The sequence below is a fragment of the Delphinapterus leucas genome, chromosome 7 (assembly GCF_059928025.1).
Source record: "Delphinapterus leucas isolate spDelLeu-1000000601 "Yukka" chromosome 7, BTC_Dleu_Yukka2, whole genome shotgun sequence".
Taxonomy (NCBI): domain Eukaryota; kingdom Metazoa; phylum Chordata; class Mammalia; order Artiodactyla; family Monodontidae; genus Delphinapterus; species Delphinapterus leucas.
The window spans coordinates 53,452,574-53,515,000 of NC_143135.1; the positions used below are offsets into that span (position 1 = coordinate 53,452,574).

At 55.9% G+C, this 62,427-nt stretch overlaps 1 protein-coding gene across 3 annotated transcripts; it reads right to left on the reverse strand.

Annotated features, from left to right (window-relative positions):
• Positions 1-20,398: 20,398 nt before the first annotated feature.
• On the reverse strand, positions 20,399-43,198 carry WNT11 (Wnt family member 11). Of its 3 annotated transcripts, none has more exons than XM_089915326.1 (6): positions 42,872-43,198; positions 38,808-38,990; positions 31,296-31,531; positions 29,435-29,712; positions 26,397-26,689; positions 20,403-22,449 (listed from the first exon to the last, which is right to left on the reverse strand). In XM_089915326.1, the coding sequence occupies exons 2-6, from the start codon at positions 38,888-38,890 to the stop codon at positions 22,275-22,277; spliced, it is 1,065 nt and encodes a 354-aa protein (XP_089771452.1). In that variant the 5' UTR covers positions 38,891-38,990; positions 42,872-43,198; the 3' UTR covers positions 20,403-22,274. The 3 variants fall into 3 exon arrangements, with proteins under 3 accessions (XP_089771450.1, XP_089771452.1, XP_089771451.1); XM_089915325.1 differs by having other exon boundaries at positions 41,678-43,198; XM_089915324.1 differs by lacking the exons at positions 38,808-38,990; positions 42,872-43,198 and having other exon boundaries at positions 20,399-22,449; positions 31,296-35,647.
• Positions 43,199-62,427: the final 19,229 nt, after the last annotated feature.

Consider the following 62,427-nt stretch of genomic DNA (forward strand, 5'->3'; position numbering starts at 1 on the left):
TCGAGGGAGTGGCTGTGCTGGCTGGAAGCTGCGGGGCAGCCTGGGAACCAGCATGTCCAGGCTCATCCTGGTCCAGATCCCAAACACTGGCCCAAACCCCAGGCTTGGCAGGGTCCTTCCTGCTGCACCCATCAACACCCCCTTGCTGACCTCTCGCTAGGGAATGAAGGACTGGCTGGGGGTGGCTGATATCAGGGTCAGGGGCCCCCCGATATCAGACATCCAGAAGGCCAGGTCTAGGCCAGATGTCATGGCAGCAGGGCTGGGCCGGGGCTGTGGATGAGGTCATGCAACACCCAGGCTTGTACCCAGCTCCTCTCCCCTTGGGCAGCCCAGAACGGCCGGCAGCAGGGACTCAGGGGCCAACTTCCTCTGGCTGGGCTTGGGAAAGGCAGGGAGGTGGTGGAGACACCAGGGGCCTGTCTGCCATCCATCTGCAGGTCTGAGGTGAAGATGAAGCGGAACCAGGGCCGCTGAGGCCCCTTGGCCGAGGAGGTAGAGCGAGCCTGGGCAGTGCCTCTCCTTCCAACCATCCCTTGGGGCTTCTCTGAATATTAATCTGTCAAGCTAGGGGGATAACAAGGGAGTAAAAGTCACAGACTGGAAACACAGGCACACGCCTGTTATTTCAGGTGTGGGAGGGGAGCGGTCGGGGGGAAGGGGAGGGGGCGGCTGGCCCCGCGGAAGCTAGCAGCCTCCCAGCAGCCTTAGCCACCAGCCCTCTGTGGGATGTCTGTCTCCACTCCCCTCCGGCGCGGCTCTTGGCGAGCCAGTCTGAGGCCTTGGGGCAGCCAGAATTGTCAGTAGCCTGGGCAGGCAGTGTAGGCTTCCTGGAGGCATGAAGGGCTCCCCCAGGCAGGAGGGCACTCTGGGCAAAGTGTGCTTGGGTCCAGCAGGTCAGCTCTTGGGTGTTCTGTTCCCAGCGCATCCTCAGCAGCCCCTTCCCCGCTCAGTGGGAGCGCTCCCTGCTCGCCACACCTCACATGTCAGCTGAGGTGGAGGTGGGGTGTGAAAGTGATAGGAATGAAAAATGAAATCATGAGAGACCCAGAATCTGGCCATCACTTTGCGGGGAGGCAGGGGGGCTTGCCCATATTTTCCAGAACATTTTCAGACTCTCCCTGCCTGGGCTGGGTACTGGGATCCAGAGGAGTAGCTGACCTAGCCCTCGCCTAAGAGGTGTCCCCAGTCTGGGGTCAGAGAGAGCCAGGGATGATCCCACGTGGGCCTGTACCTGGTAGGATTCCTCTCGGGTCCCCAGAGCAGGACAAAGGGCTTGTTAAGGGAACGAGTGACCAACTGAGGCAACGCCCATGGAACCCCCCCGCTCAATGTTTTTAAGGACCCTTCAGGTGCAAACTGATCTCCTGGGGTTTCATCCACCTGAGGTGGGAGGTAGGGGCAGGAGTCCCCTCCTTCCCCACTCCCCCTCCCCAGCTTTGCAGGGAGCAGGGAAGGAGATGAGGAGGGAAGGGCCAAAATGCTGTTTTCCCAGGCCAGGCTGACTGCTCACTGGAGAAAGGCCTGAGGGGGAAGGCGAGGAGCAGCCCAAAGTGGTCCAGGCGGTGAGAGGATGCTCAAAAGACCCAAATCCCTTTCCCAGGGTATCAAGAGAATGAGTGGCCCGGCCTCAGGGGATACCTGCCCAAAACCTGGGTTCTTAGACCCAGAGGGAGGACAGATAACCAGGGCCCTGGGGAGATGGAGCTGCTAGGCAGAGCAAAAGCCCAGGATGGTGAGGTGGTCAGAGCACACCCACCTTCCTCCTGCCTCCCCCCATCTCCCCTCCACACCTTTCCCTCCCTCTTCACTCTTCTGCTCAGTTGGTTGGTGGATTTATCCATAGAATGTTGTTAGGAGCCCAGAGGTCCATCTAGGATCGATCAGACATTGGTGTGAACCAACTAGAACTTAGAATCAAACTGATAATTCAGAACCTGAGCTCAAATCTCCAGTGTGGAGCCCAGATGGAGGACTTGGAGGGTGGGTTAAGCCGGCGGCCACCAATCCTCACAATGTTTCTGAAACTTTTAAAATTCATGCTTCCTTTTGGTAGACATACAATCTCATGCCATCTTTTAATATTATTTGAAATTCAAATTGAATTCAATCCAGTGACTAAATGTGAATGAGAGCAATGAGACTTAGCTGTGACCCCATCTGATCGGGCCCTTCTGCCCTCTCCACCTTCAGCAAATCACTGCCGCGAGGTTGGCAGGGAGGTGGAGACCTCTGGCTTGCCATGCACAAGGCTTCTGGTGGCCCTTCTCCTCGTGGGGGAGGGGACCTGCCGGAGGCAGCCCTCTAGGCCACACCATCCTTGGACAGGTCAGCCTGTTAGACACCTTGGGCTGGCCAGTACCTCTTCAGATGCAGACTCTCCTCCATGGGGTAAAACCCAGTCACATCGTCAGCCACATCTTGATATTTTCTGTGGCTTTTTTTTTTTTTGGAGCAACAGGGGTAACTTGGAAGCCCAGAGAACTCCCAAGGTTATAATCCTAAAGGTCCTCCCTAAGGGTGGCTATCTTCTCAAGGTCAGGTCTGTAGTCTGAGTCTATAGTCTAAGTACCCAAACATGGCAGGGAGGGGGAATCACCCGGGACCTTTTTGAAATGCAGGCTTCCGGACCCCACCCCACCCCTCTGAGTCAGACACCCTGTATTTTAACCAGGTCTTGACACCAAGTAGTGTGCGTGTGTGTTTGTGTGTACACGCACACACGTGCGCTCACTGTGCAAAAGTCTTTCAGCTCAGGCGTCACCGCCCCTAAGCATGGCCCATTGGGCTTTTGTGGGCACCTCACATGAGGTTGTTGTACCTATAGTCACAGCAGCAACAGGCAGAACCAGAAGAAGAGGCTCAGTGCACAACTTACACAACGTCACTATTTGAAACCCAGCCTTGGCATTTCTTCTGTAACAGGAGGAACAACAAGGGTAGAGGTGGTACTTCTCAGGACTCCTGGGAGGCTGGGGGGAGTTCTGAGGAGGGGCCAGGCCACTGCCTCCCATCAAGCTCTTGGGAGCTCTGGGAAGATTTGTTGACTGATTGAAGGAGAAAATGGGGCCACCTCCCCGGCATGCAGGCCCTGTGGGCTCCAGCTGGCAGCTCTGACTACTCTGACTGCGTGAGGGCCTCCTGAGCCAGCGGGGCTCCTTACCACCCGGCCTCCCCAGTCAAGTTCACGGTGAAGAGAGAAGGTGAGACATCCGGCCCGCCCTGGGAACCCCATGGGAGCCCAATTATTTACTGGTTGCATTCTTGGCGACTTCAGTTCGTGCAAATCAGGCTGAGCTCAAGTCTGGTTTTGATCAGTTCCAACCGAACAGACAGCTCGTTAAATCTGAGCTGAAGAGGCCTCCTCTCTGGAACCCCCCCCCCCATCCAGCCCTCCCTGTCCCCAGGGCTGGAAGGCCTTTTGGAGAGCAGGGAGTCCAACCCACCCGTTTTACAGATGGGGAGATGGAGCCCTGGAGAAACTTCTCCAAGGCCGCGCAGTGGTTGCTGTGGATCTGGGAAGGCCAAGCCAGGCCAGGGAGTGCTGTGGTTCTGGAACTCTCGGAGCTGAATAGATTCGCTCCATAGACATTATCCTGGGCCTCAAGGGCCCCCTTCCCTGCTCTCGGCTTTCCAGTATCTCTCCCTGCTCAATCTGGATGCTTCCACTAGGTTTCCCTGGATACACTCTCTCCTTTGTGGTTGAAGGTGGGGGACAGAAGAGACCTGTGGGCTTCAGTGCCCTCATGTGTAAAATGGGTTATCGTGACGTGGGCACCCAATTCAATGATGAGGGCAAAGTCCTGCCCACTCTGGTACCCAGGAGCTCCTGTTTGTTGAACAACCGGGATCTGCCTCCCTGCAACTTCATCCTCAGGCACCTCTCAGCCCCACTTTCCAAGGCCTGGGCCACCAGCCGGGGTCAGCAAGGTCAGCGGGCCTGGCTCAGCTGTCGGTCTCACCCTCAAGGCCCTTTGATCCACCGCCAGCTCCAGTGGCCGGAGCCTGGGCTGGCAGGCCCCGGGCAGTGATGGATGTTACCCGCCTGGCGTCCCGCTGGGAAACACATGTCCAGTCACTCAGGTCCTGGGGCCTCGGCCCAGCATGCGAAGCCCCCCAGCCTCGGCCCGCATGCCACCATTGCTCGCACCCAGCCCTTTATCTCCCCGACCCTCCAACCTTCACTCCCACTGCCTGCTCCTCCTGCAGAGCCCTCCAAGCCAGAGTCAACTTCACAGCTCCCGGTCAGGTTCACAGTGGCTTTCATGTGTGGTCCCTCACTTTATTCCCACCACAACCAGGACGTGAGGCAGGTGCCTTTATGACGGTCCTGATCTTACAGGTGGAGCCACTAAGGCTTGACAAGGCAAAGTCATCAGCTGTCATTGATGAGCAGAGACTGGAGTCCCAGTCCATCTGCTTATGTGCTCTGGCACTTGGCGGAGGGGATTCGAGAGGCTCAGAAAGTCCTGAAGCCAGGGGCCTGGAGGGAGCCTGGGGAAGGGTGTGCATTTAATCCAAACTTCAGAGGAATTCTCAACTCGGGGTCTCTAACACTAAAAATCTCAGAACAGGGAAGCGCCTTGCTTAGAAGGACTCTTGGTGGTCACTGGGCCTGCCCCATGAGCTCCCAGCAGCCTCCAACCCCTGCTTGAACACCCCCAGGGACGGGCAGCTCCCTCTGCAATTGGTGGCAGCCCCTGCCCTCGTGGGACAGCTCTCACTGGACATGTCTCCTCCACAGAGACAAGTGCCCTGCGCCTCCCTGTGGTCCCTACAGTCTGGAGACAGCGGCCAAGGCCCCCTGGGTCCTCTTCCTTCCAGACAGGGAGCGTGAGGCAGGCATGGGTGTGAGGCAGGGGTGGGGAGGTGAGAGGCCCAGATCAGGCCATGAGGGCTGGGCAGGAAGTCCAGCCCCAGCTGCCACCTATATGTGGCCCCCACTAAGTCCCTGCGCCTCTCCGAGCCCCATTTCCTTAACTGGAGATGGGAGAGGGCAGCTGACGGGTTGACAGGCCCCTGGCTCCTTCCACTGGGCCACCGCGAGGGGCTGTGGGAACGTCGGGTGACCTTTGGCTGCCCTCATGTCCCTGGGGGTCACTACGCCAGGGGCTCCTTCCAAGCCCTGATGAACAGCTGCGGTGCACCTGGAGGGCAGATGCCAGCTCCTCCTCAGCCCCACTGGATCCTGCATGTGTGTGAATATGAGTGTGCACCTGCGGGCACGTGTGCGGACGCATGTGCACGTGTGTGTGTGCACCCATATATGAGGGTGCACCGGGAGCGAGGGAAGCACAAACGGTGGGTGTGGGACCGGCTGCACCTAGCGCCCATGGCCCTGAGTGGTACACTTCAGAGCAGGACCTCAGCAGGACTGAGGGGCTGTGGGTTTGGCCAGCAGAGAGCCGGTCCTCCACAGAGAGGTTGACCCGTGGGGAGGCGTGAGTCTGTCTTGGGAGGGTGCAGGAGCGAGGGCACTTGCTGAGAGCAAAGGAAGCCTGGTGTCAGTGTTGGGCAGAGGGGAGGGCGGAGGGGTCCAGCCTGATACTGGCCCTCGGCCCACACTCTGCCTCCCAGGGCCACCTCGGGGCCGAGCTTGACGTTTCCTAACAGACTCAGGAGGTCAGACCACGGGAGGGGATCTGGGAACGATTTGGTAATTAAGCAAGAGGCCTTGACAAGCAACCTCTGTGGGGTCCATTAGGGGGCCCTGGGGAGGCCTGCGGTGAGGCTGGCCACCTGCCAACCCTCCAATGCACCCCCCCCACTGCCCTCTTGCCCACCCCCTGCCATCCCTCGATAGTTCTTCTACAGGCCCCTGCCAGTACCTCTCAGGTCCCTGCTGGGCCCTCCCGCATTACCCGCCGCCAGCAGACTAACAGCTCTGACTGAACAAGGGGGCCCATAGCCCTCTTCAGCCTCACTTACCTTGGATGGACTCCTCCGCGGTTCTGTGAAGCTGGCCCTCCCACGACCAGAGAGGGCAGCACTTGGTCCAAGGCCACACAGTTGAGGCCGTGAAGAGCTTGGCTCGGGCAGCTCCCTCTGTGTCGCCACTGCGATGTGGGTCAGGGTCCCACAAACTCCGAGCAGGCAGGGCTCCTAGAGGTGGCAAGGCTCCCCCTTCCCCTCCTGGCCCCATCTCACAGCCAGTCCTTGGGCCTCAGAGCCAGGCCTCCAGAGGCGTGAGGGGTGCTGCGGGAGCAGCCTGCTCTGCCCCTTGCAGAGAGGCCAGGGTCCTGGAGAAACTCGGGCTACAGAGAAAACCCTGGGGACCCACAGCCAGGATAGGAGAGGCCCCGAGGAACAAGCAGGTGTTGGGTATCAACCTCTTATTGCCCTCAGCTGTGGAAGGGAAGAGGAATCAGGCGGGGGGCAGACATCATCCCCACCCTCCTGGAACTCTAGAATCCTGGAAGGACCCACACTGTGCTGGAGACCTACCTTGGCCTCATCTTCCTAAGGATGGAAAAGAGAAGCATGGGCTACATGATCCTCCCCTCCCAGCATCCAGAGAGCACCCTCAGTTCATGGTGCCCCCAGCTGGTGATGGCTGGCAGGAACTTGAGCAGGGTTTACCCTGTGATCATCAGGGTTTACACCTGTGAGCTAGAGCTATTGAATTATTGATGATTGCTAATGGTAGGCCAAGTCCTTCGCTGAACCTTCAGTAGCCTATACTCATATAAACCCTGTATGTCCGAACAAGATGAGTAACAAGCGTCCCATCCATCAGCTGAGTCTCAGACAGGTTTAGAGACTTGCCCCATTTAGTAGGTGGCCGAGCCAGCGTCAGTGTATACACTGAGTCATATATATATTGATACATATATTGATGCTGCTTCCCATATGTGGCCTGACCCACGCTGAGGGACCGCCCAACTGGAAATGAGGTGTGGAGTGGGCAGGTGGCTTCTGAGCAGGTATGGTGGTTCCCAAGTCCAAGGCATGTGTGGAGAACAACGGGGTGACACATGACGCGGTGGCAGGCGGGGTGCTGGGACAAGTCAGCAGGCCTACTGCCATGGCCTTGAATGCAGGCTGGGAAGTGCGTTTTACTTGGTCACCAGCCACTCCTTGAGGGCCTGGTGCCTTGTTGGTGACACTGCAGCTCAGAGCCCCCCACAGGACAGGTGGTCCTTGAATCCCCAAGGTGTGTCAAGCAAGGGCCACTTCTCCTCCACAGGGCCCGTGGGAAGCCACGAGGCCTTCTCCGAAAAGTCCCCCAGCCCACTTCTGAGTAAAAGAAACTTTTGATGGTTCTTGGGCTGGCGACTCACCAGTGGGGGTGAGTGGGTGCGGGGCAGTCAGGGTTGAGGAGGGGTCTTCCCTCTGTCTGCCTGCCTTTGCTCCCATGCCAGCTCCGAAACAATTCCAGACCGGCACAACCGGGAGCTTTCAGCACGTTGGGCAGGGAGGGGCCAACGCGGGGAGAAGGCGGCCCCCAGCTGTGAGGCTGGCCCTCCCCACTCCCCTGCTCCTGGCCCTACTCGCCCTCCACACCCTCCAGTGGACCGGCCTGGGTCTCACCCAGATCTTCAGGCAGCAGGACTTGAGTATTTCCAACCCTTCATCTGGTGGCCAGATCCTTCGGCCCTGTGGGGTCCTCCCCTTTCTCCTGAACCCCCTTTCTGGCCCAGGGCAAACACGACTCCGCTGGTGTTGTGTGCCCGGCATTTGGAGCCCTGGGCTGGGCGGCCACATCCGGAGCCAAGAACCACAAGTGCAGGGGCCTGGGACGCGCTCACCCACGGAGGTGCTGTTGAATCTGTCTGTGCCCCCCTCGTCGGGGTGTCAGAGTGATTTATGGGCAGATGCCGAGAGGACAGGCTGGAGGAAAATAAGTGGTCTCAGGGCATGTTCCGCCCCTCTCCTCACCGGCCGCCACCCTGCCACAGATTCAGGAGAAAGGGAAAGGGCTTCAGTGCTTTGTGACCTCAGGCAGGTCCCTTTTTTTTCTTGGCCTCTGCTGCCTTTGAAATGGGACTGAAGACCAGTCTCAAATCACAGAATTACCAGGAGGATCAAGTGAGAAGCTGGATGTCAGGCAACCACCTCAGAGCCTAGCACGGGACGGGTCATAGTGTGCCCTTGCTCACAAGCATACCATGGCTCCCGTGCTCCCTCAGCCTGACTTCCTCTCTGGCCACATCCCCCTGGCTCCTTCCACTCCAGCCCCCCCGGCCCCAGGGCCCCGCTGCCTGGACCACTCATTCCCATGACCACGTGGCTTGCTCCCTCACCCCTATCCTCATTGTAAGGTCTTCCTGGACAACCTAAATAAAATAGAATCTTCCTCGCCACCAACACCAACCGTCCCCTCCTCATCAGGCTGTTTTATTAACTGTCTCCTTAATATTAGCCATCACTTGATTTTTTTCAAAAAGATTTATTTGTTTTTTGTCATTCTCCCCAACTAGAATGTCAGTTCCACGAGGGTAGAGGTTTTGTCTCTTGCGTACTCAAGAATCCCTGGAACAGTGCCTGAACAAAGTAGATGCTCAGTAAACGTGGATGGGGCAGGAGGAGGGGAGGAGGGAGGTAGGACTCTGGAAGAGGCAAGGTGCAGATTGGAGAAGCCAGGGAATCATCCTGGGGGACCTGGGCCTGGAATGAGCGTTTGGTATCTGCCAGATGGCAGGGGAAGGCTCTCTGGTCCAGGCCACAACTGAACGCCTGACAGACATGAACATAAACATGAACACAGGAAAGCCAGGAGGCCGGATGGCTGGAGAGGAGATTGGAGCAGGCCGGGTGGAGGTACAGGGCAGGTTGGGCCTGACAGTGGGGAGCTGCGTATGGCAGAATTGAAAAATAACAGTGTATTCTCCACATAATTTTTTAAAGATAAGGGGTAGTTTAAAAGAAAGGATGCAAGAGAGGGCTTAACTAAAATCCCTTAGACAGAGTAGGAAGTAAACTTATCAACCACATAGTAACCTATATAATGACTGTGATTAAGATGAGGTTTAGCTCTGAACTTCCTGTTAACCACAGCAATAAAGGAAATAACGATTAGTTAAATACTTTGCATTGTCTCAACAAAAATAGCACACCAGTTCAGGAGAGACTAAGTTCAGGAGTAATTTATCCGGTGGCTGAGCTGGCGGAGGGAAGAGGGGAAGGAGCCGGAGAGAGTCAGGTGCCGTCACTTACCCACCACATTTCACACTCAGCAGTGGGTCCTGTGTTATCACATTTCAGCAATATTCGGGAAGACGGGAACTCAGAGGCGAGATGTCACTGGCCGAGGAGCTGCTGGATTCAAACTAGGGACTATGGGACTTTGAAGGCTGAGGGGAGGGGTAACGAGGGAGAGGCACTCAGGGCTGAGGGCGGGTTGGGGGAGTGGGGTTGATGGACAGCAGTGTGGAGACAGGAGAAGGGCATCTATGTAGGAGGCTTCTAGGGGGAGGCTGTCCTGCTCCAGGGCGGCAGCAGCTGCTCCTAGGGTCCTCTGGAGCCACGGTACAGCTGGGGCTGGAGGACTCCCAGCTGCAGATGCTCTGAAGCCTCTAAACTGTGGGGAGGGGAGAAGGATGGGAAAGGGGGAGCATGACAAACACTCCTCTGGACCTGGGGGCCTAACTTCTTCCGTGGAGGAGCTGATGTGGCTGCCCTGCAGGTGCCTGTTCTCTGCTGGCAAGGAGAGTGTTTATAACAGCCTCCTACAGATTTGGAGCGCCCGCCTCCTCTGCTCCGAAGCCCCCAGGCCTCCCCGCTGCCCTCAGGATCCAGCCTGGTGTTCAGACAGTACAACGCAGCACGGCTTCTTTTTTTTTTTTTTTTTTTGGCGGTACGCGGGCCTCTCACTGTTGTGGCCTCTCCCGTTGTGGAGCACAGGCTCCGGATGCACAGGCTCAGCGGCCATGGCTCACGGGCCCAGCTGCTCCGCGGCATGTGGGATCTTCCCGGACCGGGGCACGAACCCGGGTCCCCTGCATCGGCAGGCGGACTCTCAACCACTGCGCCACCGGGGAAGCCCAGCACGGCTTCTTCGAGTGCAAACCTTGGCTCTCCAGTTCCTCGCTGTGTCACCCTGAGCAACTTACTATAGCTCCCTGGGATGCTTCAGCTCCTTCATTTGAGAAACAAGGATGCCAATAGTATCTGCCTGGAGGTTTAAATAAAATGGTGTATGTAAAGGGTTTGGCACATGCCTGGCACAGGGCAAGTACACCAAAAGCATTAACGGGAGTTACTTTAACTACACTGCCTTCCTCCTCGACCCACCATTCCCATCCCCGGCAGGAGCAGCTTCATGGTTGGTCGCCGCTAACCTCTCAGGGCTTCCCTTCCTGCCCCTCTCCTGTCAGACTGGACCACTTATGTGTCTGAAACTGATCCACTCATTGTCCAGAACTGCTCTGAGGGCCTCTCTGAACAGGTCCTGGGTTGAGTTTTGGGGACACAGATGACCTAGACCCCTGCCCAGTCTGTGTCCAGCCCCCTGAAAAGCCCAGGGGCTATTGGGGCCTGGTGGAGGCCCTGACCCAGTCAGAGGATCAAGAAAGGCTTCCTGGGGGTGGTGAGACTTTGGCTGACTCTTAAAGGACATCCAACCAGATGCATCCATCTGTCCAACCGTCGATCAAACCATCTATCCATCCATCCATGGGAGCATTAATTTTTCCAGATATCAATTTGTTCAGGCGCTTACCTTCCCATCCATCTGGGTGTACCCACCCATTATTAATGGGTAATTTGGAGAAACTAAGAACAAACTCTCCAGCCCAGCAATTTATCTTTGAGACCAGAGAAGATGACAGAAGTCATGTGGTCCAGGGCTCTGCCTCAAGAAGTGATCATTGAGAACCAAGAGGAGATGAGCCCCTCCCCAAATCTTCCCCCTCTCCCTAGCTTGGCCCCTTCCAAAATCTGTGGGCTGTCTGGATGATCACAGGGCAGGTGAGAGGTTGGAAGAGAGTCGGACCCCATGGGGAGTAATCAGGGGGCCGGGCCTGGCTGTGTTCACCAGAGCAGGGTCAGCTGGGAAGGGTAGGGTGAATCTGGTTACAGGAGGAAAGGGCTGGGAGAGGGGAAAGCTTACCTCCTCCTAACCAGCCCAGTGAGGGTTGACTTGAACCCTCAGTAGGTTCATCTGGCCACCAGAGCCTGTTTCCCTAGCCTCACTTTCCCATTCTGTAAAATGGGCCATAGGGAGGTAGAGGGAGGGTGGGAGGGATTTTTGGTGACACCCTGGCTCTGCAGGGACTCAGGCAGGTGCTGTGGTCGCCATTCCACGGGGCACGGGGGGAGCAAGTGGTCAGCACTGGAGCCTTGGAGTGAGGGGCACTGCAACCTTGACCCAGGGCCCTCTGAACTCAGGGGATGCCTCTGCCCCACTCCGCCACACATGGGGAGACCAAGGCCAAGGGGCAGGGGCTGTTCAGGGCCCATGGTGAGGCAGGGGTGGTGTGGCAGCCTGGGGCCCGGTCCCCAGAGATGATCTAAGCTGGCCAGGCTCAGCTTAGAAGATGAGGCTCTGATTACTATGGCCAAACATTCTTGCTGTTCTTTTCATCTCAGTGTTCACTGAGGCCTCCCCTGGGCCAGGCCTGGTATGAATATTGAAACAGACCAGTTGGGGGAGGTCGACGTTGACACCAGCAGGACCACACAGGGTGACTAACGCTGTCCCAGAGGGAGTCCAGGGGCTACGGGTACCAATCTGGGGCCCTCTCTGCCTGGAGAGGCCAGGGGGCACTTCCCAGAGACAGAGATGTGACAGGATCAAAGGAGTTTCCAGGCTGCCTGTGGACAAGCAGGAGGGATGGCGTGGGCACAGGCCTGGAGAAGTGAAAGCAGGTGGCACGTGTGAGAAGTGTGGAGCTCGGGAAGTGGTGGGGAAGGAGCAGAGGGGGTGTGAGTGTCGAGAGGAGCAGGCTGGGCGAGTGGGCGGGAGAGGGGTGTCAGAGGCCAGGTCAGAGGGGCCTCCATGCCAGGCTGAGGAACTAGGACTTACCCTGCAGGCAATGGGGAGCCACGGAGGGTGTTATACAGGAGAGTGAAGAGGTAGGATGTGCGTGCTAGAGCAGTAGCTCTTAGTCTCTAGCATCGGAACCATTGGAGGGTTTGCTAAAGACACGCTTTGCTGGGCCCCATGCCCAGAGTGCTGATTCTGTCTAGCTGGGGTGGGGGCCTGAGAATCTGCATTTCTAACACAGGGGTTAAGGAATGATGGGGCTTCACGTTCATGGAGCTGGGAACCCAGAGGGGCTCAGCACTGGGGGATGATGAGGGGAGGGTAAGTCTGAGGCTTCCAGTGGGCCGGCAAGAACCCAGATCTGGGCTTCACACTGTAGTCAGCTTGAGGCCTGTGGGGACGGGGGTGAGGGCAAGGGTCTGGCTGAAGAGGAAAAGGGGAGGAGCCTGGGGCAAGACTGGTCTCTGCCCAGCCCTGGGGGGAGGCCTCCCTCATCGGGCAGGCTGATCTGAGCCCTAGCTCTGCAGCAATGGCTCCCCAGGCACGGGACCAGGACTCTACAGTCAGACCCAGACCTGAGTCCAGAGGCCTACCGCCCTCCATGATCCTGGGCAGTCACACCTCTCTGAGCTCAGGTTTCCCACCTAAAATGGCAATAATATTCCCTACCTTACAGAGGTATTAAGAGGTGCTGGGGGATATGAAAGCCCTGTGTGAACTGTACCCCCCGTAGATGCGTGAGTTGCTGTCATTATTGTTAGTATTATTACTACTACTATCTCAGGAAACGTTAGTGGGAAGAGATGATGCCTTAACCCAGAGGAATAATGAATGACGGCACTTCAGGCAAGGCTTTTGGAAAAAAATATTTGCAATGGGGGCCCTAGGATATAGTGGGGAGCTCATGCCCCTCTGTGATGTGGCTCCTGGCATGGGGCCTGGCGAAGGGCCACTGGGCCAGGATCTGAGCTCTGCTCCTTTCCGCAAAGACTAAATATTTGAGTTTGTCCTTTCCGGGCCTGGCGGGACCCAGGACCTCCTCTGGTGTGGCCGCTCTGGCTTCTGGGGCTGTGCAGAGAGAGGGAGGACTCTGCCTTCGGGGGGGCAAGGCGGGCAGGGTGGCTGAGATTGATCACAACAGGCCCTGCTCAGCCCAGGCCCTGTCAAAGGCCAGAGTGTGGCTAGGGAATCTGCCTCTGACACAGTGGGACCTGGTGCAGCCCTGCCCCTCTGGGCCTCAGTCTCCCCATCTGTAGAGTGGGGGCGGGGGCAGGAGGGTTGGACAGGCTGACTTCCAAGGCCCCTCTGTCTCTCTAGTGACCACGGCCTATCTGAACCCCACCCCCAACAGGGCACGTGCCGCCGAGCATACCTCACTGAGCAGCTGTGAAGGGCACCAAGGCAATCTCTCTGAGCAGGGAGCTGGGAAGACCCAATGACAGCACAGATGGAGGTCCTTTACCAAGGACGGAAGGTCTTGGAGGGCCTCTATTTACCAGGGTGGCACTTTAGTGGGGGAGGGTCAGGCTTACATGAAACATCTCCAAATGCCACTCCTCCCCTCGGCCAAATCATAAAAACCGGCCGTTTGTAAACACTTGCTCTGCCCAGAACTGTGGCCAGTGCTGAGCAGGAGGCCAGGCTTACTGTTGCCCAAGGAGTGGGGGACCCATTATGGGACCAGCTTCCAGGGTGGAGTCGGGTCTGAAGAGCCAGGTGTCAAATCCCAGCACCCTGATCTTCACGGCAAACATCCAAGCCCTTGACCTCACCGACTCCTCTCAGCATCCCCTAGAGGGGCGACTATGATTGTCCCCATTTTTACTGATGAAGAAACCGAGGCACACAAGGTGACACAGGTCCCCCAGGAATGAAATGATGGGGCTGAGACTTGGCCTGGCTCTAGTGTCGCCACCAAGGAAGTTGTTTCTATGGTAACAATGGCGTGACGACTCCCAGGGCTCCGTGAGAGGGGAGGCTGTAGGGATACGTGGGTGCTGCAGCACCCAGTGTGTGGGAGGCCCACAGTGGGTGCTGGTTGTGTGCGCTTTCCCTCTGTAGGGCTCAGTCTAGGTTTCCGTATTCTAAGGGGTGTAAGTCTGTGGATCTGATTCTAAACAACCATGACTTCTGGTGGCGCCCTGTCCAGGACCCCCAGTAGCCAGGTCCTAGGGCTCAGGGTGTGAGGCTCTGAGTTCCGCAACTTCCATCTCAAACTCTCCATGAGTCCGGGTCCTCAGAGAGCTCTGGGGGATGACCCCCAAGGCACACGCACTGGGTGCTGAGCAGTCCCAGCACCCAGTAGCTGCTCAGGAGACATGAGCAAGGTGGGGTGGGAGCACACTTGGTGCAGGCCAGGAGAGCCACTGGGCGTCAAGAGCCCTTAAGGAACTATAGAGCTGCTCGTCTGTAGCACGGGGTTAACCTGGAGGAGGATGGAGTCTGGCTGCCTCTCTGGGTGCCCACCAGTCACCAGGTGGGCAGCGTCCTCCAAAAGGCACACGTCTCTCTGTGTGCCAGGCAGGCATCACCCACCTACAGCCTGACCTGAGCCCCAGCCTCAGACCTTGGGGGACCTGCCTGACTGTCTGATGTGGGTCCCCCACCCCATCAGACCTTGTTCTCCTGCTCTGTGTCTGGGTCAGGCCTGGTTTAGGGTCTGGGGAGAGAGTGGGAACAAGATGTTGACCCCAGGGTGGTGCTGTGTGGAGCTGGGGCTGGGGGACTAGATGGTGGGGAAGGGCCCTCCCAGAGGCCTGCAGCTTCCTGGGGGGAGGATGAGGGGTTCCAGGGTTTCATCAAGGAGCTGGGCAAACCCTCCCTCTACCCAGACTGTCTCAGCTGTCAAAGGAACAGTGCGTGAGGGTGGAGCTGGGATTCACTCCTGTGTGGCCCTCCCCACAGACTCCTGGGTGGCTGCCCAACCGCCCCCCAAAGAGTTGGGCTTTCCCGTAAACCCCAAGGCCCCTGAGAGTGTGTCTCCTGAAGGAAGAGACCCTGCCCTCCCCACCTCTGTGAGGTGCTGTCCCCTGACTGGGTGTCCTCCAGTCCACGTGGCCACTGCTCCTTGTCCTTGCAGATCCAGCGCAGGGCCAAGGAGGAGGGCTGGGAGGGCCACCCTGATTCCCTCCTCACCCCCTGGTCCCGGGGTCCTGGCCCACTTTGCCCCTTCCCCCACCCCCCTGGTCATGTCTGAGGACTTGAAGGGCTGGAGCCATATTAGTCTCAGCTCTGGTTCCCCAGGGCCCAGCAGAGCCTGGCTCAATGCAGTGCTCCCTGGAGGTTTGTTGACTGACTAAGTGATTGAATTATGATTTAAGAACAATGGCTACCAATGAATAACTCTATCTATCTGCCAAGTGCTTGATGTCCATTATCTAGTTTGAGCCTCACAACAATCCGAAGAGGTGGGTGTTGTTATTCTTGCTACTTTACAGGTGAACAAACGGAGACTCTTTAAGCTTAAGTAGCTTATTCCAGGCCACACAGACAGTGAGGGCAGAGACAGGAATCAGTCAGATCTGGCTGACAGCAAAGCGTGCTAACCACAGCAGTGTTCCCTGCCCCTCCAGTGGCAGAGTCTGCCTTCCGAGGGTTCCCTCATCCCTGGCAGGTGAGCCGGAACTGGTTTTCCTGTGTCCCCAGAACTCAGCACAGCCCAGGGCATAGAGTGCAAGCCCAGGGAAGCTTCAGGGAGGAAAGATGGAGTGCGTAATAGGGAGCACTGGCCAAGCCCTGGCTGGATGATCCAGCCCGGTGTGGTGCTCAGTGTTTTACCCTGAGAGGTCAGGAGAGGCCTGGGTTCACCTCCGCTTTCAGCTGAGGAAATGGAGTCTTGGGATCTGAAACTTGTCCAAGGTCACTCAGCTTGTAAGGGGCAGTGACAGGGATAAACCCCTGGCTCTGTGACTCTAAGGGGCCACACCCCTACCTGCTACACCATGCAGCCTCCCTGCAGAGTTTGTGCATTTCATGTGTGCTCTGGAGAGACAGAGAGAGAGGGTAGTGCGGTGTCTCTGGTGTGTCGGGGTACATGTGTGTCAGGTGGGAGGTAAGCTCTGTGTGTACAAGAGGTAGTGGGTGTCTGTTTTCTTTTGCTCCAGAAATGGATTTGACCCAGCCTGGGCTTTGCTGGGACAGGGAGTGTGGAGGGCAGTCATCCATGCCCTATTCCTGAGGATCCAGGCAAGTCCCCATCCCTGGGCGGGTGTGTGTGTGTGTGTGACAATGGGTCTCTGTTTGTGGGGACAGGAGCCATCGGGGGCAGCAGAAAGGAAGGAAAGCAACTCTCAGGAGGGCAATGGCCCCCAAACTGACACCCGAGGAGCAGGGGGGCTGCTGGTGGATGTCGCCTGGAGCCCCGAGAATGAGCCCATCCCAGACCTGCGGGGAAACCACCCGGAAGAGCGGCCTGTCCCAGGAGGTGGTCAGATGGTGACCAGGCTGCCCATCCTTTCACCCAGAAATGTCCAGGGCAATGCTAAGTAGAACCAGGGTCTGCAGCAAGCAGGATTCCTACCCCGCTGGGGTCAGAAGTGAGGACACTTCTTGGGGGAGGAGAAATGGGGTGGGGTGGGGGAGGAACGATGTAAAACTAGAAAAACCACAATGATGCTCCCACTTCAGGTGGAGGAAAGCAAATCCCATACAGTTTGGGATTCTTCAGATTCTAGACACGCTAGACACTTAGTGTCCTCCAGTCTTGGGTCCTGAACTCCCAGGACTGTGGAATGGCCTGGATGGAGTTTCAGAATCTAAGAAAAGTGAACCACAATCTTGAGTCAGAAGGCGCCTTCAAACGCAGCCTAAGAGGCTGCTGTCCCAGCGCCTCTCAGCCAGCTTCCCGCTCCACAGCCTCCTCGGGACGGCATGCTTCTATGGATGCAAAGATGCTGGAGACATGAAATAAACACTGGGCTTTAACTGCAGCCATGCCCCTGTCCAGGAGCACTGGGGTCTGGGCCTCTCACAAGCCCCATCCCCACTGCCAGCCTGTCTGGGACGGTTGTGTGATCTGCCATCTCCTTGCGCTCTGCCCCTGCCCCAACCCTTCAGTGCCCCCATCCGGGCCCCCGAGGGAGCCCAGCAGGTGAGGCAATGGGGACCAAGGGTCCCATAAGGAGAGTCTTCAGCAGCCACAGGTCTGGGGAGCCGAGCGGATGTTGGTTTGGTCTACGGGAGCAAAGGGACCTGTTAAACGTGGAGCTGTTAAATCGCTCTGCCTGAAGCCAGCCATCTCTGAGGGTGGGCGGGGGCCTGGTGGGCAGGTGGTGCACAGACCAGCTGGCAGCTAGCACCTGGTGGGGTGGTCTTAGACACCTAGCTCCGACGTTCCCACCTGGGGCCGGGGGGAGCCTGGGTTGGACATGTGCTTCCACACCCCACTTCTTGGCCTCCTCCAAGCAAACCCTGCAGACCCTCCCCTTCGCCTCCTTCTCCATCTCCTGAAATCCTACTCACCTTCCAGACCCAGTGCACATGGCACCTCCTCTGAGTAGTCTTTCAGACTTTCCACTCCTTACCCCGACACCCTGAGAGAAGTGGGCTTTCCCGCCCCCCCAGTCCCCAAAACCCCCAGGATTCTGCCTGTCATCTGACTTCAGCCATCTCTTCTACACTAACTGGGAGCTGGGGGCCCACTGAAGGGGGACACGTGTGCTTCACCCCCTCACCCCAACACACAGGCAGCTCCTGGGAGTCCAGGCACCCAGCTGACGGTGAGCTCCTCAGCCGGGGAGGACAGGGCAGGATCTATGGCCCGATGGCCATGGGGATGAGGCGCCTGACATCTGTGCCTGGACCACAGTCCCCAGTCCCTGCGACAGATGTCAAGAACCGCTCAGTCTTGCCTTGTTCTCTTTCCCTCTGTGTGACGCCCTGTCTTGCCACTCCAATGGCTCAGAATCAACTATTCACTCAGCCGGAGGCCGCCTGCATCCCTGGGATGCACATCATGGACTTGGAGCCGGGCAGCCTAGGGCTTGAATCCTTGCTCTGCCACTTATGGCTCTGTGACCTTGGGCCATCGCTTCTCTCTCTGCACCTCAGTTTCCTCATCAATAAAACACAGATGCTGGACACTACCCCTCAGAATCGTTTGAGAATTAAACGAGACAACCACTGCAGAGGCCCAGAGAGGGCCAGTGGCTGCCTTGAGTCACAAAGCAAGAGAGCAGAAAAGATGCTGGACTTCCTGTTTCCCAGCCCCAAACTCCCCCTTGCCCCAGCCAGCCCCTCTTGGGTCTGGGGTCCCATGCTGGGGCCTGCATCCTGCTGGAGGTCTGGTCTGTGTAACCTGGCAGCTGGTCTCCATGACCTAAGGAACAACAGACCGTCAGGCTGCTCAGGCTGGGCCCAGTCCCTGCTTCGTTGTTCCGCTGGCCTGACCTGGCCTCCCCGGGGGGCCTTATCTGCCCATTCTCTCCTTTCCCACCAAGCTAATCTCTCCCTCTTTTCAAGAGTTCCTGTTTCCTTTCTGCCGCCTTCTTGTCTCTCTCCCCAGGCCCTGTCTCTCCCGTGTCTCCAGCTGGCCTCCCACACTTGGTTCAGGAGCCTCCTCAAAGTGGCTGGTACTATCATCCCTGGGGAGTTTCCATCTCTAGGGCTTTCCCAGTCTGGGACTGCTGCCCCCATAGGAGGGAGGGAGAAGGAGTGTGGCTCAGGTCAGGAATCCTGCGGGTGACAAGCGTTTGGACACCCACAGATCAATACCTGGGCCTTTTAAATTCTTTGGGTTTGCTACTGGCTCAGGGGGCCTCTACAGGGCTTCCAATGCAATGGTTTGAGGATATTTACTCCAAAAGTCCAAGGTACCAAGGTTTTATGGCTCTGAATCTCTGAACACGGTGAGATCCTGGGACATTAAGAGCTCCGAGTTTCTGGGATTCACACTGGTGAGGGTCCACCCCGCCACACCTGAGTAAGGGCTTGGCTTAGCTGAATGCTTAGAGCCCCGACCTTGCCAGGGAGGAACAGCCCAGGGAGCAGCTCTCCATGGACCCTGGGTTGCCCACCCCCTGACCAGCCAGAAAGGTACAGAGCTTCCCTGCAGGCCTGGCACTGGCCAGCGGCAGGTACAGCGGCAGGCCCACTGAGTCAGGGGCCCAGTTGGGTCTCCCGTCCTGAGCCAGAAACAGCCTTCAGTCTTCCACATGCTCTCCCCGTGCTCAGACAGAGTGAGGACGTGTGAGAAGGGGTTTGGTGTCAGACAAACCTGGGCTCCCAGCCCTGCACTGCTATGAACTTACTGTGAGATCTGGCCCAAGTGGCCTCCCTTCTCAGAGCCTCACTTTTCTGACCTGTTGGATGGAGATAACAACACCCACCTGGGCCTGCTGTGAAGCTGACTCTGGACAATGTGTTTGGAATAGCACACAGTAGGTACACAATAACAGGTAGCAGTTACATTATTACGACCACCCTTTCTGAGAGTCATTCTGGGGCCTTGGTCTGGTTTCCCCATTTGCTTGTCCTGGTTAAGGTCCGAATGACACCCCAAAATCCAACATTTCCAAGACATGTACTCAGCCCCTAGGGTGACTTTGCTGGACCCTGGAGCCCCATGGGTGAATTGGGCTGGTCCCAGCCCATGAGGAGGCCCCGGACCGGGGCGGCAGTGGTGGGGGGAAGGGTGAGGCAGACACAGACACAACACAAACCTCTACAGCACCTTGGCTCAGTGCAAAGTGGGAGAGGAACACAGAGGCCGTGGGAACCCAGAAGAGGCCACTGGCCCAGGCTGGGGGTGGTCAGGGAAGACTTCCTGGAGGAGGGGACCATTTACTTGGGCCTTGGAGGAAGAGTGGGCCACTGTGAGCATGAGTGTGATGGCTGCTTTAAAGGTTCAAAGGGTTGTATAGAGCTTGAGGGCATCGGGAAAGGCTTTGTAGAGATGGCTGTGAAGGCTGAGTGGGATTCCAGCATGGAAAATGACATTCCAGGCCTGCTGTGAAAGAACAGCAGATGCCCAAAGGGAGGCTGAACAGAGAGGGTGCCTGGGAAGTTGCAGGAAATGTGGCTGGAAGAGTCACCTGGGGCCCAGGGGGAGGGGACTTATATGCTAGGCCAGGAAACTGGGGATTGGTTTTATGGGCCATGGGAGCCAATGTGGAGCAGGGGTGGCCCTGAACCTGGGAGAGCACACACTCCAGGTGCTTGTTCAACAGAGGCTGAGCTTTCTGCAGAGATGCTGGTGGGAGGCCTGCCCTGCAATGCCCCACCACCGGCCCTCGGCCTCTTATCAGTTCTGTGACCACAGGAAAGGCCCTTCCCATCTTGGAATTTCCTCTTCTGCAAAACAGATTGAGAGACCAGAAGACTAACCTCCAGCGAGGTTCCTTCCAGCCTCTGGTTCTGTGACTCTGGCCACACAGCCCTTCCTCTTCCCACCCTGTGATTGGTCCAGCCTCTGTGGGCGTGTCCACGCCATCCCACCCTGGATCTGCCCCCACCATCCCAGGTTGTGTCTCAGTTGGCTCTGGGGAGTGGAGAGCTCTCCTCTCAGCGTTTGTGTCTCCTCCCTGCGCACCAAAGTCCAGTTTATAATGTTCTTTCACATCCTTTGTCTGGTGTGGTCACCCCACAGCCAGAGCAGATACAGGTGATTAAAAATTACTTCCATTTGGGGGACCTACTGTAGCCCAGGATACACTTTACTTGCTCATCAGTGCTGTTCATATCCCAGGAAGAGAGGCTGAAGCTCAGAGAGCAACTGGGACCCACACCCCTCCAAGACCCTCTATTCACTTGGCAACAGCTAAGACGCCCAGGATTCTCCATCTTCCTGGCTGTTACCTCTTGGTCTCTTCGTCTCTTTTCCTCTTCATCTCCCCGACCTCCAAAGTGCAAATGCTCCAGGCCCAAGCCTTGGCCCTCTTTGCTTTTCTATCCCGCCTTTTAGTGACAATGTCCAAATGTGCATCTCAGCCCCAGGCTCTCCTCAGAGCCCGGCTTATCTGCCCGTCTACTCAGGATTTCCACTTGGGACCCAACCGACATCACAATCTCCACCGAGTCTGAACCCTATAGTTCTCTCTCCACCCCCGTCCCAGCATGCGTGCGTCCAAGCACACGGCCAAAACCTTTGTAGTCCTTCTCGGTCCTCCTCGCCTTCAAGTCCCACAGCCATGAAAAGAACAAATTTAATGGCTCCACCTTCAAAACAAAACAGGAATCCAACCACGCCCACTGCAGCCAGCCTGGTCCAGACACGAAGCTGGGGGCCTTTTCCAACCACCCCTCAATTTCCACCACCAGCTTTACAAACGGAGAAACTGAGGCTAGGGAGGGAAAAGCCCTCCCTACAGGTTTCACACAGAAACCCTGCTAGGGCTAGCTGGGGCGCGGTTCTGCCACCACCTCCCTGAGGTCTGCATTCCCAGCTCCCGGGTAGGTTTTCTCTTGAAGCCACTTAGCAGGTCTGATGACACAGCCAGGCTGTGTGCGCCTGCATGTGTGTCCCTGGGGAACAAAGAGTCTGCCAGCTGGGTTTGGGTTTCAAGACGTCTGTCCTCGCCCTTGACCGGGAGATCTTACAAGGAGGCTGGGGCCTGAGCTGGGTGGTGGAGTGTGTGGGGAACATCAATCGGACGCCGCCTCGCCTGGGAACCGGAGACTTCACCCAACCAGCCCCAGGATCCTCTGAGCTCACTTGAGGAGGCCAGAAACTGCAGGGGCGGCCTGGGGTTCTCAGCATTTATTTCATACAGCTGTTTAAAGAGCTTGTTTAAAATACAGATCATCATATATATATATATATATATATATATATTTATATATATAAAATATATAAAGAGGAATTGAGGCCAGCCACCCCAAAGAAAAAGCTATGTTTTATAAATATTTCTGTAGCTCCCACATCCCAGAGGAAGAAAAACAAAACAAAACAAAGAAACATTTACAACCCAAGCTAGTGGTTCCATGTGGTGGGCCCAGTAGGCTCAGACCCTGGGGTGGGCCGGGGGTCTCGAGGGCTAGGCCTGCAGAACATTCTGGTGAGGAGAGGCTGACCTCCCACTTCCCAGGAGGCTGGAGTCTCTGGCTAGGAAAGGTTGAGTCTGTACCAGTCTTGCCAAACCCATGCCCCTGGCTTCTTAGACCCGCCTGGAAGGCAGCAGGTGGGCACTCCAGGGCCTCGGGCTGCCAGGTTATTTTTAATCTTGTCGGTTTCCTTTGATGTCCTGGCCCTCTTTCCCGGGTGGCCCGGCCTTCTGTTCCTGGTGGTTTCCAAGTGGAGGCAAAGGACAAGCCTCCTTCCACGTCTAGCATCTGGAATTCACATGCCAAAATCCATGGGGCATCTCCAGGCCCCTTGGCCAGCCTCTGAGGGTCCCCAAGGAGCGGAGCAGCCTCACTTGCAGACGTAGCGCTCCACCGTGCGCTCACACCTGCGGCAGGTGACATAGCAGCACCAGTGGTACTTGCAGTGGCACCGCTCGACCACACGGTCTGTGTAGGGGTTGTAGCCGCGTCCACAGCACATGAGGTCACAGCTGTCACTGCCATGCGACGTCTTGTTGCACTGCCTGGAGGGGGAGGGGAGGTCAGTGAGCATCCTGTCACCCACCAGTCCCTCCACTCCCAGCCAGGCAGCCCCAGCCTCCTCTGACCACGGCTGCAGCCTCAGTCCCCCTTGGACGGTGTTTTGGTCTTTGGGGAATTTAAAGTAACCCTCTTTCCCAGGGGTACTTCTCACTTTTCCCTATATTTCCAATAGGCATTCGTCAAAATGAGGGGATGTTTTGTTTCCTTTGTCTCTTTTCCTATATCTTCTACTTGAAAGTGTCTCAAACCACTGTCTAATAATCCTGTCTTCGTATTTAATCCTTAATTATATTGTAACAAGCGTAAAGATCGTTTTTACTTTTAGAATCCCAGGATAAATTCTGAAACAAACAAATGGCATCGGATGTGAGGCAAACTGAGCGTTTGGCACTGTCTTGGTGGAGACAGAGGGTCCGTCAATAATTTGCCCCCTTTGAACCAGGCGCTTCCCTCCAGTATTTTATCTTATCCGAGGCAGGCAGTGTCTTTGGGTCAGTGGAATTACTATGCCCATTTTACAGATGGAAACAGGCTCAGCAAAGGGCAGAGGCCTGCTCAAGGTCTCATAGGAGTTTGTGGATAAGCAGGGCTCAAGCTCAGGGGTCCTGAAACCAAATCCAGTGTATATTCTCCCCACCCTAAAGGGCAGAGAACCCATGGGCTGCCACGGGCTGCATTTCTTCCTGAATCAGTCCTGTGGGCAAAGAAGACACTGAAGGTCGCTATAAAACCCAAATATCCTTGCCATCAGTTCTTCTGTCTAGCGAAGAAACATCTGTGCAGGTTGGCATTTCATCTAGCTGGGCTTAGGCTCGACAGGGATGCTGTCATGGGATGCAGCTGGATCCCCACAGCCATGTGGACCAAGGAATCCCAGAATGTCTGAGGTGGGCAAGCCCTAGACATGACCAAATCCAACCCTCATATTTCCTGATGGGGAAACTGAGGCACAGAATGGGGAAGGGGCTTGCCCAGCATCACACAGGGTGAGCACGGGGTCTGTGAGAGCTCAGGAAGGCTTCCTGGAGGGGGAGGGATCATCCAGGCCATTGCATGAAAGATGAACAGGAATCTAAGACGGAGGGGAGGAGAAAGGGTGTTGGGGGCAAGGAGGACAAACACCCTGACCTGACCTAATCTAAGGGGACTGAGAGATGGATGGAGGAGCAGGGTTGGAGGCAGGGAGGCCAGGGAGGCTGCTGCCAGCAGCAGCTGAGTAAGAGAAGCTGAAGCCTGAGCTGGGAAGGAGCCATGGGGAAGGAAGCAGGGGAGCACTTTGGAGGGGGAGTCAGGAGGAGACGGCAACCTGCGTGTGGGGACTGTAAGCAGTTCCGGGCAGGAGGGAAGAGCAGAAAGAACACAGGCCCCAGAGCCAGACAGACCTGGGTTCAAATCCCAGTTCTGCTGCTTACTGGCTGTGTGACTTAAGGCAAGTCACTTAACATTTCTGGGCTTTGTTTAGTCACTCGACACCATTAGTCTCCCTCAGCCTGAACCTGAAGGTCTCTGGATGACTCCTCTAGGAAAGGGCAGTGGAAGGGGGCAGAGTTTCATTTTTATTTCTGGTCCCTGACATGCAGTGTTTGAAACCTGGCCTCCAACCTCAGAGCCAGACAGGACCCGCGATGGTGCCCGTGAGGGGGAGCTGGGGAGGCTGGGGCCTGGAGAAAGGGCAGGTTTCAGAGTTTGGAATAGGAACTGCTGAGGAGGCTTCAGTTCACCAGGCTGGATTTGAGGAGGGCATCTTGCCCAGCTAGGGGCCCAGCCACGTGTACCACCTGTGTACCTGCCTTTTACAGTTAACAAAGCTCATTTGCATCCAACCCCCTGTACCCCCCAAATCCCTAATCTAGTAAAGCTCACATTTCCCCTCCTCCAGGCAGCCTTCCTTGATGTCTAGGCTGAGTCAGGGCCCTTCTGGGCTCCCCGTTTTCCCTGTCACAGTCTGAGCACCTGATGTCCCTCCCCATCCCTGGTGCCTGCAAGAGCTTCATGTAATGCTGTAAGAAGTGTCAGTGGTTGTGAACCACTGAGACGTAGGGGCTGTTTGTTACTGCAGGAAGAGCTGACCCATACAGCTGTCTACAGAGGCCCAGGGCTGAACATGGCAGGAAGCCTGGGGGCGGTGGGGGATAGCATTCTGAGAAAGCAAGGGTGGTAGCTGGTGCTGTGGAATGGGGCCTCCTCGTCAATAGTTTGGGGGCAAGTCCTAGGTGCAGAGTCGGGACAGCTGGGAAGGAAGAGGCCTGGCAGCCTCGGGGAGGGGAGACTGTCATTCACAAACCCTTCCTACGGCACTGACACCACCCAGCAAGGAGGGGCTGCTCCGTAAATGTGATTAGAATCACTTGCCAACCTTCCCAGGTGAGTGGTATCATCCTCTTGGCACAGAAGACAAGACTTGAGCCTCAGGTAGGTGAAGGGATTTGCTCAAGGTCCCACAGCTAGGAAACTGCAGCGTCAGGGTGGGAGCTGTCCTTCCCTGACGCACGCGCACGCACACACACACATACACACACACACACACACACACACACACACAGCGCCCCGTGGATCCAGGGAGACCCTCTCTTTGCTCTGGGGTCTTCAGTGTGCTTCCCCCAGGTCCTGTGGGTTCTAGAATCTTCCCCCCAACCCCATCCTCATCACACCCACCCTGCCTGCCTCAGCCCAGACTCTCGCTCCTTCCTGTCTCCCTGGCCTGACCTGGTTCCATCTTCATTCTGCCTGAGTCTCTCAATCTGGCCTCCAGATGGGAGCCTGGGCCTCCTTGCAGAGCCTGCTGCCCTGGCCTGTGAGGATGGAGCCCCCCAAAGCAGTCCCCCTCTCCTGGAGACAGGAACGTGGGCTGAGGAGGAAGCAAAAGCTGGCCAGGAACCAACTATGTGCCAGACACGTTCTCAGACACCCTCACTCTGGTTCAATATTCTTTTAACCTGGAAGAACACTAGTTTTGTGGAATGCTATTAGGGGCTCCTTAATAAAAGAGTTCCACAGCCAAACACCTCTGGGAAACACTGGCTTAGACAGATCCTTTACTGCGGGATTCCTCAGAGCCTTTAATATGTTCTCGTGCCTTGCAAATCGCCAAAGAGAATTTCCAAACGTATTTGATTGCAGAACTATTTCTTTATAGCATTTCAGGACTGGATCCCTCCTGAACCATCTCTGGGAAGAGCTGCTCCCCTGAATCCTCACCAGCCCTTCCTGGCACATAGTAGGTCTGTAGTCACCACTGGCTCCCTCCTTCTCTCCTGTCCTGAATCGGCTTCAGCAGCTGTGATGGGACCTGCTGTAGGGACGCCAGCTCTGGCTCTGAAATGGGGGACCGGGGGTAGAAAGCTGGGATCTGGGAGGTGGGTGAACGCAGGCGGGGGCATGGGAGCGCCGTCTCTCCACAGAATGCAGGCCGACCTCGCTCTCCTGCTGCCCCTCTGAAAAGCGCTTGTCCTGGTTCCAGCTCCACACTGTGCAGACTTCCTGTGCGGCCACGGGCTGGCCACTGCTCCCACCTCCCCTTGTGCCTCAGTTCATTGGTCCAGCTCACAGGTTGTATGACATTTATCCTTCGCTTATTCATTTGATGGACATTTACTGAGGATCTATTTTATGTCAGGCAGCCTCTTTCCCAGCCCCTGTCCCCCAATACAGTCACTGTCTCTTCCCCTCTGTCTCCCACACTAGGGGGCAGATGGGATGGGGGCCTCCCACGAGCCTCCATTCCCCAGGAGCCCCTGCCTGGGCAAGGTACATAACAGCCACGCCCAGGAGCTCTGCCAGGGGCCCCTGGGACCCCACACCTCCACCTGGCGTTCAACTGGGCGGGGACTCCGTTCCCCAAATGCTGACTGTGTGCCTGGCCCCGAGCTGGGATGGGGCATGTGCCACATGGCTGACCCTTCCTGCCAAGCTGGCGGCGGGCCCTTACCTGTCCTGCGTCCCATGGGAGCCCACCTTCTCGTTCTTCATGCAGAAGTCAGGGGAGCTCTGCAGATAGACGAGCTCCGAGTCCTTCACAGGCCGGATGTCCAGGTCCTTGGGCACAAGGTGCTTGCGGGTGCCCATGGGTCGGTGCACCACCTTGGTGGCCGACAGGTAGCGGGTCTTGAGGTCGGCAGCCACATCCCGAAGCTCCTGCAGCCCCTTCCAGCAGGTGCGGATGGAGCAGGAGCCAGACACCCCGTGGCACTTACACTTCATTTCCAGAGAGGCACGCAGAGCCTGCGGACAGCGGAGGGCGTCGGGCTGGGCAGCCAGAGCCCCCTCCCTGGCCTGCCCCGGGGCCCTGCCCCACCCTTCTGCCTGCCAGTGCTCTCAGGGAGTCACCACCTGCTCCGGGCCTCAAGTGACAGGGCTTTTTGCTCTAAAGCTGGGGGGTGTTGTGGATCCTTAGCTCCTCCTCCAACCTGGGGGGCAGCTGGGAGGGGCAGGAAGAGAGTGGCTTTTGCAGAGCTAACAGACGCCATTTATACACCTAGTGTACCAAGTGCTCTCACACTTAAAATGGCTTCATCATCACAGAAGCCCTTCATGGGGGATATCATTCATTTCTCCATTTAAAAAACAGGAAATGAAGGCTCAGCGAGGCTGAGTCTCTTGCCCAAGGCTACACAGCTAGAAGATCTTGGGCTGGGATTTGAACCCAGGTCTGAGGGCAATTCCAAAAGCCACGGCTTTTCATTATTCTATGCTTTTTCTCTCTCACAAAATGCTTGCTGAAAAGAAGGTGGCGGGGAGAAGAAAAGGAAGGGAAGGAGGGAAGAAGAGGCAAGAGGTGGGTGCTTGGGGGGGGGCGGCCCTGGCCTGGCTGGCCGTCCCCTCTGCTGCCTGGTGCCGCGTCACCACTCAGCACCTGTCTTCATGTGTGCTGAGCGGGTGTGTAACTGCTACCTTGCAGAGTCGTTGAAAGGATTCAACGAGATGACATATATGAAAGAGTTTTGTGAACTGCAAAAGTTAAATCAATATTTGGTTTTGAAAAATCAGTCTAAGTAAGAATTCTGGTGGAGAGGGGAGGCCTGGGCTTGGGGCCTGGGGAGACACTAGCCCCGGCTTTGGAAGTGACTCTGTGCCACCATCTTCCACGGGCCTCAGTTTCTCCCTGCGTACCTGAGGGGCATGAGTTGGGACGCCTTCTGCAGGCCTTTCAGTTCTGCAGTCTAAGCGCCAACTCCTTGCACACAGGACTCAGATCCCTCTGCCCACCCCCCACCTGCCCTGTGTGCTCCACTGCAAGGGTTATGGGTCCCCTGGGCCCACCCCTGCATCAAAAAGATGGGGAAACTGAGGCACACGGAGGGCAAGGACTTGCCCAAAATCACACAGGGAGTTAGTGAGGAAGCTGGTCAAGGTCCCAGGGCTCCCTACCCCTCACAGTGCCAGGAAGTGGGGAATGAGGGAGTCCACTTGGGTCTAGAGTCTGGAACTGTCTCAGCAAAGCCTGTGGAGAGCACATAATGAGGTGAACCCGACTGCAGGGCACATTCAGCCTCCCAAGGGCACAAGGTACTTCTGAGTCATCCAGGAGAGGTAAACCACATTCAGCTCCTCAGTTCAGATGGCGGGAAGGGGCCCAGGCTTCCTGAGGCCATGGTGCCGGTGCTGAACGCGCTGTCATCTACCCTCCCGGGCCCTTGCAGATGGCCCCAGGGAGGCCAGCTCCTTGGCATCAGGGCCCCTGGGAAAGGGCTGATGTGCCTCTGAGGCTGAGGACCCTGTTTGGACTGCACTGTGGGATGGGACGGCTGTACCCCTGGCAGCATGAGGCTCAGGCCTGGCCATGGGCAGGAGTGGGGCTGGGTTCTTGGGCAGGAGGCTGGGTGAAGGGCTCCCAATGGGTTTCCAAGGGTGTGGGGGGGTGGGCCAGCAGGGTTGGGAGGCAGGAGTTCTGGGTCCCTAGCCAGGTTCTGCTACAGATCCACAGGGTGACTTGGCCTCAGTTTCCCCAACTGCCCAAAAATGGCCTGGACGTCCTAGAATCCTTACAAGAGGGAGACCAGAGAGAGAAGAAGGTGAGGACAAGGAAACCTCTAGACCTGGAGTCCCATAGACCTGGGCTCCATTGCACTGTGTGTCCTTGGCCAAGCCACCTAAGCTCCTTCTGCCCCACGTGGTGCTTCTGTGTAATGGGCCTAACGGGGCTGCAGGGAAGAGGTCATGAGATGCCATCCACACCGGACACTCTGCCCCTCCAGGACCAGTTCCCCATCTGTAAGGAGGGGTAACAGTACCTCTTCACAGTGTGGTTTTGTGGACTACGGGAGAGAAAACTAATCAAGGACCCACCACAGTGTCTGGCACACCGATTGGTACAAAGTTGTTTTTTTTTTAATTTTCAAAAAATAAAAAGGTCCATTCATTCACTTATGCATTCACCCCAGCCTCCTGTGGAATGAGGTGAGGAATTAATGCAACACTGATAATAACAGACATGGAGGGGAAACCGTGTTTAGGAGGTTGGGGTGGGTTTTGGAGCTGGGAGAGAGTCCCCATTAGATCCAAGGAGACGACCCTTTAGCAAGGGTCTGCTGCTCCGCAGCCCTCTCCATGCTTCCTTCCACACCGGCCTTGGCCCAGAGCCCCAGAGGAAGAGCCTGAGGAACGTGGCCAATGGGGACCAGAGAGCACCAACCCACCCCATTTTTTAGATGGGAACAACTGAGGCCAGGGAGGAAGTGACTCGCCCAATGTCACACAGTGAGTTTAGAGCTCCTGACTCCCAGCTCAGTGCTCCTTCCGCTCCACCGACGTTCTCCAGCCCAAATCCTGGTGGACCCCCTGGAGGAGGAGGAGCCAGGCAAGCCCCAAGCAGCTGGAGAGGGAAGAGCCAGGGGAGGCCAGGAGCACATCAGTGTGGGTGGATCAGGGCCCGTCCCCCCGCCACCCCTCCACTGGGGCACACTGGGCGGCCCTTTTCCGGCCAATTGGCACAAGCACAACCATCTGGGGGGGGTGGGGGGTGGTTACCTGTCTCCCCACTTCACTGTTGTGTAGACGCATCAGTTTATTGGCTTGGGATCCTGTTTTTTTCACCTTCATAGGAGCATCGGAAAACTTGGCCCCCATGAGGAGCCCGTAGCTGAGGTTGTCCGCACATCCTCCCCAGCGGTTCCCGGGCCCGGGTGGCTCACCTGGGACGGGGCCGCAGGAGCAGCCGGGCAGGTCGCCGGAGGTGCAGGCCCGGGCGATGGCGTGGCTGATGGCGGCCGCCGACAGCGCATACACGAAGGCTGACTCCCGGGTCCCTGTGGGGAGGTGTGGGGTCAGCCGGGGCGGGCGACCCGGGGATAGGACCCTGCCCAGACCTGAGGGCCCCCGCCTGCCTCTGCGGGGTCGGGTGGGGACAGGGACAGCAAGCAGGTGGAGGACGGCATGACCATTCATCTGTCACGCCCCCATCCTCCCCCAAACGCACTAGCTGACCTGCACACTCTCTCAAAGCATGCAAAGCCAGCCCCCTCAGGGCACACCCTCACTCACACACTCACCATGCTGCACTTTCCTCCCTGCTTGCCCTGCACCCAGTGTTAGGGGCTGCTTTCGGGAACAGAAGGCCCAGTCCCTGAGCTCCTCAAAGACCAGTGAGCAAAGAGCCTGCTGTGGGGTGAAATGTGTCCCCTGAAAAGATATGGTCAAGTCCTGACCCCTGGTCCCTGTGAATGTGACCTTATTTAGGAATAGGCTCTCTGCAGGTGTAACTGACCTCAGATGAGGTCATTAGATGGAGCAGAGTGCGCCCTAATGCAATGACTGGTGTCCTTATAGGAAGACGGAATTTGGGATACAGAGACAAAGAGGGCGGAGGCCATGTGACAGAGGCAGAGACCGAAGTGATGCAGCTACAAGCCAAGGAGCACCGGAGCACCGAAGACTGCGGCAGCCCCCAGAAGCTAAGAAGAGGCAGGGATGAATCCTCCCCCAGTGTCTTCAGAGGGACCCCTGCTGACACCTTGACTCTGACCTCAGACTTCCAGCCTCCAGCACCATGAGTCAGTTCTTCTGTTGTCAGAAGCCCCCCAGTGCGTGGGGCTTTGTTACAGCAGCCCTAGCAAACTAAGATGGAGCCCAACGTGCCTTGGCAGTGGGGTGTCCTGGCCTTGCGTCCAAGCAAGTTACCCCCCTTCTCAAGCCTCAGTATCCTTAACTGTAGAGTGGGAATGATAATACCTACCTCACAGGCTTGCTCTGGAGCTCAGATAATTCAGGAAGGAAGGAGGCTTTGTAAAGAGCTGCACAAACGTTAGCTGTCACCGTGTGGGGGAAAGATGAGATGCACTGGGGCATTCCTACCCTTCAAAAGCCTCTCTATGATACATAGGACCCCCACATCCACCCCCAGAAGTCACGTCCTCCGGGAAGTCTTCTCCACAGATGTTCTTTAGTCCCTACATCACTTTGTGCCTTTCCCAGCACCTTCAGTCGGGATGGTCTAGAATTAACTGCTCCACACCTGTCTGCCCCGAGGGCAGGCTCAGTCGCATTCTCATTACAGACCCCCCACCCCCAAAGCCTTCCTGCATCATTCATTCCTTTGTTCAGGCGTGAAGGGTACATGTGCATTTGTACTGTCATTCAGGCTCCCCGCACTGGTACATTCACTCGCTATATGTTCATTCATGCAACAATTCACGCCCCAATACCCATGTCCCCACCCATCCGTGTATCCATCCATCGTCCAGCTATTCACTCATCCCCCATCACACTTCCAGCCATCCATCCATGAATTCACCCACCTATCTAAACACACATAGACTTATGCCTGAATTCATCCACCCCACCCCACCCGCATGCATTCCGCAGGCCCTAGCAGCCTCCGCTGGCCCCCTACCTCTCTCCAGGTCAAGCAGGTAGTTGGGGGCGAGCTCGATGGAGGAGCAGTTCCAGCGCATGTCCGCGAAGGCCCGGCGGCAGGCCTTCATGACCTCGCGGGCGGCGTGCACGATGGTGTGCATGAGCTCCAGGTTGCTGCGGCACAGCTGAACCTGCGCGGACACCAGGCCCTCCAGCTGCTTGCAGTGCTGCGTCTGGTTCAGTGCCAGGGCCGCCGGGGTCTTGGAGAGCGCCCTGCACACAGGCCAAAAGGCAGCAACCAATGGAAGGGAAGTCAGGGCTGTGAGGGGCCGTGCTGCTTCCACCAGCTGTACCGGCCCCAGCCTCTCCTCCACAGTCTTGGAGCCTTTGCTGGAAGGAGCTGGGAAACCAGGAGACCAAGCACTGTCCCCAGCAGAGTAACGGCTCCCGCTCCCGCCCCCGTGTGACCTTGGGCACATCACTGTCCTTTTTTGGGCCTTATGCCCTCATGCATAACATAGGATCATGGCCCCCATCCTACCTAAGCTTTATTATAATTATACTAACAATAAACAGTTTCATAGCTCACAAGGCACTCATATCCACTGCCTTATTTAGTGCCACACAGCTGTGAACGATTACTCTTTATTCAACATTCATTCAATCCTGAACATGCTAGACGCTCTGCTAAGTGCTGGATTATTATAATCATCATAGTCATAGTAGTACATACTATTAATTGACCATTTACTAGATGCACAGTGTGAGTTAGGAGCTTCCCACTATGGCTTCGTTTAATTATTAAATCCATTTATTAGGCTGTAAAATCCCACGTACGTGCAAGAGATTCATTTAAAGATTAAAGAGCCACTCAATTTGCTGATAAATTACACTTAGCCATTAACTTGCTCTATGACTTTAGATAAATCACTGTCCCTCTCTGGGTCTCAGTGTCTATACCTCTAAACTGTATTTCCCAGAATGGGTTCCAGGGAGACACTGAAAAAAGGGATCCATGGTCAATCAAGCACAGTTGGGGAATGTGATATACTACATCCCCCCTTGAAGAGTTAGTAATGCACATTTACATTTTAAAGGCCCTGAGAAGTCCTGCAGCCAAGCAACAGGCTTGGTTTTGTTTAACTTCCAAGTCTGCTGAGCACAAAACCCTATATTTGAGGAGTGCTGACCTCCTCCATGCTTTGAGAAATGCTGGCCTAGGGGGTCCCTGTGACTTCTAGTGATGTTATAGGACCTAAGAGCTTCCAGATCCTGGTTCTGGGCACTGGGATTCCAAGACTCTAGGACCAGGGGTCGATCCTGCATTCAGCTTCCTCCCAGGCCTTCTCTGAGGAGCAGACTGCATCAGGCAGCCCCTCCTCTTAAGTGGAGGCTAGAGGGACCCCACAGCCTTAAAGGGTTCCACATAGACCCACCCCCTACCCTAGGGCCAGCTGGTCCTCGGAAACCCAGCAGAGACCCTGGAGGGACAGGTGGCAAGAAGGAGCCAATCTTCAGGCCCAAGTGCTAGGTGCCCCACTTGCTGGGACCACAGCAGACCTCACCCAGCGTCAGGACCGAGACCTGGTGAGGCCCAGCTCCTCGAGGCCCTGGCCTGAGATCCCAAGAGAGGCAGCCTGGTGCCAAAGAACAGCACGGGCCTGGGCAGACTCCTGGCTCTGTCACCCCCACTCCCCTTGTGACCTTGAGCAATTCAAGTAGCCTCTCCTCTCCCATCAATCTCCCAGCATTGTCTGAGGGATTAACTCAATGTGAGTCACATGCTCTGCCCAGGGCTGACACATCATGGTCAGGGCTCTGTGATGGAAGCTACTAGATTACTGCGTCGGTGGCCTTTTCCTACCTTAGCTTCCTGCATCCATTCAGTCAAGGCCAAGGGCTGCCATCTGACCTCAAGGCCCCTCAAAACCTGGCCCTAAAGCCCTCTCTGGCCTCCCGTCCTTGTCCCCCATGTGTCCTAATACCTGCCACACCAGACTCCTGGCTTCTCTGACAGGGACGGCCCTACTACCACGCGTATGCCCAGGCTTTTCCTGGTGCCAGGAATGCCCTTCCCCTTCCTCCTGTACCTAAATGAATAAATGAACTTGATCTACTTGTGGAAGAAATATTTACTAAGCACCAACTCTTCCCAGACATAGATCCTTTCCTCAAGGAGCCCCTCGTCTAATGGCTGCACAGACCTATCACCAGATATAAGGCAATGACCCAGATGTTCCAGTTCATGGGCTGGCCCAGGGAAGAGCTCAGGCTTTGGGCACCAGCTGTGTGAGCTGGGTAAGTTACCCAACCTCTCTGGGCCTCATCTGCTGTAAGAAAATGATAAATTCTACTTCAAAAGGTGATGGCAAGACTTAAATATGATAATGGATGTAAAGCACTCGGGGCATTCATAAATGGGATCCCTTGCTTGTTGCCACGTGAATCTTGGACCAGAGGGAGTCAGAAGACCTGGGTTGTGGCTCAAGCTCTGGCCTCTATGTGCTGGGCAATCCTGGGTAAACTGCTGTCCCTCTCTGAGCATCAACTAAAAACTGGGGACTCCTGGAGGTCTTGTAGGGGCTGAATGAGTTCATATGTGCTACACTGAGTACTAATAGGTTAGTTTGCTTCCTGCTGCCTCTCTGCCATGCCCCACTCATCCTACACCTCCAAAATACAGAAATCATCCCCGAGGCCTGGGAAGCTGACCCAGGGCAAGTGGGCATGGCCTGGTGTCTGTGGTTGGAGTGGCACAACCCGGCCTGTCTGAGATTGACTGTGGGTATCTTGGGCCATCTTCCCTCACTGCGACCCCTGGCCCATCCCTACCCCACCAAGGCATGAGGCAAGAAACCTTTGGTGTATCTGGATGCGGACCTCAGGCATGGTTGCCTGACCCTGCCTATGACTGGGGAACCTGCTGCCTGAATTCCGGCAACACATACTGGATGAGGGGTGAGCACACAGGAACAGATATCATCCCCTCAGCCTGTTTCTTGGTTGTTACAGCCCCTCTGCCACCACCTAGCAAACACTGTCCACACGCATGGACCCACTGTCCCAGGTGGGCACAGCACTCCCCAGTTTACAGAGCCTCTCATTTCATCCCATTCTTACAATGCCAGAGGGGCCTGGGAGATTATCACCCCCTTTGTACAGAGGAGGACGCTGAGGCGCTCCAGTGCCCAGGTGCTCGGCCTCCTCTGGACACCATCCTCCCTCAAACCTGGCCTCACCTTCCCAGGTCCCCTCTCTACTGGGCTTGGGGCCGTCCACGCTCAGCCTGTCCTGAGCCTGCTCTGCCCATCACCCTTGCCCAGCTTCCATCCTTCCCCTCTGAGCCACTTTTCTGTTTCACAACAGGAAGGATTACAGGAGATACACGAGAAAACACCCAGCACGGTACCCGGCACACAGCAGGCACTCATGCAGGGTGGCTGCCTCCCAGGTCCTTCCCCTGGGCTCCTGCTCAGAAAGTGGATAACGTAAGCTGAGACTTTCCCTGGGGAGCTCAGGTTGCGACTCCCAAGCAGGGGTCCTCTGGGATCCTGGGGTCTGGGGACCCTGGGCCACTCTGGGTCAGTCTGTCCATCTCTTAAGTCATCAGGCATCCACCTCCCCAGCTGGTGGTGAGAGAGGCTCGATGAGGGAAACCCGGTGAGGATGTTCCCAGATGAGGCACAGACTGCCCAGGTGGGCAGAGGACAAACGGGAAGCATTCTGGAGGTCCTGGGTGGGCGCGGGGCTGCGGAGAGAGCGGCTGGGACAGAGCGGCCAGCTGCGGCGTGCTGGGGGAGGCCTGCTCGCGGGAGCGTGCAGACTGGGAGATCAGGAGGCGGGAGGCAGCGGATTCCACTCCCGAGGAGGGCGATGCGGTCATCTGGTAATTAGTGGTAATGACCGTTTCTAACTAAGGCCCCCTTGGGGAGGTAATCAAGGATAGGTTGGGAGGCGGGGGAGTTACCCGTCTGGACATCTCCTCCGGTTTGCCTCACTGCAGCACACCCCTAATTGAAAACATTTTGGTTTATCTGGGGGTGGGTGCATGGGGGAGAGGGTGGAAGAGAGGACAGGAGGAAACAGAGAGTTCACAGGCGAGGCCTATGCCCAGGGTGCCGCTGGGGTGGCCGAGGTCTCTCTCATTCAGGAGTTGGGGTTCTCCTGGGAATGGCGGGGGCGGGGGAGGTGCAGAGACCTGGGTTTCAGCTCCAGCTCAGCACATCTAACGTTCCACCTTGGGCAAGTCACTGCCCCTCGCTGGGCCTCAGCGTCCCCACCCCATTGTGGAAGTGGGGACACTGAGGCCCAGAGAAGGGCAGGGCTTGCCCTGACCTGTACACAGCCAGCCAATCAGAGGCAGAGCCAAGCTAGAACCCAGGACTCCTTATCACAGGCTAGGGCTCTTTCGCTCCCATTGTAGAGATAAGGAAACTGAGGCTAACATGATTGATTTGCCTGAAGCCTGGCTCATGGCTAGTGAACTGGCAGAGCTCAGGCTGGGACCCAGGCCTCCCAACTCAGGTCTGGTGCTCCTCCTGGCCTCTCTGCGGCAGCTGTGTCCCTTCTGAGTCTCTTAGGACTCTTCCACAAGAGGCCCAGTCCCGGAGTAAGCAGCAGGCTTGGGGCTGACCGGGGTGGGTAGAGTGGCCTTTATGGGTCCTCCCAGCCACCCTAGGCCTTCCCCTCACTGGGCAACCCCAGTGGTTCACAGAAGGCTGGAACCATCCTCCCTGCCCACACTTCTGGTCTGAGTCTCCCAGCACCTGGCTTGGGTGGGAGGTGAGGTAGGGAGGGGTCCCCCAGGTTATTTCTGATCAGGTGCTTCCACCCCTTCTCCCTTACCCCCTATCCCACAGACAGCCCAAGCTGAGTCCCAGGTCCCCAGTGAGCGGGCAATCTGGGTCACTCAGCCACGTTTACTTTCATTTCCCATGTCAAATGTCCCTTTCCTCTTCAGCTCACTTTCCAAAGCCCAGGGCAGCAGGGTCCTCTGGGACATCCCCAGGACAGCTGAGTCTCCTGGATGAGTCCCCAGCTTCCCATCCCCACCGTACCCTTCCCTGTGCCCAACTGTCCTGTGGCTCCCTGTGACCAAGAGGCCCCAGAGCCACCAACTTAACTCCAAGTCCTGCCTCTGCTGCCTATTAGCTGTGACACCCAGTTCGTTAAAGACCCACTGAGCCTCCACTTCCTCTTCTGATTAATGAGGGTGATGGCAGAACCCACCTCACATGGTGGTTGGGAGATTTAAATGAAACAACATACATCAAGAGCTTAGAACAGTGCCTGACATGTACCAAGGCCACATATATATACAGACACACAGTTGTTATTCTAAAACTCCACTCCTTCTCCTGCTTCCCCCTCTATCTTCAGCTCCAGCAAGAGTTTATCAAAGAGGTTTGGCTTCATGGAGCCTGTCTCCCTGGCTTCTCATCCCACATCCACCATTAATTAACTAGCTGTGTGACCCTGGGCCAGTTACTTAACCTCTCTGTACCTTAGTTTCCTCATTGGTAAAATGGTAGCGATAAGAATGTCACCTACTTCATAGGAGTGTTATCAAAGTTAAATGTCTAAAGCTCTGGGGATTTACTAGTAAGCTCCTGTAATTCCTGGCTTCTCTGTTTCCCCACACGCATCGTCCTACCCCTGCTGTTCCTTCTGCCTAGGATGCCTGCTTTGCATTCCATCCACGGCCATCGAAATCCTATCTATCCTTTGAAGCCAGACTCAGAGTCACCTCCCTCATGTGGGGCTAACCACACCTCCTCTGGGCTCCCATGCTTCCTCTCCTAGGACACAGCCCAAAGTCCACTTGGTACGTTTTATATGTCTGTCTCCCCCAACAGGCTGGGAGCTCTTTTAAGGCAGACACTGAGTTGTACTCATTTTTTGTGGCAGCCTGGGCTATGCAGTGGGGACAGCATGGGTGTTGGGCTGAACTAGCCATCTATTTTAGACCCTACCCAGCCACGTGCCAGCTTGGGGGCCTGTAAATTTCTCAGAGCCTCTGCGTTCCCACCGTGGTGTGGGAATTATAGCAGTGTCCCACCGTGGTGTGGGAATTATAGCAGTGTCCCCCAGAACACTCTAGGGGTGAGCCCAGTTCTTGGCCTCTGATCCTCCTTGGGCCGGCCCTTTAACAAAGCCCTTCCCTCTCTGGACCTCAGTTTCCCTATCTGTAAAAGGTTGGTGGTGAGTGAGGCGGGCTTGGGCTCCCTGATCAGAGGTTCTCACCAGCTGCGACAGTGCCAGGTACCAGCAGTAGAAGGAGAGCGGCTGATTTATCATAAAATTAGTCAGGACTGACTGAGAAGAGCTGGTGCCCCCAGGCTGGGAAGCTGCTGAGCTCAGGCTTCTCCTTACAAACAAGAAATGCAAGAAGATGGGGCTCCCCTCTCAAGAGAATTAATGGATAACTAAGCCCAGAAGGGGTAGGGCTGGTGACCTCGAGACTGTTTGCCGGTGGCCCAGCCACTATTGCCCCGTCTTCCAGCTAATACATGAACCGTCCTCGAAGCCCTTCCCCAGCCCATAGTCTGTCCCACGCCTGTCTTATCTGCATGGCTCCCCGCCCCCGACCTGGAACTCTAGGCTGTGTCTTGTCCTGGACTTTTCCACAGCTCAGGGAGTTCCTCCACCCAAAGTGCCCTTCCCTCACTGCCCCCACTCACCAAACTCCCAGAGACTCCTCAGGCCCATCCTAGGAGCACCACCCACGAAAAATCTACCTAGGGTCCCAAGGATGTGCCCCCCACCAGGTGATCTCCTCTCCTCTGGGCTCCCACAACACCGCCCTGGGCTCTCCTGGGGCACTTGGAGTTATTTACAGCCTGGGCTTATCTCTTCCAGACCAGAGGGCAGCTCCTCCAGGAAGGGGCTGGCTTTTACTCCTTTCTCCCTGCCCTCCCTGCCCACAGCCCAGCACAGAGCAGGCACTCCCTTCTGCTGGATGGAAAGGGGTCTCTCTCCCACTTACCCCTCCATTAATAATTTCTATCTAAAGGACTACCCTTCAGCATCCGACAGTTTATGGGGTTCTTTCATGAGCCGCTTCTCATCTTACCCTCCTTTGACAGAGGAGGACGCTGAGGCTCCCAAGAGGCTGAGTGACACTTCCCCAAGGTCACCCAGGTGGAGGGGTCTGGACTGTTTGAGAACCTCCAGCTAGGGTCAGGAGACTGTCAAGGAACATAATATTGAGCAGGCCTTGTGTGCAGGGCGCAGACCCTCTAGATTGGGCCCCTTGACCACGGTCTTTTTCCATCTGTCCCTGTGGAGGTCTTGTGCAACCCCCGGCTGCACGGAACAGGGCAATTCCGTAGTCCTCCACGCCCTGTCTTGCTCCTCCCGCAGGTAAGGACAATATTTAACAGAGGAGGAAAAGGAGGCTTAAAAAGGGTGACTTGCCCACGACCGCCAGGCAACTTCTGCTCCCGGGTCTTGGGCACGCTGGCCCGATCCAGGGGGCCCCTTAAGGCTCTCCGCCTCCCCCAGCCACGGGTCCCGGGGCCCATGTGCGTGGACGCGGGTCCCTACTTACAGCCACTTGATGCCATAGCACACATTGGTCTGGAGCGCCAGGGCGAAGAGCAGCGCCTGGCAGACCTGAGGCCGCGCCCTCATCCTCGCGCGGCTGGCGCGCCGGGGGGTCGCACCCTGGGGAAGCCGCGCCGAAGTCCCGCCGCGCGCCCGGCCGCCGTCGCTCCTCCTGCGCGCACGCCGCCTGCAGTCGGGGAGAGCGGAGGCAGCGGGTTAAGGCTGCGCGCGGGGCGGGGGCCACGCCGGGGGAGGGGGGGCGTTTTATTCAAATTACAAAGGAGGGGTCGGGGCCCGGGGAGGCCGGGCGCGCGGCCGGCGTAGCCTCCCGCCCCGCACAGCCCGGGACGCGGCCGGCGTCTGGCTCGAATTAAATGCCTCCGGAGCGCGGCCGAGGGATTGTCCACCTAGTGCGGCCCCGGCGGGAAGCGAAGAGGGCGACAGGACCAGAAACTCCGGAGAAACCAGGCAAGAGACACAGCGAGAGGGAGAGAGACCCTCAGAGAGCGAGGCTGAAAGACATTTGGCAGAGGGAGAAGCCCGGATAGGCACACAGTTCTCGAGAGGGACGGAAAGAAGACGAAGGGGGTCGAGGGCGGAGACCGCAGGCGGGCAAGGGGAGGAGCAGATTCGGGGCTCAGGATCTGGGTACTCATCTCCGCAATATTAATTGTTAGTTATTATGGGCCTGGCCATTCTCCTTCCCTGCTGGGCCTCGGTTTACCCCCTCTGTAAACTGGGGACACAATTGTGATTCAAATTGTGATTAGGACATAATTCACCTTTTAAAAAGAACATTCACCTAACGCGATCGCATTTTTTCCTCCCAGCAACCCTGGGAGATAGATACTATCACTGCCCCCATCTCACAGATGAGAAAACGGAGGCGCGGAGATGTGAAATAGGGTTGTTCAGCCAGCGAGCGGCAGGTCCATGCCCCGTGTTTTACTCGCATGTCTACCCGGTGTCCGGTGAGATCATGGACCGTGAGAAGACAGGGAAATGGGGGCTGGCTCTGGGCATCAGTTTCTCAGCCTGTGAAGGGGAGGATGAGAAATGGGATGGCAAAGGTCTTTGTACAGTGAAGGCTGTTCAGGGTCCTGAGTCTCTGAGTCCCTCTAGCGGTGCCCTTCTGGAGGGTCGGATGGTGCCCAGGCCGGAGCCAAGGCTGGGCAGCCTGGCCTTAGCTAAGCTGGGAAGCTCACGGGGCCGGCGCGATGCCGCCTCCGGCCGCCAGGCGGCGTCCTGGGGCCGCGGAGTAGCCCTTACCCCGCCCGCAGGCCGCAGAGTCGCTTTCTCCGGCTTTTTTCTTTTTCTCCTTTTTTTCCCCCTCTTCATTTCACATCCTTAACTCCCTTCCCAGCTTCTTCCAAATTTACCAACAACTGGCGTTCTCCCGGAGGCAAACACAGCCTCAGCCCCTCTACCCTGGGGAGGAGCAGACAAAGGGATTCCTTTCTAAAGTGTTTGTGGAGTTGGAAAAAGGAGGCGCCTTAGTGGGGGCGCTTGAGCGAGAAGCGGGGGGGGGGTTTCCCATCTGGCTGTGTGACCTTGGGCAAGCCTTCCAGCACCCTAGCCTCAGTTTTCCCTTCTATGAAAACAAGGGACTGGACTTCACGCATTTCCTGAGGTCTTTCCAGCCTCCAGTAGCCTGCGGTTCTTCTGAGCTACCCTCTGCCTAAGTTTCCACTATTACGTCTACCTGCGTAGTGTGTGCATGTACGAGTGCGCCTTAAGCAAGCGCGCGGGCGCACACACACACACACACACATTTTAAATCCCACTGTTTCCTGGAGACTTCGGCATGACCCAGAGCAAGGCAGGGAGAAAACTCTGAATTACATTTTCTTTCTCCTCCGCAGAGCCCCCCAGCTGGGCGCCTAACACCGTGGCGCTCGCTACAAACTTTGCTGAATTATGGCACAGGGGCGGGGAGGCGGGGGTTTGTGTTTCAGCTGGGGTCGCAGTCTAACTGTGCCCCCTCTTCCCACCCAGCCTGTATCCAAACCTTTTGTCTTACTGGCCCTGAAAGTTTACCATACTCCTGAGAACGAGAAAAATATCGGCTGGATATGGCGGGGGGTGGGGAGGAGGGGAGAGGATCAAAAACTCCAGCCACTGTCTCTCCTCGCCCCCACCCCCTCCCAAAGTGTGGGCTCCCCCCTAAGGCGCCCAGCATTCCAGGGTAGGGAGGAGAAAAGGCTGCACTCGGAGAGACGAGAGCCCGGACTCACAGCAGGGGATCCGTGTCCAGCCCAACTCGCCCAGAGAGAGGAGGGGCCGCCCGGGTCACGGCGCACGGGGACCCAGGCGTCCAAGCTACTCCCGGCTCTTTCGGAGTGGCCCCGGTAGTCCCGGGCTTCTCCCTTCGCTGTCCCAGCACGTCGCTGAGGGGGGGGGGCGGCTCCTGGCCTGGGCCTCTGGGTTCTGACAGGTTATTCTTGTCCGGTGTCAGAGTGTCTAGGACAGCCGCGCGGGCCGCTGGGTCACCCTCAGCCTGCGCCTCGCGGGTCAGGGAGCCCTCGCCTCCCTGAGCCCCCGGCCCGCCAGGGGGCGCTAAACCGGGGTTCGAGGTGGGATACGCAGCAGCCTCCCGCGCCCTGGGACCTTGGGCAAGTCCCCTCCTCTTCCTGGACCCCCGTGTCCCCCCTCTGGGGATGGTATGAGGTGTAAAGTAAGTGCCCTCTCAATTCTGGTCTCTCTATAAGACATCAACTTGCCGTGGTCAGCCCCGAACTGCCCGACCCCTTGCTTCGGGCCCGGCTCGGAACCTCCCTTGGGGTCAGGCGCGTAGTGGGCCCGCGTCAAAGCACAGTGTCTTTGGAGAGATAAAGGGTCCCTTCCTCCTCCCGCTGGGGATAAAGTTCAAGCTACCTCTGTTGCAGCGGGCGAGAGAGGAAACCTCTGGTGCACACTCTGGGCACCGCGAGCGCAGTAGCCACGGCCCGGCTCTAACAGGTGGTTGTAAGCCTTGGGCTCTGGAAGGCCCTGGAAACCCCGCTGCCAGGGCGGCTGCCCCTCTGAGGCAAAGCCGGCGTAGACACGCCGAGCTTCCCCTTCCCGGATGAGCCTGCGCTGGGCCGGGAGCCGGCACCGCGCGACGGCGCTGAGTGTCCCCGCCGCGCGCCGGCGCTGAAGCCTCCGGGTGCGCAGCTCGCAGAGCCGACCCGGAGAACCGGTGACGCCGATTCTGCTTCAAGATTACCTGCGACGCCAAGCGAGGCGGGGCCGCAACCCGGTTTTGACCCTGGCCGCGAGTCTTTTGAGATGTGTCTGTTGGGCTGCGGACGATGCGCCGGTGGCCCGCGAGATGGGTTATTTTGGAAGTGGGAAGGGTGGGGTGGGGTAACTCGGGGCACCTCCCGCTACCCCCTCTGGGCCCGACCCCGAGCCCCTATGGACCGTGAGGGTCGTGGAGGCACCTCAGCTCCGAGAGTTGGGAGGTGTGGGGCTCGTGCGCGAGCTCAGCCAGATGTTCGGGGCTGCTCCAGATGTGCCTCGGGGCCGGGACAGGACTTTCCTCCTCCCCACCCCCTAGCCTGGAGCTCAGGTCTGTAAACAAACTCTCGGTTCTCCCCCTTATCCCGCCGCTTCTGCGAGCAGGTCTCAAAGCGAGGCCTCCGCCCCGGTCCCCCAATTTAGTAGGAGCTGCCGTAGTTCTCTGCCTTTTGCCTCCCTCTCCTGCCCCGCCACACACACCCTCTGCCACAGGATCCAAGTCCCCCACCCCCGGGATGGCTCGGGCATGACCTCATCCGCGGGCTGACTGGGAGGGAGAGGGTCGAATCGGGGGGAACAGGGCCGGGAAGGCTCGAGGCGGGCCGCGGGAACTGCACAGCCCACCTCCACCGCTCATCCGCTTAAAGCCCGCGCCCCCAGCCCCCGGCGGCTGCGCTCGGTGAGGGGAATGCCTGGGAGAGCCGCGGAGGAGAGGTATGCAGAAGGTCTTGCTTTGCTTACCGGGAGCGGTTGCTCAACGGGGTCACGCCTTCCCTCTCGGACTCCCGAGCCCCGCGCCCTGGCAGGTCCCCGCTGAGAGCCCGCCCGCTGCCCGCGGCCACTGCTCACCTCCTGGGGCGCTCGCCTGGCCAGGAGGGCGGGGGAGCGGCGAGCGCAGCCCCCAGCAGACCCGGGAGCTCTCCGGGCTGGGCAGGCGGCGAGGGCGTCCTCTTCGCGAGCTGCCAGAGAAGCACGCCCGGGATCCCGGCGGGCAGAGGCCTGCTGGGGTCCCGCGGGGACTGGGGCGCACACTCAGGCTGCTCTGGAGGGCGCTCGGCTCCCGGGGCCTGCGCTCGCCCGCTCGCCGGAGCTCTCCGCCTCACCCGGCACGGTCTCTGGTGCTGGCCGCCCGAACTGCTTTATAAGGCACGGGCAGCTGCTTTGATCCGCCCACGTCAGCGCGCCGAAACCCCACCGGGTGGCTCCGGCCTCGCGCGGGGGCCGGGGGCGGGGTCCCCGCGGATGCCACGCACCCGCGGCGCCAGCGGCACGAGAGGACGTCGCACCCTGTTGAGTTACAAAGAGGAGACTTACTAACTATAACTATAGCTGGTGTGTACAGAGCGTGGGGCTGTGAGCCTACTGCGCGCCTGGGGCGCTCGGGGGCCCAGGTGGGGAAGGTTTCTAAACCTCGCAGCAAGCCCCGCGAGGATCCTCAACCCCGTCTGGTTTGACAGAGGAGGAAGCCACAGCTCAGAGGGAAGTCGGCCTTAGGTCTCATTCTGGAGCCCGGGCATCACTAGGTGTTGGTCTTGCAGCTCGGTTACTATAAGCATTGTGCGTCCGGAGAGCTGCCTTGGCGTCCCAGTCCGACCTTCGCCGGGTCACCTCTCCAGGCCTCTGGTTCCAGTTCTGGGAACTCTCAGCAAAGAAAGGAGGTGCGAGGGCTCTGCGCTGTGAGGCGGCTATAAACCTTAGGCACCAAGGAGGCAGGTGTCCCATCTATGGGATGACCGTTGGGGAGTCTTCTGGGCACCTTGTCCGGGTCCCTAGGGGACCACCAGCTGAGGACCGGGTTTCAGAAGCTAAAGCACACTAAGGCGCTTCTTGTGCGGTGTAGACCTAGCCTGGGGCTGGGGCTGGGGCTGTGTTTCTGGGGCAACTTCTCTGGGACCAGTTGAGTGCCCACACCTCCCACGCCCACCTTGGCCCTTCCTGGCTGACAATACTCCCCTCCCGTTTCTAACTGTTGGGTCAGGTGCTGTGGTTTCCTTGACTTCTGTCTTCCCCACACCCCATCCCAGGGGCCTCAATCCCAAGAATGATCTAGTTCATTAGCAGAAGGGAAAACAGATTTAATGAAAAGAGGCTTCTTTCAGGTCCCCCCAAGACACCCTAACTCTATTCCCTGTTCTTTGCAGCTGCCTGTGAAGTGGCACCCACAGGCTGTCCTAACCTGGCTACAGATGCCTTCACATACATCACACACATCTGAGCCCACAGAACCCACCGCAGGCTCTCAGCCATGCAAGTGGCAAGCAGCCAGTTCCCCTTGCACACAGGGCTGGGACTTATCACCCCGCAGATGGTCACAAATGCATTCAGTAGGTACTTGGACATACTACTTGCCCACACGCACATACAAGTTAAAGGGCCATACACATCTAGATGAGGCTGAACGGGCAGACTTTCCCCAGCCGGTTCATGCACACACACACCTGTTTCCAGGCACACAGTGAGGACACACACAGCTTCCAAGCAACACCAGTGCACATATACTCCTGCTTATAGTCGCAGAAATGTCTTTGCGAACACATGCTGGGACACTCTCATCTCTTCTTCCAGAGCATTGGAGTCAATCCCATTATAAATGCCATGGGAAGGTAGTGGGGCTTTGGGTGGGGTGTGGGATACACTGCTGCTCCACCTAAGAGGCTACCGACGGGGGTCAAAAGAGTGTCTTTAGCTCTCCCATTCCAAGGCACTCTGGCCACCACAGTCAGAGCCGTTCCAGGTGACTTCTGTCCAGTTGGGATGCATTGTCCTCTGGGTCTAGCCCTTTGCTCATTTCAGAGCTAAATCGGTTGCTTCCAAATATTTGCATAAGCAGTCTTTCAGTCAGAAATCTTCTGGCTCCCAGCTAGATTAGGTACGGAAAGCAATTTGGAGTCACGTAGACCTGGGTTCCACTGTGGATTGTGCCCAATTCTATTTTTACCTGTGTGATCTTGAGCAAGTTGCTTAAACTCCCTGAACCTTAGTTTCCTCATCTATAAAATGGGAAGACTACAGTCCCATCAAATCCTCTATATTCTCCAAGATGGGGATTAGTACCCCATTTCATAGATGTAGAAGTTGAGGCTCAAAACGGAGGTGCTGGCAAGGATTGGAGCTAATATTTGAACGCAGATCTCTAGGGCTCAGAGTGCACTATAGCTGGTGGCCCCCATTGAAACAGAAGGCAGGAGGATGGTGACTTTGCATTTTCTGGAAAGGAGTTGAGGGAGGCCAGGAGAAGATCCCAGGTCTCCTGAAGCCCAGCCCTGAGCCCTCTGGGACCCTCCCAGCCACTCAGCTCTGTCCTGTGACTCAAGATCCAGGCATCAGCTAGGACTGGGACCCCTGCCCTGGATGGGGAGGTGGGGGAGAGGGGTGAGCCTGAGGAAGTGGTGGCAAAACCTTGAATTGAGAGTCGAGGGAGACCTGGGCAAGGGTCTGCTCCTCCCTGCACCCCAGTCTCCCCACTTGCATAAGGGGGAGTACTTTACCACCTCAGACATTCTGGGATTCTCCGAGACACTTGGGAGAAGGATTTTTCTCATCTTTAGAACCAACTGATCTTTCCCCCTTCTTCTTCCTCCTGCCTCCTTCTGTCAGGAGCCTCCTCAAAGGCCACTGTGTGTCAGGCCCGTGCTGGCCGCCTGGGCATGAGCTCCCCTTCAGAGGATAGGAGGCTCTGAGGTGGGCAGGGTGGGCCAGCTCTTGGCTGCTGCGCTGTAGATGTTAATACAGTTTCCTTCTCCTCTCAGTTACCCCGGTGAGTCTGGTCATCTGATCGCCCAGACGTGCTGGGGACTTCCTGTCAGCAGGCTTCTCAGCCCCTGTCTGACTGCCATTGGTACACACCCTTCCACCCCCCACCCCTGTGCACACCCCACCCAGGGGGGCACCCAGGAAGGGACATGGCAGTAGGGGAAGCCACACTTCCGTTTCCCATGCTGACCTCCATTGACCCCTCCACCCACCTCAGCTTCCCTCCCTTGGGGCCAAGGCCTTGGTGGAGATGGGTGGGAGCAAATCGGCTATTTCCAGGAGCCCTGGATGGGGGAATGGGTGACCTGGTTACAGGCCTTAACCCCATCAGTGGTTGGCTGTGTGACAGCAGATAATTATTTTGCCCTCTCTGAGCCTGTCACCCCAACTGTAAGTGAGGGGGTTGAACTAGATAGCCTCCAAGGGCTTTTTCAGCTCCAGAACCCACGTCTTGGTTCCCCTGACTCTTACCTGTGTTTTAGGATGAACTGTGAACATGGTAGAAACAATGAGACCAAAGGGTGCTGTTTCCAGCAACAGGGTATTTTTTAGAAAGGCCTTCCTGGGAAAGCAGGTGGACGGTGGGACTGGGCAGAGTAGCCCAGCCCAGGGGTCCCCTGCTCCAGGGGTCGGCAAGCCCTGTGAGGCCATATCCTTCAGGCAAACAGGGGAGGGGCATCAAATAGTAACAGGCGTGTCATCAGACACCTGGCCTGGCTCTCGATTTTCCTCCTGCACTTACTGTGGTGTGACCCCGGACAAGTCACTCAGCCTCTGTGATCCTTCGTTTCCTCATCTGAAAAATGGGAAAACCATTAAACCACTCCCTCCCAAGGTTCTTGGGAGATAACATCGCACACCTACCGTGTGCCGGGCAGTTCTGCACCTGTGGGCGAGGCAGGCATTGCTCCGTGGCTGAGAAGTCTGAGCCCAGGCCTGTCCAGTCATTTACGCCAGGTCTGCAAACCCAGGCCTGTGGGCCCCTGAGCCTGTGCCCACTGCTCGGGAGAGGATATTCTCCTCCTCCTCAGTCACCTCGAGGGAGGGGTTGTTCTTTTACAAGGCTCAGGGAGCAGGCTTGGGGGTGGCCAGGGTCAGGCGGCAGGTTTCTATCCTGGGTGCAGGTAACAGCACACCACCTGTCACATCTACTGACGGTGTTACTTCTGAAAGGCCGCTTTCAACTCTCCATTGTTTAATCGCGGTGGCGGCTGCTCAGGAGACAGTGTTTGTGTTTCTCAGGCCTCTTTCAACTCCAAGAGAGAAACCAACCCCAACCAGCTTCAACCTAAGAGAAACCGATTGGTTCGTGCCCCTGGAGGAAAAATTGGGGTGCTGGGGATCTGAAGGGGGAGCTGTACTCCCCGGGAACAGTGGGCCACCCCCATGCCCACAATGTGCTATCTGCAACTCATTTCTAACTCTTGCTGCTCTCTTTGAGGTGATGTGGGCCTCATACCTTCCCCCTGCTATGTAGCCACCAACAGCCCTAGTTCCTTATTCCAGGCAAATGAGAGCTTCTGTCTCCCTTGGGCCTCTGTATCAGTCCCAGGGAAGGTGGCTGATTGGCTGGCTTGAATCATGTGCCTCCCCTTGATCAACAGCTGCTGTCGCCATGGGAGGGGCCCTGGGAATGGCGGGGACAGTGCTGCCCCCAGAATGAGAGGAATGGGAAGCAGTGGGCACCAGGGCACCTGTGTCTAGGTTGGCAGTGTCTTCTCCAGTTGGGCATCCCCGTCTTTGGTATGAGTACAAGTCAGTGTTTCTGCACTTGGATCTCACCCTGCACACCCATAGGGCCAGAGACCCACCACACTCAGTGCCCCCGTGGCACATAGAGAGAAGCTGAGGCTGAGAGAGGACAGCCATTTGTCTCACATCACTCTGTCGCTGGTGCAGGAGACAAGAAAGATTGGGTCTCCTGACACCCAGCCCATAAGCCATGCATTGTCACTGTCTGGACATGCCAGTGAGGTAGGTTCTAAATGACACCAATTCCTCTCATCCCAGGACACACACCCCCCTTTGAAATGTGACTCCAGGCAGAGGTGAAGGCTATTTCTCCACCCCTTGATCTGGGCTGGTCTCATGACTTGCTGATCTCCTTGAGTCGATGTGGCAAGTGACAGAAGTGATGCTATGCGTGTTCTGGAACCCAGGCTTCAGGGACCCTGCAGCTTCTGCTGTCACCCCCATGGAGCCCAGCTCAGCCACCCCCAGAAGCCCAGGCTGGACTATAAATGCAGAGAGAGGCCCTCACGCCACGTGGAGAGGGCCCAGCCGGCCCAGCCAGAACCCAAGCTTGGCTGACCCACCAGCCAAGTGCAGCCTCACAAGGGAGCCCACATTGAGATGGGCAGATCTGCCCTGTCAGCCCATAGAATCAGGAGAATCAATCAATTGTTCTTTTTGGCCACTAAATTTTGACATGGTTTGTTATGTAGCAAGAGATAACTTAAGCAGCCGGGCTTATATAGTGAAAAGACGGAAAATATGCATTTGTCTAAAGTGACTTCAGAATCTCAGAGTTGGGCCACTCACCCTCTTAGATCCCCGAATTCTGTCCACCGCAGCCTCTGTACGTGTCTCCACCGCTCTGGGAGCAGCATCAATCAGCTACCAGCTCTGTCTCGCCCATGCTGCATCCCCGGTACTCCATCACGGCCAGTGAACACTGGTTCTTCCAAAATTGCCAAAGGAATGAGTGAATCCCTCACTCAGCCTCTGCTTACACACCCAGAGGGAAGGGAGCTCCCTCCCTCCAGGGCAGCCTCTTCCATTATGAGACGACTCTGCCTGGGAGAAGGTCCTCCTTCATCTAGGGGAGACATCTATGACTCCTCCCACGGCCCTGGCTCTCTCCCTGGGTCCCCTCTTCTACATGACAGGCTTGGGTACTTCACAATGGTCCCTGGAATTTGCAAAGCAGCACAACCTCCCTTAATAGCAAGTATTTTCATGTACATGGGACCCTGGCCACAACTGTAACCTTGAGGGAAGTGTTTCCACCAGGGCCTAAAACAAGCATGGGTTCTGGGAGCCCACAGTTTGGGGTTTCGACCCCTACCCCACCTCTGTATGGCCTTGGAAAAGATGATTCCTGTCTCTGAGCCTCAGTTTTCTCATCTGGAAAATCGGAGTAGTGAAATTTACCACCTAGGGTTGCTGTGGAGCTTAAGGAGATGATATATGTAAAATGCTCTGTATGTAATTAGTCCTTGATAAAGGTTCGTTCCCTTTCTGCCAGGTACATAAACAGTTCCAGATGGGAGCTGATCTGTACTTAACATTCATGTCTATATAAATAATGTGCAGGTGGGGGAGGAATTGTCAGGTGGCCGGGGATGGGGGAGGGCCTTCTCAGCAGGAGGAACAGCTTGAGCAAAGACAAGAGGGAGAAGTTTGGTTTCAGGGAAGGGTAAGTGGGGGGGCTCCGTGCTGCTGGCATCAAGGGCGACAGGAGGGGAAAATGACTGGGGAGGAGACAGGCCTATGCCCGGGAGGGCCCCGAATGCTGGGCTAAAGGGCATGGGCTTTGCCAAGGGGGCCTGGAGGAGGTCTGGAGCTGGGAGGGTGAGGTCAGGTGTGGGATTCAACCTGGGCTGCTCTGGGGGTGGATCGGGAGGGTAGGGTAGGGGAGAGAGAGTTCCTGGGAGCTGAGAGGGGAAAGTTGGGGTGGGGGTGGGAGTGGCTTAGGTCCATCGTGGGGAGGGAGAGCCTGGCCGCTCAGTGTGGGCACAGAACGCAGGGCCCTTGACCCTGTGGCCTGGCACCTCTACTCTTGCATCTTTGGGGTTAGGCTCTATTGGGAAGAGCACCTTTTCTGCCTTTTCAGTCTAGGGACAGGCTGTGAGGGAGGCCAGAGGAGGAGACCCGAGCCAGATCTGCAACCAGAGGGATGCAGGGCAGACCAGATAGGGGGCTAATCTTACCCATTTATCTGCTGGGGACTCAGAGAAGTCCCTTTCAAGGTCTGCTTGCTCATTGTATGAACCATCCTTAGCCTCCCAGCTGGGCTTTACAGTTTTCTAAGCCCTGCCACAATTATGGGCTCCTTTGAGACTTGCAACTGCCTTGGGAGGGAAGGGAAGAAAGCTGGGCAGAGATGATTAGCTCTATTTTAAGGTGGGGAAACCTAGGCCCAGAGAGGGGAAGTGACTTGCCCAAGAGCACACAGCAAATGTATGGCAGAGCTGGGCTGGAACCCAGACCTTCTGCTTCCCACTGCATCCTAGCCTCTTTCCACAGCACGGAGGGACTGGCTGGGCAAGACATTCTCACTTACCTGCTCTGGGTGAAGAGTGAGGGGAGCCAGAGAGAGGTTGACAGCTGTCAGCAGACAACACTTAACCCGAACTGACAATTTAATTGTGAAAATGTGGACGAGGTACAGTTATGTGTAAGGAAATCCAGACGGTCTGGGCCCCGGGGGAGCCTCGGCCAGCACCCCAGTTGCCGGGGAAATGGAGAGGGTTGGGGATGATGTCACTAGATTTGAGGCTAAGGTATGGGGGATGGGCTACCCAGCCACCTCTTTGGGGCCAGATGGGGGGGCCTGGCCACAGGCTGTCGTCCTCACGGTTAACTCTTTCTCTTACAGATGGGGCAAAAGGGAGCTCCGGAGCGGGGTCGTGACTTGCCCAAGGTGACACAGGGAGTCAGTGACCATGTCCATTCACCCAGCAGGCTGCAGGCGTCTTGAGCACAAGGCCCGGTTAGAGTCATCTGTGAGTCTCTGTGCCCTGCACTGGGCCTTGCACACAGCAGACCCCAACTCTGCAGCAAAGGCTGCTTGATCCCTTTACAAAATGGGGATGTAGGCCACTTCAGGAGGCGGCACTTGCTGAGTTCCTAGTAGGCTTAGGTGGGGAAGGACCCTGAGCAGTCACCCATAGCAGCGCTGTCTGATTCAGGGGACACTAAGCTGAGAAAGGGCAGGTCAACAGCCCAAGGTCACCAGCAGATTGGGGCAGCACTGACATGACCCTGAGTCATGCCCCACAGGGCAATCCTTACCCAAGGAGGAGTGGTCCGTCCCACACCACCCCCTCAGCTCTGGGCCAGGGATCTGGACCTGGGGAAGCCCCTATTATCTGAAGCATTTTCTCAGAATCCCCAGCTTCTGACCAGAGGCTAAATATCAACCCACCCAAAGCATCAATAATGATGGTAATAACAGGCCTTAGTGCAGCCCCTACAGTGTGCCAGGCTCTGGGCGATCACTCTATGCTTCTTATCTCAAATATTTATATCAATAATTCTCCGGGCTGGGAATTACTGTTCTCCCTTTGTAGTTCAGAAAACAGAGGCTGGGAGCTGGGGGTGGGAGGAGTGTCACTTGCCTACCTGGACACAGCCAGAAAGTGAAAAGCTGGGACTTGCACCTCACGACACTCTGCTTCTAAAAACTGTGATTGCCTTCTAGCCCCCATCCCACTTCTCAAGGTAAAAGCACCCCTTCCCTTCTATCCCCAACTTTCTGAGGTTTTGGTGGGGCTATGGGTCACAGAGCCCAGGCCTCTGCTAGAGGGCCTGACCTTTTGGAGAATTCCATCTTCTGATCCACATAATATGACCCAACTGGACCAAACAGCTGTTTCCCTCAGCTTGCATCCATGGGTTCTGGGGGACCGCAGTTTGATCCCCTTTGGGATGCAAGCTCTAAAGGTGTGATCCTCAGAGCTTCCAGCAGCCAGCAGCCCTATTCCCTGCCCTGTAAAGGAGATGACAAGGAGGGAGGAAGAGAAGAAACAGGCAGGGGCGTGGGGAGGTCAGTTGAGTCCCCAGCACTCCCTTGTCCCTCCCAGTTATGTGGGCCAGTGAATCCATGTTCCTTAGGCTCATTGGATTCGGGTCTCCATTTAGGCTCTTGCATCCGGAGCCGTCCTGACTATCAGCCCTGCAACGTGCTGCAGAGCCCTGTGCTGCTACAGGAGGTACAGGATGAATAAAGTTTCTTGTCCTCCAGGAACTAACAGTCGGGCCAGGGAGCTGGGTGGGTATAGTTCTGGGTTCTATCCCTGCTCTGTCTCAAATTTACTCTGTGATCCTTTCCCTCTCTGGGCCATAATTTTCCCATCTTTAACACAGGGTCGGGGGTAGACGTTGGGTTCAATGTTCTGCAAGATCCCCTACAGATCTTCACAACTACTTTTTTTAAAGAAAAAAATTTGAGGTATAATTCACATACCATACATTCACTCTTTTAAAGTGTACAGTTCAGTGGTTTTTACTATATTCACAGATTTGTCCAACCATCGCCACTTTCTAATTTCAGAACCTTTCCATCACCCCCAAAAGAAATCCTATACCTATCAGTCCCCATTCCATCTACCACCTCAGCCCCTAGCAACTGCTAATTTCCTATGGATTTTTGGACATTTCAAGTTCAGGTTCATCCATGTTGTAGCATGTATCAGTGCTTTGCTTCTTCTTAAAATGGATAGTATTCCATCATATGGATATACCCCATTCTGTTTATCCATTCATCAGTTAATGGAGATTTGGGTTGTTTCCACTTTTTGGCTGTTATAAATAATGCTGCTGTGCATATTCATGTACAAGCTTTGTATGAAATATATGCTTTCAATTTGTGTGTGTATGTGTGTGTGTGTGTGTGTGTGTGTGTATAGGAGTTCAGTTGCTGGATCATATGTAACTCTGTATGACTTTGGGGGAATTGCTAAACTGTTTTCCACAGTGGCTGCACATTTTACACTTCTACCAGCAATGTGTGAAGGTTCCAATTTCTCCACATCCTCGCCAGCACTTGCTGTTTTCTATCTTTTTTATTTTTGTCCATCCTAGTGGGTGTGAAGTGGTATCTCATTGTGGCTGTGCTTTGAATTTCCCTAATGGCTAATGACATTGAGCATCTTTTAATGTGCTTATTGGCCACGTGTATATCAGCTTTGGAGAAATGTTTATTCAAATCTTTTGCCCATTTAAAAAATTGGGTTATCTGTTTTTTTATTGTTGAGTTGTAGGAGTTTTTAATACATACTGGATACTATATCCTTACCAGATACAGTGTTTGCAAATATTTGCTCTCATTATGTGGACTGTCTTTTCCCTTTCTTGATAATGTCCTTTGAAGTACAAAGTTTGTCATTTTTATGAAATACAATTTCTCTATTTTTTTTCCCTTTGGTTGCTTGTGCTTTTGGTGTCATATCTAAGAAATCACTGTCTTATCCAAGGCCACAGAGACTTACACCTGTGTATTCTTCTAAGAGTTTTCTAGCTTTAGCTCTCACATTTAGATCTTTGATCCATTTTGAGTTAATCTTTGTAAATGGTATGTGGTAGGGGTGTAACTTCATGCTTTTGCATGTGGATATCTAGTTGTCCCAGCATTTCTTATTAAAAAGACTATTCATTCTCCATTGAATTGTCTTGGCTCCCTTGTCAAAACTCAATTGACTGTAAATGTATGGGTTTATTTACACAATTACCTTTTAAGTGACATCTAGGAAGTAAGTTACAGTAGGGTCCACATAGTCACAACTATGTGATAGGTAGTGTGGCAGAGGGAGGAGAACAAGCGGGAAATTTGGATTGCTGCAGACCTGGGTTTCAATTCCAGATCTACTGGAGCCCCAGGCAAACTATTTTATGTGTCTTTTAATAAACAGTATTACACTGTATTATTCTTGTTGTAAAAAATACCAACATCTGAATGTTCCTGAGCCTTGGTTTCCCCCTCTGTCATGTTTCAGCCCCAGAGCTGGTGTAAGTCCCCACATGAGAGGGAGGGAGCAGAAGGGTATTGCAGGCGGGGTCAGGGGCATAAGCAATGGCTTGGAGGCTGGAAAGTGCAGGGTGTGATGTGGGGAACCGTGAGAAGTCTGTAGGCCTTGGGGGCTTGGTGGGGGTGAGTGTTGAAAGGATGCCTCTCTTTCAGTTGGTGAAAAAACAAGAGTCTGGTGCCTGCATCACAGCATAGCTCAGAAGACGCCTCCCATGTCCCCCTCGAGAGCACTATGGCCGAGAGGCCCAGCCGTGACACCCAGCCACACTTCCCAGCCACAGGGCTAGAAGTGAGCAGGCTGCACGTGTCGTGAGGCTCTTGGCTCCATTCCAGTCTGGGTTTGGTGGGGTTGTGCTAGGAGAGGAAGGTGATTGGGGTCCAGCGGGAGGGCTTTGGTTTCTTGCTTTGTGGTTAAGTGAGCAAAATATGCAGAAGGTCAGGGAGGAGAAAGTACAAAAGGAAAGTAAGAGGAAACTACCATTTGCTGAGCACCTACTGCTTCCAGGAGGGACTCTGATGAACTTCATCTCAGCTCACAACCACCCAGAGAAGCAGGAGTTAGGAGGAGCATGTCCATTTCATAGAACCTGAAACTGGCTCAGAGAAGGATACATTTGCCCAGGATCACACAGCCGGCAGGTGACAGAGCTAGGACTTGTACCTCATTCCATCCATCCTGAAGCACAGGCTTTTCTGGCAATGCCAGGCTACCCTGGAGAAGGGAGAGGAAAAGAGAAGAAGAGGCCCAGCAGAAGGAGAGAGTCACACTGAGGGGAAAATAAAGAGAGGCAAAAATAAAAATCAAGAGTGGAAAGAGCGTGAGGCCGCAGCCGAGGCCTGAAGCGGGTCCTCGGGGAGTAGCCGAGGGCGGGGATGGCCGGAAAGCGGCTCACGGAACCTGGAGCCAAGAACCCTGCTTGGCCTGAGAACTGGCAAAGCTCTCACCTCAAGATACTGAAGAGGGGGAGGCTGGCATGGGGGCAGCAGGGTCTGCCCGGGAGGAGGGCAGCGGGGCCGGATGGCCAGGGGCTGCCAAGCAGGGCCCTTCACACACCATCCAGCTCAAATAACCGCTGCAGCCGCGTGGGCTGGCAGGCCCTCGCCCCCGACATGCAAAGCAGCAGGCCTGGAGGTGGGAGCAATGACCAGGCCTTCCTGAACACTGGTTGATCTTGGGACAAACTCCGTAATGTGACCCATAAATAAGGTGGCTTCGTAGTTTATTGTTCGAGCAGGGACACTCCGAAGTGAGTGCGGACAATGGGCACAAATGGATACTGGTGGCCTCCGGCCTCTAAGGCCCTGCATGGTCGGGCCCAGCGTGCTCCTGCTGCAGCTGCCCCCCAGCTCTCTGCGCCTCCTCCCGGGCCTTCCTCTGCGGACACTTACGGCTTCGGCGTTGTCTGGAACAGCCCGCCCCACGCCATCCCCGTCTCCACGCCTCTTCATTGTTCCTACTTGCCCCCAGAACCCAGCTCAAGCCACACCAGTGCCCTTGGTGGGCAGTCCAATACATTATGTGCTTTTCCTCCACGGCTCCAATCACAATCACAATAATCCAAGAAATTCGTAATTGCGTGTTTGATCGTTTTAAAGTCTGTCTCCTTTCCTAAGGACTTGCACTAGGAAGGCCAAACTGAGGGATTGGGTCTGACTTGCCCACTGTTGTATCCTGAACACCCAGCCAAAGGACCCAGTGTGTAAATTAATAAAGCAACTCCCAGGGCCCCCTGTATGGCCACATGGTTGTATGTCCCCCTTGTATTTGGGGGTTCTTTCCTATCCAAGGAAAGGAAAGGAAGGAGCTAGTCCTAAAGAAAAGAACTTCTTGGGTACACTGTGCACTTCTGATTTCTTCCACAGGCTCTGAGCTCCTTCAGGGAGAGATTCATTCCTTTCTTGTCTCTTCCCCAGTTTCTACTCTAGTTTTGGACCTGGACAAGGGGCTCAAGTTGGACTTTCTGATGAGTGATGGCAATGTGAATATCACTGTGGTGGATCACATAAAGACTGAACTGGGAGGAACCTTAGAGATCATGAGATAACATGCAAATGCTGAGTCCAGGCCCCAGGGTACCATAGGCACAAAAATTGTTAGTGTCTCTTCTTTTAGAGGTCATCTTGTCCAACCAACCACCTGTTTTTTTTTTTTTAGTGTACCATTCAGTGGTTTTAGTATGTTCACAAAGTTGTGCAATCATCACTACTATCTAATTCAACAATATTTTCACCACCCCAAAAAGAAACCCCATACCCAATAGCATTCATGCCTCCCTTTCTCCTCCCCTCAGCCCCTGGCTACCACCAGGCATCTTTTTTAAAAAAATATTTATTTATTTACTTTGGCTGTGCCGGTCTTAGTTGTGGCACGCAGGATCTTCATTGCGGCACGCAGGATCTTTAGTTGCAGCACGCAAACTCTTAGTTATGGCATATGGCCTCTAGTTCCCGATCAGGGATCAAACCCGGGCCCCCTGCAATGGGAGCACGGAGTCTTAGCCACTGGGCCACCAAGGAAGTCCCCAGCCATCTTATTTTAAAGACAGGGAAACTGAGGTCCAGAGAGGGCAGTGCCTTATCTAATGTCACATCATCAGCCAGCAGCAGAGCCAGGCCTCCTGACACCCAGTCTACTGCATGTCTGAGCTCTCTCTGGGGGCCTCCAGTGTTCTCTGGTGACTGACATGAAAGAGCTGTTTAGCCCATTAAGTTGAGGCTAACAGGTAAGATGAGACTGGACCATCTGTAGTTATGCCCTTGACCCTTGAGAGCCTGCCTGTGCCCAGGATAGAGCTGAGGGCTTTTGAGGGGCAGAAGACATACCTAGAAATCATTTCCAACTGGTACCTTGCTTCCTACAATAGCCAGTGTCCTTTCATAGCTGGGGATGCCTTCTCCCAAGCGACCACACTGCCTCCTTTCACTTCCTTCAGCCCTCCCCAAAGGCCCCCTTCTCACGGAGGCCCACCCTGACCACCCTGTTGAAAAGTGCAAACAGGCTCACCCCTCCCTGCTGGAAGTCTAGCCTCCTTCCAGGTGGATGTTCCCTCCATAGCACTTATCTCCATCTATCCGACAAACTGTATCCTTCATTTCATTATCTGGTTACTGTCTGTCTTCCCTACTAGAATGTCAGCTCTGTGAGGGCAGGGATTTTGTCTGCTTGGCGCACTGCTCTACCCCAGCTCACAGAATAGTGCCTGTTACCTAGAAGCTGTTTCACAAATATTGGTTGAGTGAGTGCATGACAAAATGAACGGTTAGCTCTTATTGCATTTAATTCTTATCAGCAATAGTCAGGGGAGGGGTTATTATGCTTGTTTCATAGATGTGTCTTCATCCACCTCAGGTTGCTCTAACAAAATACCATAGATTGGGTGGCTTAAACAACGGGCATTTATTTCTCACAGTTCTGGAGGCTGGGAAGTCCAAGATCAAGGTGCTGGCTGATCCGTTCTTGGTGCAAGCCCTCTTCCCAGCTTGCAGATGGCTGCCATCTCACTGTGTGTTCACGTGACCTCGCTGTGAACTCGGCGGGAGAAAGAGAGAGAGAGAGAGAGAGAGAGAGAGAGAGATCGAACTGGTCTCTCTTCCTCTTCTTATAAAGGCACTAAGCCCGTTGTGAGGGCTCTACTCTCATGTCCTCATCTAACCCTAATTAACTCCCAAAGGCCCCACCCCCAAATACCATCACACTTGGGGGTAGGTTTTCAACATAGGAATTTTGGCGGGGGTGGGGGGGGGACACAAACCTCCAGTCTATAACAGATGGCAAGCTGAGGTCCAGAGAGGTCATCTGGGAGGGTCACTATTGTGCTTCTCACCCCTTCCTGTCAGGGGAGCCTGGATTAGGGTCAAGGTGGGCATGAGGAAGCAGGGGCTAGACTTACCAGGTTTCCCATTGTTTTTAGGACCCCAGAAAGTTGAGTCAGCCTGTGAACCCAGCCTCTACATCTTCCTGCAGTAATGTAGCAGCTTTCACATTCCATGCCTTAGCCAAAATGCAAAAAGGAAGAAAAGAAAAAGGCAGTGCTATATTTTAAAATGGATTTAGCTTTGTGAGTTTCAACATGGGAGACTGCTGTCCATGACGTCATGGGCCCTGAAGCCCTGTGGGCATCGTCACCGACACTTCACGTGGTAGGCTGGGCCCTGGGTCCACACATTCCTCTTGCCAGAGCTGTGTGAGCCCGAGGGCAGGCAGTGGCTCCATCTACAAGCCTGGGCCAGACCCCCTGAACCAGGATGGAGGCCGGATGGAGCCAGGCACTGAGCAGGCAGGGGACACACTCCAGTAACAGCCCAGTGCAGCTTCTTGCTCTGTGCCGTTCGGAGGTCTTTGAGGTCCACCTCTCGTGGTATCCGCGGCAGCCCTGGGACACACAGAGGGTCAACACTCTGTTCTGTGTCTTCCCGTGGGGGAGCAGAGTGCAGAGTGCTGTGCTGTCCTGCTCCGTCACACAGCTGGGGAGTGCTGGCCTGGCCCATCACTAGGGGAGCTCGAACCCTGCCCTCTGATTCCAAATGCTACGAGGAGAGGGCATGGTCCTTGCCCAAGAGCAGCCGACAGACTGAGACTGTGGGGAAACCGCTTGGTCAGGTCCAAGTCTTCATTTTACAGCAGAAGAAACTGAGAGGGCAGGGACTGGCCCAAGGTCACAGAGTCAATCTACAAGCCAGGCAGGCCTGGATACAGGCTCTGGATTCCTGGCTGGGAGTATTTCCGACTATATCTGCACTTAAACAGTTCCATTTGGGCGGAAGAGACACCAGGCCTTTCCAGAATCCGGTCTAAGGCTGGCTTCCAGGATCTGCTGTCAAGGCTTAGTCCTCAGGGAACAGCTGCTGGCAAAAGGAGGTGAGGTATTGATTATGGCTGGGGGTGGGGGAGTGCGGCTGAGACCCGGGGGGAGAGAAGGGATGGGGAAGGGTGGTGGAAGTTTCTCCGAGAGACAAACCAAAGATATATTCATTTTTGCTTTTCCTTATCTGTAATTCTCTAACTTTTCTGCAGTTCTAGAATTCATTTTTCATATTTGAAAGTGAGAAACTATTTAGTTGGGAATGGTCTGGAAATCCAGGGTCGCCTCATTCCTGACCGACTGTGTGAACTTGGGCGGTCCCCCACCTCTCTCTGGGCCGGTCTTGGAAATGCTGGGAATAAGGTTGCCCCATGAGAAGTAAATGAATCCAAAGGCTCCCTGGCTCAGGACACAGCTCTCCAGCCTGGTCATCAGAGCTCTTCACCTGTCCAAAGGAAGAACGCAGCAACCCAGGAGTGAGGCAGCCAGAGAAAAGCCAAGGCTCAGAGAAGCCCACTTTGGCCGTGCGCGCATCCATCCAGCACGGTCCAGAGGTAGGCGTTATCTGAAAGTCGTGCTCATCCCAGTCCCCACAGAGGGCCTCTCGGCTCCGAGTGGAGACGGTTCGTCAGGCTTCACACCAAGGTCTGCATGAACTGCTCGCTGCCCCAGCCCTCCTCGCTCTTTGCTTGGCTTCTAGGCCCACCAGGCAATGGCTCCCCAGAGACCTGGCTCCCAGGAGGGAAGGAGACGGGGGAGGGGACAAGAGTGTTCCTGTCAGTAGAAAGGGAGATGGCCTGGTGTCAGTTATAATAGCGTTGGGAGGAGGCAGCGACACGGTTAGGGCCAGCTGTCCGACCTCTCTGGGTGTCTTGAGGAAGGTCAATGTCAGGACAGCCAGACGAGGGCCAGACTCTGGGCTGGTCAATCGCCTGGGACCTGTGCAGTGTCTAGAACACTGCCTGGTATAAAATAAGGAGCTAATAAAAATTGCTAAGTGAAAGTTAGCTGTGGCCTGTCTGGACAGCTGGGTGGAGCGGTGGGTCCACAAAGGGAAGGGTGCTTTGATCCCGGCCACCTGCCCAGCTGGAGGCCTTGTCTCTCTGAGGCTCGGCTCACACCATCTCTGCCACCCATGGGCACCTGGCTGACTGTTCTGAAATGTGGGATCACTTTCTGGTCTTCCCATCCCAGCTCCCCTCTGATGTCCAGGCCAGGGAGGGATCATGGCTCTCCAGTCTCTGAATTATGTCCCCACCCACCACCTGTCACTTACCTCCCACCAGCAGTGGGCTAAACCTCAGAGGCCGGGAATTCTAGGTCAGCCTGGGAGCCCGCCATGTCAGGGCTGGAAGGCCTTCAGTGTGCACCTTGCTTACCCCTCTTCCAATGGAGGCATGGGGAAACTGAGGCCCAAAGAGGGAAAGGACCCCCTCCCACCCCCATCTCCAGTTTGCATAGTCTGGGAGCCCGTAGCTGGGCTGGAGCTTGGCGCAAGCCCGGTGCTTTTTCCCAGCCTCCTCTGTTCTCCACAGGTCCCCAGAGGCCGCTCCGGAGACTATGCTCCTCCGCCTTCTGTGGCCACACCTCACCTGGTCTTCGTTTGCTCCATCCTCCATGGCTCTGTCTGGGATAATTCTCTCCAAGCGGGGTCAGCCCCCTGGGAGCAGGCAGCTAACGAGCTTCAGATGTCCAGGCCAAACTGCTCACGGAAGGCGGATGCTGAGATGCTCGTGCTGATTAAGGACACCGGCCAGTGGTGGTGGCTCAGAGAGGTCACCTCCTCTTCCCTTCACAGGGTACTTAACTCCCAACTTGGAAGCAGCAGGTGCCAGTGTTTCACCCCAGAAACCCTGGCCGGGGTGTCTATTTCAAGGAAGTCTGGAAAAGGGCAGGGAGGCTGGAGGACAAAGGCATTTTGATTGTTGGGGAATTTATATCTTTTTCTTTCAAAGCTTTTCTGGGTCCAGAGCTGGTCTTTCCCCTGAGGTAGCAGCAGGGATGGGAAGGGAGGTGGGCAAGCTGCTTGTTGATGACCAGCTCTGTGCATGCTGCGGGCTGAGCACAAATGTCATCTTCTCCAACCCTCACAGGAACCCCGTAAGGTTAGGACTGTCATCATCCACTTTACAATGAGAAAAGGTGATCTAAAGATCAGAGAGGTGAGGCAATTTGTCCCAGGTCACACAGCCTCTGAATGGCCAAATGAGGTTTTCAGCTCACCTCTGTCAGAGTCTACACTCTTCCCTACAGCAAACTGAGATGTTTCCAGAAGACCAAGGTGGTATATTATGGTCTCAAAACTGCATGAATGGTGAGGACTTGTGGGCTGCACTGGGGTTCCAGATACTGAGGCTGCCTTTGCAGCTGACTCACTCCTCGATCTTGACAGGGCAGCAGACTTCATATTTACAAAATGGGGATCATCATCTCAAACTCAGGTGAGGTAATACTAATTGCCATCATCACATCCTTAGCCACGCCTGGAACACATTCTGGGCGCCAGACCCTCTGCTGGGGGCTTTCCGTTGGTTAACTGGTTAGAGCTTGGATTCTAGCTGTGTGACCCTGGGTGAGCTACTTTACCTCTCTGTGCCTTCATTTCCTCATCTGTGAAATGAGGATAGTATTAGTTCCTATCTTACGGAGTTGTGAAATGAAATTAGTTAATATTTGTAGAGGGCTTAGAAGAATGCCTGGCACAGAACACACAGCCAGCACGTGTGTTAGCTGATACTGAGCTCAACCTTGTGAGACGGGTGTTGAGATTTTCCCTGAAACACAGACGTAGAAACTGAGGTGAGGCAATGCAGTGATTCTCAAATTCAGTGTGCAACAGAATCACCTGGAAAGTTCATTAAAATGTGGAGGGCTGGGTCTAACCCCAGGGTCTCTGGTTCAGTAAGTCTGGGTTGGGACCCGAGAATGCATTTCTACCATGTTCCCAGGTAAGGCTGATAATGCTGCTCTCCCCCTGTGAGGACCAGTGCTCTAGCAGACCTGAGCATGGCCCCGTCAGCTAGGACCTCAGTGCAGAGGCTCAATAAATAATTCAGCGTGCGAGTGAGTGAGTGAGCATTATAGGGAGCCGAAAGGGTGTTGGACCAGGAGCCCCGGGGTTCGGGTCCTGAATTTGCTCCCATCTCCCTGCGGGACTGGACCAAATCATTTCCCCCTGCAGCCTTGGTTTCCTCCGCTGTGAAACAGGGGTACCAATAATCCTTCCTCACTGAGCTCTGTGAGGATGAAACAGGGCCTGGCACAACTCTGACACCCACGGCAAAAGTGACAAGCGTGGTCTTGGACAGTGACAGACTACTCACTGTGATCCTCACTGCTGTTCCTCTCCTCTCCCAGAACCGCAGGCTGCAGCTCATCTCTTTCACTTCTTTCTGAAACCAGAGTTGGGAAGACCGGGGCCACATTGTCCCCCAAGCCCCGTGGCCCGCATTAGAGGGCAGTGTGCTTGCTGTGGCCACAGGCTACATGAAAGGGCCAGTGTTCCGGCCGCTCACCTCCCACTGTGCGCCCAGTGGTTTTCTATTTCAGTTGCTGTAAAAATATCACCTTTGATCTCAGCTTGTGGCTCTTAAAAAAAGAAGAAACCACCAACAGGCTGGTTTTTCATTCTCCCCAGCCCCGCCTCCGTCTCACCTCCAGCTCCGTGTGCTCCCCTCCATCCCCTCCCCACTCATCCTCTCCTCTCTGGAGCCCCAGCACTCTGGCTGGGCAGAGCACCTTAGGAATCAGCTTATTGCTCTGCGTGCCTCCCCCGGTTCCCCCACGGGGCTGTGTGCCGAAGGAACAGGATAAATGAGGGTGGAGAAGGCTGCCCTCTCCCCTCCTCCCTCTCTCCCTGCCCCTTCCCTTCTGTTCTGAGGACCAAGAATCTCCAAGATTCCCTGCTTCTCCAGCTGCTGTTGAGCGCATGGTATCAATCACATCCCTGCATCTGTGAAGTCTTGAGTCTTCCCCAGAGTAGGGCGAGAATAGCTAGTGGGGCTGAAATATTTATATCACACCATCAACTCAGAGAGTCCGGTGAGCAGCCCAGATTTGTCTGGAGGAGTGGCCTTCAGACTTGATGAGTCTAATACCCC

Coding starts and splice junctions, on each gene's coding strand:
- WNT11 (XM_089915324.1), bottom strand. CDS start 31,737: ATGTGCCCAAGGTCACACGGGGGCGGGAGCGGGAGCCGTTACTCTGCT. Junction 29,713..31,295: donor CCTGCTTGACCTGGAGAGAG/GTAGGGGGCCAG, acceptor ACCTCCCCACAG/GGACCCGGGAGTCAGCCTTC. Junction 22,450..26,396: donor TCCCATGGGACGCAGGACAG/GTAAGGGCCCGC, acceptor CTCCCCCTCCAG/GCAGTGCAACAAGACGTCGC.